Source organism: Mustela erminea, chromosome X (assembly GCF_009829155.1).
Source record: "Mustela erminea isolate mMusErm1 chromosome X, mMusErm1.Pri, whole genome shotgun sequence".
Lineage (NCBI taxonomy): Eukaryota > Metazoa > Chordata > Mammalia > Carnivora > Mustelidae > Mustela > Mustela erminea.
The window spans coordinates 20,491,887-20,563,975 of NC_045635.1; positions in this window are offsets into that span (position 1 = coordinate 20,491,887).

Genomic DNA, 72,089 nt, shown 5'->3' on the forward strand with positions numbered 1-72,089 from the left:
AGAAAGTACTTATCCTATTGATCTAGTGTCAGATGGGCGGAATAAGAGTAATAATGGGCCTTGATTGACAGCTCAAGTTGACAGATTATCAAGTTGCATTTTCCCAAAGCCAAACTGCTGACAGGCTTGGAAGGTTTCCTTGCCCACACAGATCCCCTTGACCTTTAACTTCTTGTTACACGTGCTAAATCCAGTTCTCATTTGGATTGGAACGCTCCTAATTCAGCTTATTTCAGAAGAACAGACGGAGAGACTAGAATGATCTAAACTTAGCTGAGAGTATTATACATGAGGTAAACAGCAAATATTTGTTTAATGAATAAGTAGTCAAATTTAAATGTATGGGTTGTGTACCAAGAGGGGTTTCAGGTGACACTGACCATGGCATCTCGGGTATTCAGAGGTAGACTCTCACAGCAGCTGAGACCAACTTGTGTCAGCCATGACAAGTTAGCTGGAGCACCGATCAGAATAAGAAGGGGAGACAGGCCCTCATGTGTCTTGACATCAGGGGTGCCCAGAGGAATCCAGGCCCAAGGTCCCATCCTTGGCACTTTAGCTCTATGGCTCAAGGACTTACTCCACTGTGTCTTCTTGAACCAGAAGCAACCACAGGGAGCTTGCAAGACGTATAATTTCTGCTTCCTCTCAGTCCGACTGAAGCAGAATCTGCATTTTTATATACACACACACACGCACACACACATACATATGTATATATGCATATATTTTAAAAGATTAAAATAAAATATATTTATTTTAAAAAATTAAAATAAAATATATTTATTTTAAAAGTTTTGTTTATTTATTTGACAGAGGAAGAGACATAGCAAGAGAGGGAACACAAGCAGGGGAGTGGGACAGTAGGAAGCAGGCTCTCTGCTGAGCAGGGAACACAATGCAGGGCTCGATCCCAAGACCCTGGGATCATGACCTGACCTGAAGACAGACGCTTAACCAACTGAGCCACCCAAGTGCCCCCCAAATCTGCATTTTAACAAGATTCCCAGGTGATTCTCATTAAATTTTGAGAAGCACTGGTTTAAGAGTTTCATCCCTCTGCCCCTCTTTTAAGTAGACTCCACACACAGTGCAGAGCCCAATGTGGGGCTTGAACTTGAGACCCTGAGATCAAGACATGAGCTGAAGTCAAGGGTCAGTTGCCCAACCGACTGAGCCACCCAGGCACCCCAAGTTACATCCCTCTTAAGATGCAAATATGTTGGGGGCGCCTGGGTGGCTTAGTTGGTAGAGCATCTGACTCTTGATCTCCAGGTTGTGAGTTTAAGCCCCACGCTGGGCATAGAGATTACTTAAGTAAATAAAACTTAAAAAAAATAGGTGCAAATATCCTAAAGCAAAATCCTTCCTGGGACTGTAGGAGTTTAGACTCTGGGTCTTTGGTCCTTAACCTCCAGGTGTGACCTTTAGAAGGTCAGAGTTCTTAGCTGTGAGGAACAGAAACATTCTGGGGCTGATCAAAGTAGTTGATTAGAAAGACTATTTCATAGCTCTCAGAGTGACTGAGAAGGATGGACAACCAGGTTGAGAAACCACAACAAGGGCTGCTGGTCTGCTAGGACCTCAACCAAAGCTGGGCCACACAGCCAGTCATCAAGGCCACTGCTGGCACCGTGAGGCAGTGGGGTACGGGAGCCAGTTTGTGTCAGCTTGGGAGGGCCAGTTACCTTCCTTTCTTCCCAGTTTGCCATTCAGGGCTGTCTAGTTCCTCTGGAAGCTCGGTATCAGCTGTGCTGGAAGTCTTCGCATCATGGAAATCCAGAAATGCGGCAGATCGTGGCTTTGTTTGGCTTTGAGAGCTAGCTGGGTTAGCAGTACACCCCTGTGCCGAGTCTGTTACTGGTACCGCTGTCCCTGCTGCCTCTGAAAACTAGCTCTCGCTACTGTAGCTGAGTTCAGATGGATATCTACCTGTTCCCTGGCCTTTTTGGTATCAGTAGCCTGAGGAAAATGTCATTTGACCTGGGTCTAGATCCGTGTTTCCTACCTTTGGCTACACAGTGGAATTACCTGGAGAACTTTAAAAATTACTAATGCTGGCCTTTCAACCACAGAAATTCTGATTTAATTTGTTTGGGGGAGGGATTCTCAAAATGTAGTCCTGGACCTGTGGTGTGAGTATCACTTGGCACCTTGTTAGAAATGCAACTTTCCAGGTTCTGTCCTAGGCCTGCTGCACCAGAAACTCTGGAGGCGAGGCCCTGAGTTGTCGTAAGTCCCCCAGGTGTTTCTGGCTGAGCTCGAGTTTGAGGACCAGTGGTCTGGGGTGAGGTGTGGGCATTTGGACTTTAAAAGGAATTTCCGGGTGGTTCACAAGTGCAGCCAAGGTTGAAAACTCCTGGTTAACAACTTTTAAAGGGATCCATTTGCCTTTGCTTTAGGGACGGCAGATGATTTCTTCAGAGGGAAAGACTTCTTCACAGAATGGTAGGCTGGGATTAAATAAAGTCTGAAATCCACATTTGTGGCGAAGATGAGTAAATTCCAATTTGGACTCTCAGAAGTCACACTTATGTGTCCTCTAATGACAGTCTTCCATGGGCTTGTCAGTAGAATACTGCCATTGGAAAGGATTTCATGTGATAATTTCTGAACTTTCTGACTCTTAGGTCAGAACCACAGGGGGTACCGTGAGAACACAGAGTTTTTGGACTCACCTTGTACTCAGTCAGCTTCTGGGGGGTGGCATTAGGTAGAGCCTGGCCAGCTATCTTTATAACAAGTTCCCCACGCTGCTCTCAATAGCATCTTTTAAACCACCAAATTAATGTGGGGAGGAGGTGGGGTATGACATTTATGACTTAAATGCCAAGAGAACCATTTTTTGGTCTGGAGCTGATACTGTGTATACTGCTCATAAAACCCCTACAAAAATAAAAACCAGTAGGTTCTAACAAACTCCAGAGGGTAGTAGAAACCTTGGCAATTCCAGAGGAACATTCTATATGCTCTCGGATTTGAAAACAGCAAAAAGCTATACAAACTCAAAAAGCTATACAAACTCAAAAAGCTATATAAACTCCTGCATGTATTTGACCTTGTGTTAAGATAACAGGGGGGATAAATGTAAAGAAGCAACTGTATTTTCACTGCAGTGTTTATTGGTTATAGTAAAATGTATCATTAAAATTTATGTTCTGGCTACTTTTGGATCATAGCAAAAAACCAAGGCAAAAAACCCTTGGAGGGTTGTACTGGGTAGATTTTTCTTTTTTCCTAATGTGATGTTAGTCAACATACAGTACATCATTAGTTTTTGATGTAGTGTTCCGTGACTCATTGTTTGCGTATAACACCCAGTGCTCCATGCAATATGTACCCTCCTTACCCATCACCAGGCTCACCCATCCCCCACCCCTCCCCTCTGAAACCCTCAGTTTGTTTTTTGGAGTCCACAGTCTCTCACGGTCTGTCTCCCCCTCCGATTCCCCCCCCCTTCACTTTTCCCTCCCTTCTCCTAATGTCCTCTGTGCTATTCCTTATGTTTTACAAATAAATAAAACCACGTGACAATTGACTTTCTCTGTTTGATTTATTTCACTCAGCATAATCTCCCTCAGTCCCATCCATGCTGATGCAAAAGTTGGGTATTCATCCTTTCTTTTTCTTCTTCCTTTTTTTTTTTTTTTGGCATTCATCCTTTCTGATGGCTGAGTAATATTCCATTGTATATGTGGACCACATCTTCTTTATTCATTCGTCTGTTGAAGGGCATCTTGGCTCTTTCCACAGTTTGGCAATTGTGGCCATTGCTGCTATGAACACTGGGGTACAAGTGACCCTTCTTTTCACTACATCTGTATCTTTGGGGTAAATACCCAGTAGTGCAATTGCCAGGTCATAGGGTAGCTCTATTTTTAATTTTTTGAGGAACCTCCAGACTGTTTTCCAAAGTGGCTGCATCAACTCACATTCTTAACCAATAGTGTAAGAGGGTTCCCCTTTCTCCATATTATACTGGGTAGATCTTATCATTGTTTTAAAATTATGAATGATACATCCCTGATTTCAGAAATATGGCTCTCTTTGGCTCTTTCTGACAATTTTGAGAGGTAGTTACATTTATACCCAAGATGTTGAAGCCAAGGAATTAAGTATATTACCTATACTCTTAAGTGGTGAACCTGGAATTTGAATGTACGGTTATTTATTTATTTAACGTAATTGTAAAACTTGGGATTTTCTCCCTCTACTATTTTGTAATTAAAAAAGAATAACCTTGGAAGTTTTTTTTTTTTTGTAGTGAGTTGTTGGAAGTCATGCTGTGGGAAGGAACCAAGGCCGAATGAAGACAGTAGAGATGAGCTAGTTGATCAGAAGGCCAAATGAGGTTATTTTGTTCTCCAGTGGTTTAAGCAGAGTCAATAATCCATCAGGGACTGTGAGAGAGATGAGCTGACAGTTGTGGAAATAATCCTGGATGCAGTTTTAATGCTAACTGGCTCCTTGTCCCTGGAGGTGCAAAGTCCAAGAAAGATTTAGTCTGAGTTGGTCAGCTAAGGCCTGGGGAAGAAATTATATCTAGAGTAAGCCGTGATTGGTTACACTTGGAAGGTCTAAAAAATGAAGAAGCTTTTTATAAAAAAGAAGTTTGTAAAATTTGAGAAGTGTTGACACTGTTTTCTCTTTGAGTTAAATAAGATAAGTAAGTATGATTTTATTTTACAGAGAGGAAAGTGAGCTTTAAGAAGGTTCTGGAATTTACCCAAGGTCAGAGATGATAGAATAGCAGAGCTGACTGGAATTTTCCCACTCTTTCTCACACAACAGTACTTAAATATATATTTTAAGGGACTTGTTATGGGATTTGTTAATAGTTAAATCTTATTAGAAGTTATGTATTTCTTTTATATTCACTGGTGCTCATGCCAAGCTTAATGTTTATTCTTAGTGATTTAAATAAGACTTTATTGATGCCTGAGGCCAAGCCCCGGGATTCTGATTTAGCTGGACTAAGGTGTGGTCTGGGATTTGGGATTTTTAGAAGGCGATTCTGATATGCAGCAAAGTAAGAACCAGTGGACTGGAAAACTCACCCGCTCTTAGTCTCTTATCTTGTCTTTGCCCTCTTTTGGGAACATGTTTGGGGACATGAGGCTATAAACAATGCAGCTTCATTAATCTGTTAGCATAGGAGTAGACCAAGGAGTAGCCTGGCGAACTCACACTTCTAAATGGGAAACATACATTTCACACTCACTTGGTCAAATTTTGAGGCTTGTCCTTGATTCATCCAGACACCTTCCTGAGCGTGCCCTAGTTAAAATTCAAATGCTGGCTCATTTCCACCATCATCATTGAGGATTTTATTTGCTCTTCTAATACCATAGCACTTGAGACCTTGTCTTGGTGAGAGACATTAGTGAATGCAATAAGATGTTGTTCTTGAATTTTTACCAATGTATTTATGCTTCAGTTTCAACACCTTGTCAAATGGAGAGAACAGCACCAACATCTGAGAGCTGGCGAGGAAGTCGGATGGGGTGAATTTATGCCAATCTGCTAGAGCCCTTGGTGACACCAAGTAGCTCTTCCTGAGTGCGAGCTATCACAGCTACTCACCTGGCTTTGTTTTCCTCTGGACTTAGGCAGCTAAGACATTCAAGACTCAAACATCAATCAGATTGGAAGATCTTATTCTAACAAGTGGTTGGTTAGTGTACAAAAGAATGGTATAACCCAGGTTCAGATGCAACATATATGTTACTTGCTGTTTTTTCAAGAGAGGGCGTGGGGTATTTGTGGATCTGAAATGACATTAGCCGGAGTTGAGCTTATTTACCCCCATTTTCTCAATATGAAATCCACTCGCATTCTAGACTTCCAATAAAAATAACAGTAGGTAAGTTTTTTCATTAATTTAGATCTGAATTAGTCAGGCATTTGAGCTGCATAGACATCAGCTTAGAAACCTAGTGTTTGTGTTAACTTCCAGTCCTTTCCCTTACAGGATTTTTGCTCCTTCCTGGAAGATCTGCTCACAGCTGTCAGGTGATTTTTAGCTCGGTTCTACCTTAGGTGCATATTATTACTTTTCTAAGTGTGCTCTTTCCTTGGTGAAAGAGGCCCATTTTAAATGTGTCCTTTGGGTATAAGATGGGCTTTTCACGTCCTAAAAGTAAGGACAAGGAGAAATCGATAAATATTTCCTTTTGAACTTGCACGCTTTTCTTCCGAAACTCCATGGCAGTAAATACAGAAATTTGGAACAACAACAAAAAGCACCACTGCAACATGTGTCTTGTCACGTTCTCCTCACCCCTACACCTGATTTCAAATGTAAATTGCACGGCATTTAGCGCTAATGAAAATACTCTAGTGAAGGAAATTGTTAAGATTTTCTGGCGCTCCCGTAGGGGTAATATTAAAACCCCCCGTTACTAACATCTCACTCCGAGAAGACAAAAATGGGCACTGAGAATACAAAAGCCCTGTTGGCATCTAAATGTGGGCCAATTAATTTGCTGTTATCGACATATGGGTTTACAAGGAGATGTAAAAGCAGGACCCGGGAAAGCTATTGAGATCCCCGTATTGCAGGGCTCCTTGACCCTGGATTTTCAATGCTTGCTTAATCATGGCATTCTGCTTTCTATTTATTTATACAGTTGCCTCAATGAACAAATTAATAATTATACAGCACATTGACAAACATGCCGGGTAATATTTGCCAGATTTTAAATTAATTTAATTCAAGGGCCACTTCATTTACAGGATTCATCCGCACATCAGGCATCAGCCTTACCTCGTTGCTATTCATGCTACACCAAGATTTTTCATCATTTCCCCCCTTCCTTTCTTCTCTGCAGACAAAGACAGCACAACTTGCCATGCCAAATAAATAGACACTAACAGGCAGGTGGAAGACAGATAGATGACAGACAAATAGGAATAGAGATAAATGCACAGATGACACCAATTCAGAAGGAAGGAGAATAGCTGTTGCCATGCTATGTGGAAAACAATTAGATCCAACTAAACTCTCGTATTTATTTTCTCTTTAGCTCCAATTTGTAATTTATCGTCTCTTGTTTCACACCCACAGACCTTCTTCACAATTTATAGAGGGGAAATTCAAACAAATAGTTTATCATTCCAGAAATGATCTCTCTTCTTGGAAACAGAAAAACCATGGAAAAATGGAACTTCATGGGCTTGGGCAGCCAAGCAAACTTCTGGTTGCTCTGTATAGTAGTGAGGTTTGAGGAAGAGTCTGAGTGAGACTGGATTACATTGAATGGGTCAGTTGTCTTGAGAAAAATTGCAAAAATTACACTTGTAGCTAAACATGAAACCTTGGCTAATAGGAGTGACGCTATGGAAGTTAGTAAATCTGTTCTCATGTATATGCCTTCACTCAGCACGTAAAAATATTCACTGATCCGGGGTTTCTGCCCTTATAGGAAGGGCTCGATGTTGGGGAGTCTTCTCCTCTATTCATGGGCAGTAATAAAGTCTGATGGTCCTAATGGCTTAGCTTGAATAACAGAACTGCAAACCAGATCCCATTTGAGGGTTTGCAGATTATTTTTCATGCTGCTCATGCTCTAGTATTTGGGGCATTTGCTCGTCATAGTTGGCTTACAGGCTTTATAAATGCATATAAACCAGTTGGTGGTTCATACTTAGAGGAGATGAAAATTTTTCCTGCATTGCATTCATAAATTGTTACGTATCCTGGGTGCGGATTGATATCTATTATAAGACTATCCTAAGACTGGTAGGCACTTTGCATGAAATCAGCACACTATATGGTCAATTGTATCTTTATAATATCTACCACCCAAAATACAAACATAGATTACTATCGTATGTGTGTTTACCACACTATGAAGATATGATGTTTTTTTCTCATGAATGTGTTCATTACAGTTGCTGTAGGTTTTTCTGGGTGTGGGGGGTGGTGTTGATAAAGATAAGTCTTTTTGGGGGGAGGCAGTAAATAATAAGCCTAGGGCTATATTACAGAGTCCAAGAATACTCCGCTGGTGTGTGCACAGCTGTTTGTCCCGAGGAGACTGTTGTTAGAATATTATATTTTCAATTCCTAAGCATGGACGGATGCTTAGGGCAAGGCAAGGCTATAGAATGGCTCTTTTTTAAAAAAAATGTAGTAACCACTTATAGAAAAATCTGGCAAAGACTAGGCAGATAATTTTAGTGCAAGCTGTCTTTTGCTTCAGTACCCGAGATAATTGTCTCAATCTCCTTTTTACTCTGCAGGGTCACAGATGTCAGAAGGCATTCCCACATGAAAGTTGAAATTACGCAATACATAGCCCATAAATTATGTGTCTTACTAAAAAAACCTGGGTAGACCTATATGCCATAATAATTATAAAAAATTATACTAGCATATATTTGGTTATGTTAATATGCTATTTGTATTAACTAGTTTTACTAATTACCTAATTACTGCCCGCTAGGGTAATTACTCATCTTGATGAAATGAATGTTGAAAGGTGAACTCCTAGGCATGAATTTGGTAATCATTTTCTTATCCAGAATAATAATGTTGAGGGCAGATGCTCAATTCGTTTAATGCTCTCAATGACTGCAGAGCTAGAACGAGATTATAAGGTGTAGTCATAAAACTGGTATACCTACCTAGGCGGTTGGAGCAAATAGGTGTACATTAGGAGCACTTGGTGGTGTTTCCTTGATTAAAAGGGGGATTAAAATGGACGTTCCAAAGCAGTGTTAGGAAGGTGTAGGGAAAGCAGCAAGGATGTTGGCACCAGAGGGCCTGGAGTTTGCATCTTAGATTCCTAGGACTTGGAGGAAAGCAGCCTTGCCTCTTTGAATCTCACTGTCCTCTTCTGTGCCACAGCGACACAGCTGTGAGAAGCGAGCTAGACGATGCTTGTAAGTGGCTGGCCCTGAGGGAGCAGCTTTTGAATCTATTCTTTTATTCTGCAGGATTTGGATTTTGTAATCTTGACGTATAGCTTAATTGTTGATAATAAAGCAAATTTTGAAATAAAAGTTACTAGAATGACTAATGGCGTGAAAAAGAAAGGATCCCTGTAACAAGTGTGTTTCAACAGCTAGACCCCAGTGTCACTAGCCCTAAAATGTCCCGGTCCTGGTTATATAAGACAAGTGCAAATGGCATGGCTGCCACCTGTGTGCATATTAACAGCATGAAGGGAGCAACTTGTTTCCTTTTTTTTTTTTTTCTTTTAAAGTAAATTCTACTTAAACTCCCCAGCTTGGGGCTTGACCTTATGACTCCCAGATCAAGAATTGCCTGCAGACTCTTGATCGCAGTACAGGACTGAGCCAGCCAGGTGCCCTGAGACTTGGTTCCAAGTCTCCAGCATTTGCCATAAATCTAGTACAGTATGCCGAATGTTTGTTGAATGGATGAAGGAATTAATGGGTAAATATCTGTCTAGATGCTTGTATAATAAATGGATTATATTCTTTGTGTTCCCCATAGCTCTGAAGGTCACTTTGGGGAGCACATCATATTCCTCAGGCGATGAGACATTATCTCTGTGGGCAGTTTTGTGCGTTTTAGCAGCTGTGATGGTCTGGTGTGGTCTACACCGGCCAGCTCTTCCCAATGGAACATTCAGTGTGATACTGAAGTAGACCTTGCTTCCCTCCTGTCATCACAGGTATGCAACGAATTTCACATCCCACCTTCCCTCTGCGGCTGCAGGTTAGCGTAGCTGACTCCAGGACTGGGCGAGGGATGGGGATCCACTCATCGCGGAGGGCAGGTCAGATGAGCCTTTTTTAGTTGGTGCGAGGGTTCTCTCTGCCCACATTGATGGGCTAGCTATGGGGATTCAAAGGAGAATAAGACAGAATCACAGTGGGAAAACCAAACAACCAAATGAGTGATTGCTGTCTTACAATAAATGCTCATGGGTCCATGTTCAAGTACAGAGGAGCATCTGCCAAACCCTTCCTGAGGTGGTCTGTCACTGGGCACAAAGGCCACACTGATGTCTCCGAAGAGGAAGAGCTTGCTGGGTGGACAAGAGGGAGGGGCTAGTCCAGTAAAGTAACCTTGAGAGAGCCTGCGTCATTTCATACCCTGCCGGCCCTCTCAAAGATGTTGGTCATGAGAAACAGTGGAGACACGTGAGCATCAGTGACTGCAAATAGCACACTCACGGTGGCAGCGTGCTTAATGGCAAACGCCCTCACCGGCAGTGATGGTGCAGCGACAGTCGCAAACACAGCCATTCCCCCATGGATGGGAATTTGGAACAACACACAGATCAGGGGGGCGATTACTTGGAGAATTTTGAGTGGATGAATTTTTTTCTTTCATGAAGCAGCTATTTTAAATTGCAAGGTGCTCCTCATGCATTGGGTGGGAATAGGGCTGCATGCAACATTTCAGTGACACATTGAGACTCTAAAGAGAGGTACACCCACAGAGTTCCCTGAATTTTTGCCTTAGCAAAGGTCAGAAAGGGCCCTCAATGTAGGTCGGAAACAACACCGGCAGTTCGTTTCTCCCTTAACGACCCATACTCAGTCTTTGCTTCTTGCTTTCGTGCACACATAAACAAACAGAACAGGACCTTGTGTTTTATGCAACACAAGCAGATGAGAATTCTTTTTTCTTGTTTTTTTTTTTCAAGAGCTTTTAGGTATAATTCCAGTCATTTCTAGTATCATTTAAAAGCCTTTTAAAGAACAGCCTTCCCTCCCAATATTGACAGCCAAGACAACACCTTGGGGGGAAGGAGGTGGAGAAGGACTGAGGTGTAGATGTACTTGACTGAAAGAGCCTCTAAATTATGTTGTCAAAAAATTATAGCAACACCACTTTAAATGCTTTTCCCCCTATAATGCTCTCTCCTCCAATCCTAATGTCTCCAGTTTGTTTGTTTTGTGTGATCCACCTACAAGGTGAAGTTATGTTGTGTTTTGGGGGGGGGTCACTTCTTATAATGTTAAACCGAGGTCCCAATGCTCCAGGCAGGAAGTGTTGGCTGCTAGGGTAACTGACAGTCTGTCTATTCCTGTTAACTATCGACCTGCTTTTTGGAGCTCTTCTGTAACTGCCTTGAGTTCTTATTATCTGTTCAGAGGACTTTGAGCTTATAATACAGTCCTGATTCGGAGTCTCCAAGAATGTTTCCTTGGAGGATTCCCTTGACGAACTCGGGGAAGCAAGAGAAATAGGTAAAGTAAGGCCGGGTTGGGGGTGCTCTGGAATTCCCTGCATTTAGGGAGTATCTGTTAGTAGCTGAGAAGTCAAGGCACTCCTCAGTCTAGAGAGAGCGTCCTCAGAGGGAGGCTTTTGAAAGAAGCCATTGCTAGCCTCAGTGCGTGAGCAGAAATGTTGCCATCAGTAGCACCTTTAAGTCAAGGCATTAGAAATAGGAAGTACTAAGAGGGTCGGGATGCTACAGCCTGGTCTCTCACATGCTTAGATATCCCCAAATGCACATTTTCTTAGGGACTGATGAGAGTCCTGTGGACTTTATGTCAACCTCAGCGGCTCTCTGGTTAAGGTTTTTGCATCTGCCCATCTATCCACATAGCCATCCATTCAGTCATAAAGCATTGAGCACCTACTGTATGTCAGGCTTTGTGCTAGGTATTTGATGCTGTGTGTTTTAGAGGTTTCTAGTTTGAGGCTCAAGGACATCACACATTTGATTGTTGCCAATAGAAATTTAAGACTTACGGTTGTTGTCGGTGCCTCAATGCCTCTTGTCAATTACAATTCACTTACTGGTCTGTTCTCTTCTCAGAGTTGTTCTAGCTGCTATCTACTCTCCTTGAATCTGCTCTCAGTCTCTGAGCACATTTGTAGCAAACTGCCATTCAATTCACCCTTCCCTCCTCTACCCTTGAGAAAATCAAGGCCAAGAGGTTTGTGGCAGGGACTGGTTCATTCTTCAGCACACCATTTCTTTTTTTCCAACTAGAAACACATTTTCCAATATCACTTGGTCTGGTGTGGCCAGATGCCTGAATTTAAGGTAATGCAATGCGGGCAGAAGTGATGTATTTCACTTCCAGGCTTGGTTCATAAAGTCCTTCCAAGCCCGATCCTCCATTCTCTTCCAGTGGATTGAAGAGGGTGCCTGAGGTTCTAGAAGAGGGAAAAGCCACAGCATAGAAGATGCCTGGGTCCCTGAGTCAATGGAGGACGGCTGTGTCTGGCCAGGGACCCCTTCCCTGGATACCATGGAGGAGGGAGGATTAACATTCACTGTGTCTAGTCGCTGAAATTTAAGGATTGTTGTGGCAATTAACATATCCTCCTGTGACTAATTTGAGATAGGACCATTTGTAATTTTCCCCACATATCCTACTGGTTCACACATTCTTCCATAGGTTCTTCTTCCCTCCCCCTGTACTAGAGTTGAGACTCAGTGAGGGTAGGGATTTTTATTTGCTTTATTCGCTGGTACATCATAAGCACTTAAAACGGTGCCTGGCACATAGCGGATGCCCACAAAACGTTTACTGAATGAGTGACTATGTCCAAGAACATCTTCTCTTCTCCCAAAATCTACTTCTGTCTTACTGTCAAATACTCTTTCTCTGTGTCGTGTTTCTTTCATTTCCCCATTCAGTTAACCATATTCCCTCAGCACTTGGTTTCTTCCATCCTCAGAACATTCCTCTTGGGTCTCACATATTTTTTTCTGCCAATTATCCTATATACCTGTCCCTTCTTCTGTACCGTACTGCTGCGAGAATGGTCTGTGATCACCATCTCTACCTCCCCATATTCCGCTCACTTGGCAAGATACCACACTAGCCAGTGAAACTTCCTGAAGAAGTCAGACTAGCTCATTTGCTTATTTGCTGTCAGATCTTATTCTTTGTTTTCTCCTGCTCAGCTCTGTTTGGTGGGGAACAGCCGCCTTCCCCCTCCGGCTTCTGGGCAGGTGCAGCTTTGGGCCGCACTAGCAGGAAATGGAGGGTGGAGGGAGCAGGAGATGGAAGAAGCCAGGCTGTTTTTCTGCTTTCTTCCCTCTCCTTCAGGTGTCATCTCTGGCGGGACTGTGTATTCTCTTGGGCTCCAGCTCTTTTACAGAGATCCTCCCCAGCATCAGTGACTGGAAGGCAGGCCCACAGTGCTCTAGCTTCAGCTGTGGTGATCCCAGATTTGGGCTAAGGTAACACCACACTTACCATCATCCTGCAGCCCTAGGCATGATGGTGGCTTCTCGCTGCTCATAATTTCTGGGATGGCTCATCATTCCCTATCTGGCCTCTCAGTTTTTCTATCTCCTGTGACCCTTTTGCTGTATTAGATTCCCTCTCGTTGAAATACCTAGTGCTGTGGACTAAATCGTGCCCCTCCCCCATTCTTTTGTTGAAGCCCTAACCTTACTACGATGGTATTTGGTGATAGGGCCTTTAGGAAGTAATTAGGTTTGGATGCGGATATGAGGGCGGGTTCCTAATGAAGATTGGTACCTTCATAAGAAGAGACACCAGAGAGCTTTCTCTCTCTCTCCCTCTCTGCCGTCTGAGGACACAGCAAGAAGGCAGCTGCCTACAAGCCAGGAAGAGGGCATTTACCAGAGCCTGGCTGTGCGTGCACCCCCACCTTGGGCTTCTAGCATCCAGAACTCTGAGAAAATAAATTTTTGTTGTTTAAGCCCCTCTGTCTGTGCCATTTTGTTTTGTCAGTCTGCATGGAGTGGCCTCTCCTTTCCTGGTTAGACCCTGACTGATACAGTCACCAATCATTTAGTTCTTACTTTATTTTTACTACAGTTAACCTGAACTTGAACACTATTTTTAACGTTGTTATATTCTCTTTCGTTGGCTTCTGTGTCGTCTGTTGCTCTCTCAATTCTTCCCTGGCCTCCCAGACCATCCCATCTCCATTTTCCTCACGCTTTTTCTTCTTCATCTTCTCTTAAATATTCTCTGGGTTTTAACCTTCATGCTTTACCTATTCTCCTTGGGTGGCCTCATCAGATTCAGTGGTGATAATTGAGTGATTCTTAATTCTAAGCATCAGTTCTGATATCTCTCCTGAGTTCTAGACCTATGTATTCTCACTGTCTCCTACATATCTCTACCTGGATGTCAGAGTCAGCATATCCAAAATGCTCACTACTAAATCTTCACATCCTATGCTTTTTTTCCTTGCGAATTGAGCCTCACAAAAGCCAAGAATTCAAAAGTCGTATATGGCCCTGGCAGTCTTGCCCCCTCACCAAGTCTTGTTCAAATGGGTCTTTACTTCTCATGGTCTCTCCTGAGTCTTTGCCCTGTTGCAGCTCCCCACTGCTGGGGTTACACATCTTTCCTTGCTTTTACTATGATACCAGTTTCTGTACTGTTCTCTCTGCTTCTGGTCTTGACCCACCGCCCTTTCTCTGCTGCATACTGCCAACAGAGTGATCTTAAAACAAATAAAATCACATTATTTCTTCATATGAAATTATTCAAAAGTTTCCCGCTGCCTCAGGAATAAAGCCAGGAGTGGCACAATTTTCCAGGGCAAGTATTTCTTGGTTTCTGGAATTCTAAGAATCTTCCTACCACCCCCTTTAACAGTGTTAAGGTCTTGAGGGGGCTCTGTTCCATACCCTTAGGAACCTTGGCTTCTCCCACCTTGTGAATCCTCCCTCCTCCTCTAGGTCCTTGGAGTCCTCTCCATTCAGCCAGATGGCTGATGGGGAAAGAGCATGAGCTCTTTTGGTTGAGAATGAGAGGAGGTTTATGGACCACGTTTGGAGTGGTACACATCACTTCTGCTTACACTCAGGACTCAGTCCTATGGCAACATCTAACTGCAAGTGAGGCGTAAAAATGTGATCTGACCATGTGCCCTAAAGGAAGAGGAATATCAGTGGTTTCTGCCACAGTGAGCTGAAGAGAAGCAGCCTCTGCTTTCCCGAACCAGTTCAGGAGTCACTCCTCCCAAGCTTTCCAGCCTAAGGTTGCTCTGTCCTGTGTAACCCCACTGTACCCTACTCCCCTCAGGTGCGGCATGTGTGGTATATATCGTGCTCTGTTGCACTTAGTTCCTTACAGGAGTGGCAGTGAGGGACCCATTGATTAGGGGATAGGCACAGTGCTCAACTGTTTGGGGAACGTCGGCACCTAACCCAGTGCCTAGACCAGAGTCAAGGCACAATGAACATTGTTTTAATTATTAAACAAATTCATTGTAATTTTTTGAAAGGTATTTTAAGTATGCTTCAATGGTAGTTATCTTTCTAAATGAAGAACTTTTGCTAATTTTCTTCAAGTCTCTATTGATTTAATTCTCACATTAAGTCCTCTTTCGGGGCCTCATAGCTCATCAAAAGAATATAATTCTCCACACCTTAGGCCACTCAGTAATTAGGTTTCAGGACTAAAGGGCATGTAGAAGCACATTTTAAAAAATTTAAAAATTTTAAATTAACATATAATATATCATTAGCCCCAGGGGTACAGGTCTGTGAATCGCCAGATTTACACTTCACAGCACTCACCATAGCACATACCTTCCCCAATGTCCATCACCCAACCACCCTCTCCCTCCCCCCGGCAACCCTCAGTTTGTTTTGTGAGATTAAGAGTCACTTATGGTTTGTCTCCCTCCCGATCCCATCTTGTTTCATTGATTCCTTTCCTACTCCCCAAACCCCCCATGTTGCCTCTCAAGTTCCTCATATCAGGGAGATCATATGATAATTGTCTTCCTCTTATTGACTTATTTCACTAAGCATAATACCCTCTAGTTCCATCCACGTTGTCGCAAATGGCAAGATTTCATTTCTTTTGATGGCTGCATAGTATTCTGTTGTATATATATACCACATCTTCTTTATCCATTCTTCTGCTGATGGACATCTGGGTTCTTCCCATAGTTTGGCTGTTGTGGACATCGCTGCTATAAACGTTCAGGTGCACGGGAAGCACATTTTTTGATCATTCAGATGGAAAGATAGCCGTTAATGAAGGCAGCGGTTGCCAGTTGGCTAGGGAGTGTGTTGGGTTTAAAGGAAGCATCAGATCACATACAGTTGTGAGTGGAGATCAACACGGATGAATCAGGTTTCTTGGGTGCCTGATACACATGTCCTGTAGGGGTTATTGTGAGGCCCATGAGGGGGGCTCTGGGGGAACCAGTCAGTGATCCTGTCTGGGCCACAAGTACTCTGGGTGCTTTGGAAGAGTGATTTGTTCGGTGCCCTTCAGAGGACCTTCTCTTGCATTCTGAGCCAGGGCCACATAGCTTAATGTAGAGACAGAGAATTAAGTTGTACTCTAATTGCTCAGTGTGCAGAACATGCCCAGTCTGGCTGCTAGAGGGCAAGAATGGGTATAAAGTGTTGTTGAAAATTGTTTGCCTTTTTTAAAACTTTGGCTGTTCAGCCTGATAGACACTTGAAGGCACACAGGGAGATTTCAGGAATCACTGGTCCGATGCTCTTCAAGTCCTGATGCTCAGGAGACTGCAGAAGTGGCTTAAGGGGTGTGGGGAGGAGAAGGAGGCGGTGGAGGGTGGTGGTGGGGGTGTCTGGACATAGCCATAGCAGCTGCCTTTTGACCGCTTGGCGTATTAGGATTCTGGAGACTTTCTGGAGAAAAAGAGGGGGAAGGTTATTGCTGAAAATATGTGAAAACCTCCTCCTCTTATAAGCCCTTGTTTATAGATGGGGAGGCTGAGGATGAATGAGCTGAAGTCACATAACTGGTGGAAGCCAGGCTCTCCTTTCCCCCAACCAGTGACTTTCCATGCAGGCGCAATGATTCTCTCTGTCTCACTGACACTTAGAAGCAAATTAACTTATTTTAGGATTACCATATTACACATTTTATACACAACACATTCTTTTTTTTAAAAAAAGATTTTATTTATGTATTTCTCTGAGAGTGAGAGAGAGAGTGAGTGGGAGGAAGCAGGAGAGAGAGAGACTCTGAAGCAGACTGTGTGCTGAGCCTAGAGCCCCAAGTGGGCCTGATTTCATGACAGTGAGATCATGCCCTGAGCCGAAACCAAGAGTCGGCCGCTCAACCCACTGAGCCATCCAGGTGCCTCTGTACACAACACATTCTTAGTTCAGATCACAGGCAAATATCACACAACTCTTCTAGAAAAAAGAAAAGTTGCAGCCAATACCGGGCAGAATTTAAGTCCTTTGCAGCCATGAGAAGAAAACGTAATTGGACTTGAAACGCCCTCTTGAAATGACCCTTCGAGATTGCCTCTAACACCTGAAATTATGTACCTTAAAAAATCTTCCATTATGGAGAGCAGGGCTCTGTTCAGTAAATGCCCATTTACTGTACTCAGAGATAAATTAAAAATGAGCAACTTTGCAGATGCCAGGGACTGAAGGGAGGGATATGCTGCCTTTGTCACTTTTGTAGTCAGAAGTGCTGGAGTAGCTAGTAGTCAGTCAGCGCTCCCTTCGGCAATTATCCACAAGGTGGCCACAGCTCACCCCTTCACCTGCTCAGAAATGCTCCCACCGCCTTCCCACCCCCATCCCCAGTTTTGGCACATCCACCACGCTGGGAATTTGAAGTACATTAAGCAGTGTTTTTAGAAGACAAGAATAAATATGATTTCATCTCTAATCAGTGAATTTATGATTTTTTATGAAACGGCTGAATGAGAAGCAACAGATAATGTTTTCAGCTGAAAACGGATGCAGCAAGGCTCTTGTGAAAAAAGCTCACAGGCAGTTTTATTGGCTGTTTTTTTTTTTTTTTTTTTAAATCCTGACACGAGGAAAGGAGAGGATGCTGATATCTTCAAAGAGATGACACATGCCATGAAATAATTGTGTGGGCTTTCTGTGCTCAGTGGCTGTGCTGCTGTGGTAAAGCGTAGAGCTAACAGGACAGGTACATTGTCCTGCACTTCTCAATGCGTTTTGAGATTCTTGGTCTGCACAGAGCTTTATTTAGGCTGCACAGGGAAGTGGGGGCACTGGGAGCACTGGTGTTAGACAGTTGGAGATGCAAATCTTGGTTCATGACCATGGCACTGAAGACTATCTAACCTTGTCAAGCTTCTTTAGTTTTAGCTGTGAAATAGAGTAAGAATACCTTCCTTACAGCCTTGTTTTAGAGATTACGTTAATCATATGTGTGAAAGCTGGTAACACGCTGCTTGGCTCATCATAGACTTTTAATAACTGTGAGTCCCTCTGGTTTGAGTGTGCAGCAGCAACTGCAGGTCAGCTTATTTTAGTGGAGAAATAGTATGTAATAGAAGACCTGGAATGAATAAGCCACACTCTGTATGAAAATAAGACCCAAGAGAGCTGGAGCTTCCGGGTTTTTCTCCCCATGTCTGCTCAGGTATTAGGATCCTATATGTCTAGCAGTGTAACAACTTTACTTCAGCTCCTTCCCATAGGATACAAGGAATTAGAGCTGAAGATGAAAAAAAAAAAAGTAGTAGTCATCATCGACCTGGAGGAAAAGCAAGTAATTTTTCTAGAGAAAGAACCAACAAAGATTGGGTGTGAGGGTTGTAGATGGGGAGTGGAGGCAGGGTGGAGAGATGTGCCAGCCGGCCAGCAGATGGCTGGGCGTCATTGTCACCGAGAACCACTGCCTGGGTGCTGACTAAAGAGTCAACACAATACAGCGGCTTCTGAAAATAGGACACAATTTTGTTGAAGGGAATAATATTAGGTTGAACCACATGAAATTGCCATTTATGAAGGCCAAACTCAGTCAAATGTTGGCAATTTCAAATGATTCGACTTAACATTTTGTCCATTAGGAGGACAAACATTGGAAGGAATTGCTACAGGGAGGCTGTGGGGTTTTTACTCCTGAAAATATTTGATGAGAGACTAGACAATTATTTGTCCTGGGTGATTTAGACATCGAGTTCCCTGAAAGCTGGGGGTAGATGAGATAATCTGTCAAGATGATTTTATCTGCCTGTCTCCTTGAGAACAACTCTATTCTTCTGGGATGCTAATAGAAATGGTGGGTGGAATCTGGGCCTTTATGGAAAAAAAAAATCTGTCAATATTTTCCTCCTCCACTGTGTGTTGCAGGGACATTGCTCTACATCAGGTTTTTCAGCCTTGGCATTGATATTTGCAGTAGGATACTTTACTGTTTGTTGTAAGGGACCATTCTGACCTTGGCCTTGACCCATTTGGTGCCAGCAGCACCCCCCCACCCACTCTTGTAAAAATCCCTAATATTTCCAAACATTGCCAAATGTCCTCTGGAGGGGGGAAGCAAAATTGTCCCTAGTTAAGAACCACTGCTCCAAATAGCAGTTCCCAGCCCGAGAACTTGTCTGCTCAGGTCCTGCGCAATGTAAGGCCGGACACGCCTGTGGGCCCTGACTCCTTTTCCTGCCCTAGGAAGCTCTTGGGTGTTCTCAGAAGTAACACGCTTACGGATTCTGAAATGTTGAGAGGTTCTTCCGGCTTTTTAAAGGAATGCTTGATTGAGATTTATAGAAAACTTAAATCCAGTGGGGAATCTGGTTACCATCGTCATTGTCATCTATTACATATTACGTTCTGGGGCTCTGTGACAAGGCATTTCTGCTCCTTCCTCCTTGTCCTCTGGGTGAGGCCAGCCTGTGCAGTGCGTATGCCCCCTCTGCTATTTAGCGGTGATGAAGGCTCCAGGAGGCGCGCTGCCCAAGGCCCCATGCACGCGCACAGCATCTGGGGGCAGTCTGGCTCCAAGGTGCATAAGGTAGACGGATTTGTCGGCATTCTTGGACAATTTGAGCCTTTATAATTGTTACCTGGGGGCCTGTCCTTTCCTGAATGTTCCCTTTCACCCTTTTATTGTCCCTCCTAGCTGGGATTGACTCAGTGCTTCCTTCCTTCTTTTTTTTTAAAAATATTTTATTCATTTATTTGACAGAGTATGTGGGAGCAGTGGGGGAGGAGAAGGGCAGAGGGAGAGGGAGAAGCAGGTTCCCCACTGAACGCAGAGCCCCGACGCAGGGACTTGATCCCGGGACCCTGAGATCATGACCTGAGTGGAAGTCAGATGCTTAACTGACTAAGCCACCCAGGATCCCTCGGTGCTTCCTTCCTTCTCCCAGTGGAGAGCTTCAGTCACTTTCCAGGTTCAGGAAAAGACAGTCTCCAGAGAGTAGCTGAGGGGTCACGTGGTTTGAAGATGCCAGTGGGATATCTACATCTCTTGGGGCATCTGCCTGTATGTGCCGGGAGCTGAGAAAGGTCTGTCCCGTGGTGGCTGCCACCACTGCCAGTGAAGCAAGCCAGCCTCTTTTAGTCCGTGTCTCTTGGGGCACCCCATATCCCGAGAGCGCGACGGGAAGTGCCACTCATATAGGGCCAGCTCGGAGGGTGAGCAAGCGGTCAAGGACCAGGGCTGGCTGCTGATGACTTTCTCTGTGCTGCTGAAACTAAAGAAGTCTCCCCACCCCATGCAAAACCGTGGCATGTTGCCAGCTGTAAATATATGTGTGAATCCTTTGAAAGCTGCAGAACTCCAGATCCAGGAGAATCCAACCTTCTTTGCGAGGTCATTTATGTAGCCATCTGCAGTCATGTCCTCCTGTACTGCTTCACCTGTCACATCACAGCTTCCTAGCCCTGGCTAACCACATGAATCACGCAGAGAGCTGGGAAATAGCGTGGATGCCTGGTCTCCACGTCACACTAATTAAGCCAGTCTCTGCCGGTGAACCGGCTCGGGTCTCCGTTATTTTAAAGCTATTCAGCTCATTTTAATGGGCAGCCAGGGTAAAGATCATCAGGCTTTTCCTCTCTTACACATCCCCACAAGATTCCTTCATCTGTCTAGGTTGGTGCTTGTTATGTGTGAGTGTGCGTCAGAGTCTCCTGGAGGGCCTCTTCCAACAGGTTGCTGGGCCCCATCTCCAGACTTTCTAATTCAGTAGGACTGGGATGAGGGCACAGAATTTGAATATTTAACAAGCTCCCTCCTAATGCTGATGGTGCTGGTCCTGGAATCACCCTTTGAGAACCACTGCTTTATGGCTACCTAAACTCTGATGGCTTGCTGCACTGAGAATTTCTCTGATGCTGTTCTTGTTTTTCATGGCTACTCTATTTTCCTCTTGTTTCCCTTTCCTTCCCTTTTAATTCTCATTCACTCCTTCATTCACGCATCCAAAGACAGTTTGTGGTAACTAATACATGTCAGGAATAGTCTTTTTTTCTTTCCATTATACCCTCCCGGCCCCCCTCCCCCCGCCCTGCTCAATCTTGATACCATTGGCAGTGGTTGCTTTGCTGTCTCTGTTACTATTCCTGTCTTGGTCTTTGCCCTTGGGGGTCAATTTTTCTTTTATTTATTTATTTGACAGAGGTCACAGGTAGGCAGAGAGGCAGGCACAGAGAGAGAGAGGAGGAAGCAGGCTCCCTGGTGAGCAGAGAGCCCGATGCGGGGCTTGATCCCAGGACCCTGAGATCATGACCTGAGCTGAAGGCAGAGGCTTTAACCCACTGAGCCACCCAGGCACCCCTCAGTTTTTCTTTTTAAAGATTTTATTTTCAAGTAATCTCTACACTTAACATGGGGCTCAAACTGAACAACACCCAAATCAAAAATCAACGCCTAAAACAACACCAAATCAAAAATCTCTACCAACTGAGCCAACCAAGTACCCCTGGAGGTTGATTTTTAATTATTATTTATTTTTTGAGTGGGCAGGAGGGGCAGAAGGAGAGGGGCAGAAAATCTTAAACAGGCACCACACCCAGCGCAGAGCCTGATGCAGGGCTGGATGTCACCACTCCGAGATTATGACCTGAGCCAAAATCAAGAGTCAGACGCTTATCCTCCCCAGTGTGAGCGCTGTGAATTGTGTAAGACTGATGAATTACAGACCTGTAGCCCTGAAACAAATAATACATTATATGTTAATAAAAATAAAGAAATATGCCTTTTAAAACATGTATATAAAAAGCATTAGACACTTAACCAACTGAGCCACCCAGGCACCCCTGGAGATTGATTTTTGACATTGGCATGCATTTTAGTTTGGGACTCATAGTTTCCTACTGAGATGAGGATTGTCTTACTTCTTCTGAGGCATATTTAGTTCTTCTTCTTTGCACTTAGGGCTATATGTGTGGGCTTTTTGCAAGGAAAAGTTAGATGCAGAATGATGGTCTATAGTCATCTGACAAGGCTGGGGCAGGGAAGACCTTTCTGAAACATACATTAGGTCTGCCTTCTAGATCCTTTGCTCGTAGACATGAAGAGGTGGATGAGGGTGGGTGAGAGTGGAATCCCTTGTTCTAATCTGTGTTGCTCTTATTTCTGTGTTTCTCTGCTCACTGACTCTTATGGGTTAGGGATCCACTTAGTGGAAGACTTCCATTCCCTTATTGATTCTTCATGACTATGTTTCTTTACTATTACTGCATAACCAATTATCACAAATGTAGAGGCTTAAAACAAAAGCCACTTATTAGCTTAAAATTTCTGTAGGTCGGAAATCTGGGCACAGATTAGCTGAATTTTCTGTTTTGAATCTCATAAGCCTGAAATCAAGGTGTCAGCCAGGTTATGTTCTCATCCAGAGACTCCACTAGGGAGGGATCCACTTCTAAGCATGGTTCGGGAACAGAATCCATTTCCTTGAGGATGTAGAATTCATGAAAACTTGCTTCTTCAAAGTCAGCAACCAAGTCTCTGCTGCTTCAAGTCTCTGATCTCAGGACTCTTTTTTAAACAGATCACCCTGTTAGGTCAGGTACAAAAATTCAGGGTAATTTCTCTTTTGATTAAAGTGAACTGATTAGGAATGTTAATTACATATGTACACCCCCCCACCTTTCCCATATTCTGCTGGCTAGAGGCAAGTCATAGGTCCTGCCTACATGCAAGGAGAGAGGATTTTAAAATGATGTGGGTCATTGTGATTCATCTTAGAAATTTGCCTAGCTTAATGACTATAGTGAAATGCCTGCTGAAAGCTGCAGAATTCCATAGGTACTCCAGAACTGTAACTATGAGGCCATATGACTACCTTTAGATAGATGTCTTATGAATGAAGCTTCTTGAGCATAGTTTAGAAGGCAATGTCTAGTCCTTGGAAAGTAGTTCTGCAAGTCATGAAAAGTAATTGATTTAGCAAGAACACCATTTTTCCTTTCTGCAATAAAACTGATCCTTGATTTATTCCTCTGTGCTGTGTTCCATTTTTTATTCTAGCATATTTTCTAAATAAACCAATTATAAGTTATCTTCTTGTCACCAAAGATGAAAAAAGTGAACCAGCTCTTACCCATTTACTCTAAAATAAATGGGGTCTTCAATCAGAAATAACAAAGCTACTCAGACTGAAACTCCTCATAAATCACATCCCTTTGGGTATGTGTAACCAGCAGGGTGAGCTCTTATATTAAAAACCAGTCCGCAAATCCCAGTCAGGAGGATGCGTGACAGCAACTTTAGCTAAGACAACTGAAGAAGCATCAGTGGCCTTAGAGTTTTGCCATTCCATAGCAGTCTGGTATACTCTTACCATTTTCCAGACCTTAGTGTGACCTGGCCAGTGTGAAGTGTGACGGGCTTTTATACTGTTGGTACTGAGAACAGTGTCTTTCTTTGGCTCATCCAGGAGAAATGATCAGGAGGGCTAAGAATGAAGTGTTGACAGGTGTAACAGAGTGGTGAGAAGGAGTTGTGACAGGCATGTGGGGGAGAGGGGGAGGGATGTGGTGACAGGGGTAGGTGTGGTGGGACCAATGAGCTCCATCCTCACTTCAGACTTCCCAGTGACCTACTTGAGACTTCTAGGCAGCCCACTCTTAAAGAGATAGTTCTAAAGTGAGAAGCTTAAGCATCTTCTGTCCCATAGAATCCAGACAGTGGGTCTGTCATTTCAAATTACCTTTCTCTGGGATTTTTTAAAAGATTTTATTTCATTTATTTGACACACAGAGAGAGAGAGAGAGAGAGAGAGAGAGAGAATGAGCGAGCGAGTGCACAAGCAGAGGGAGCGGCAGGCAGAGGGAGAAGGAGAAGCAGGCTCCCTGCTGAGCAAGGAGCCTGATGTGGGGCTCAGTCCCAAGACCCTGAGATCATGACTTGAGCCAAAGGCAGAGGCTTAACCCACTGAGCCACCCTGGTGCCCCATCTTTCTCTGGGATTTAGTTGCATTTTGTTTTTATTGTGTAATTTTTAACTGAGAATGAAAGCCATGGTCCTCTTATATCGTAGAGCTCAGTATTATGAGCAACATTTAGTAGTGTTTTCCATGAGTCTCTGGACAAAATGCTTTTCTAAATGCTATTGTAAAAAATGGGAAGATCTTTAATGCAAGATGTTGTCCTCAAACACACAAAAAATAGATTCTGACCGTGCGGTAAAGCAATAAAATTTCAATGAAATTCTATCAGAGGCCATTAGAGTCTTGTGTATAGATATGCCTGGCTTTAAGAAAGCTTGATTGAACCTTCAGTCTAATGATTATTTATTAATGTTACCAAAGAATCCTTTGTTGTTCGAAAGGATTCACTCGAGGGTTCCTTTAAATAGTGCCTTTAAATGTTTGTTTATAAACTATTAACTACTTGACAGAGAAGCAGGGAAACTTAAACTGTTGGGAGCCATTGCCAGTTGAAGATTAATCCAAAATGTAGATAAAGCCACTCTCTCATTATAATGTGAGTCAATGAGAAAATATAATTAAATTCATAAAAATTCAATCACAGAATTCTTCAGGAGTATATCTTTTGCAAGAAAGGAGATACACCTGTGGAGCATCTTTCTATCAGGTCTGCACATCCTTCTAAAAGTCATTGTCGCACAGATATCTACTCAGCCCGTTCAGTTCTCATGAGCTTTGTGCACCTTTTGCTAATACTACTCTGCTTTGTATTTTACTTCCCTCATAGTGCCTGGCACATTGCCTGGATCACAAATCCCTCGTAGGTATTTGCTGATTTGATGCAAGACTCTACTTAGACAGTAGGCCAAGATATGGACATCACACATATGGTCTATGAAGGGTTGTGATAAGTCCTGCTATAATTTTCAGAGTCATTTTTGAGGCAATAATTAGGATTTACACCTCTGGGTTAAGGGAACATAAACATTGACCTGAACATAATAAATTCAGAGTTCTCCTCTCAAGGACAGTTCCCACATAACTTCAGCCCCAGTGAAGTAGAAAGGAAGGCATATTCTTCCATTTATTATGTGTGTACTCATTTATATATGTGTTCTTACTGTGAAGACACACAAAAAACTGGATAAAACAAATATAAAACTGAATGAATTATTATAAGGTCAGCACCCTTTTAAGTGATGTCCAAGTTAAGAAGTAGAAGCTTGCCAGTTACCTAAGAAACCCTAATGGCATCCAAAAGACCCATCCCAACCTCACCTACCTATCTCCCTACTGGACTTTGACACTAATTAGGGCCTGTTGTTTTTTTAAAGTTTCTTCACACAACTTCACACAAGGCTAAATGTAGCCTTGAATGCTGTAGTTCAGTTTTACTTGTTTCTTAAAGGATATACCTAAAAAGTCAATTTTTAAAAAAGATTTCATTTATTTATTTGACAGAGAGCGAGAAAGTGGGGGAGAAGTGCAAGGGCACACAGCAGGGGGCCATGTAGGCAAGGAGAGAAGGAGAAACAGACTCCCCACTCAACAGGGAGCCCAATGTGGGTCTCGATCCCAGGACCCTGGGATCATGACCTGAGCTAAAGGCCCATGCTTAACCAACTGAACAACCCAAGGGCCCCAATAAGTCTGTTTTGATAAGTCCCCCTCCCCATCTTGGTCTTATTCCCTGGTTGTTTTTTCCTTGAAGAATCTGGGTCATTTGATCTGTGGCATTTTCCACAGTCTTTATTTTACTGATTGCATCCATACACTCTAGTGTAACATGTTCCTCTGTCCTCTTGTTTTAACCTGTGGAATGGTAGTTCCATCTAGAGCAGTAGCTGTCAGTGGACGGTGGGGGGTTGTGATTTTGTGCCCATTGCCTGAGAACATTTGGAAGTATTTAGAGACATTTTTAATTTTTACAATGGAGTCAGTAAGTGATCAGACTGGCATATCCTACAATGCACAAGACAGACAGATCCCCACAGTGAGGACTACCTAGCTCTAAATGTCGTCTGTACTGAGTTTGAAAACTCCCAGTCTAGAGATTTGTTCAGATGCACCATCAGTTCGTTCCTCCTTTTTTCTTTTCTTTTCTCTTCTTTCTTTTCTTTCCCTTTCCCCTTTTCATTTTCCTTTCCTTTCTTCTCTTTTCTTTTCTCTTCTCTTCTCTCTTCCTTTCTTTTCTATTTTCTTTTCCTTTATCCTTCCTTCCTTACCTCCTTCCTGCCTGCCTGCCTATCTCCCTGCCTGCCTCCCTTCCTATAGGTGTTGTGCTCGTTCATCGGTGGGCACATAACATCTGGATGTCTCTACTTCTGTGGTGTTAGCACCCTTTGATGCTCAGTGCCTGGATTAGTGGTTGAGAAACGGTGAGGTTATCATTCACTAACTTCTTCATTTATTGATTGGAATACTTATATATAAGATATTTCCCTTCATCTATCATTGGGCTAACAAGTGCTACAGTTCATAAAAGAAAGGCAGGATAAATACTCGATTCTTTTCCTTCATTTAGCACTCTTCAAGATAATAAATTGGTTTCCTGTCATCCTCCAAAGGCAACACATCATCATCACCGTCATCACCATTACTGATGTGCACACTGTGCTGACACTGATAATGCGCAGGTCCTGTGGGGGTCAATGCATTGTCTCGCCTTCTGACCTGGTTGTTTGGGAATACCTTGCTACCTGGTTCGTTATAGGTATTGTCCATGGGTTTTTGGTTTTGCCAACTTTATCTAGTTTTTAGGGGGGAGATTTTGAGCAGATTCAGAAAATATACCTTCACTGCCATTATCTTCCTAGAATCCCTTATATTTATTTGGTGTTATGTGATTGGGACTTAGGGACATTGTATTTTATTTTTTTAAGCAGTTGCCACGTGGACAAGTACATACTTCTGAAAAGAAATCAATTCGGTGTCATGAAAAAAAGAAAAGGCTTGGAAAGTAGGCTTGGGGGTCAGATCTTGACTCCTGTATTAACCAGATGTATGCTACTGGATTAATTATTTAATCCAGTTGAGCTTCACTTTACATTAGTAAAGTAGGGATATTAAGATCTGCCTTATAGGATTTAACTGAAGATAAAATGAGATAACTTCCATTCCTTCATTAATTCAACACTTATTGCCTGTTCCAAAGTAGGTACTGTTCTGGATCCAAGGTAAACATCAGTGAGCAGACTGTTGTGTTCTTATAAAATTTTCATTCTGGTGGGGGTAGACAGAGAAGCAAATGCATATATGAAATAGGAACTATGTCTGATGGTAAGAACTGTTATGGAGAAAAATAGAACAATGCAGGGTGAAAGGGCATGCCACAATTTTCTCAGAGTTTAAATAAGGTGGTCAGGAAGGATTTCATTGAGGATATGAAGGTGAAGAAGCAAATAATGGACATGTGGCTAAAGAACATTCTAAGAAGAGGGAATAGCAAGTACAAAGGCCCTGAGGTGGAAGGATCTATATTGTGTTCCAAGAAAAGCAAGGAGCCTAATGTGATGAAAGTGGAGTGAGTGAGGAATATAATGGGATCTTAAGTCAGAGAATTACTTATAGGCAGGGTGTTGTAGGATCTGATTTACTCTTTAAAAAAGTTTATTCCATGGCTAAAATGAACAAGTCAGGAAATGACAGATGCTGGCAAGGATGCGGAGAAAGGCGAACTCTCCTACACTGTTGGTGGGAATGCAAGCTGGTGCAACCACTCTGGAAAACAGCATGGAGATTCCTCAAAAAGCTGAAAATAGAGCTACCCTATGACCCAGCAATTGCACTACTGGGTATTTACCCTAAAGATACAAACGTAGTGATCCAAAGGGGCACATGCACCCGAATGTTTATAGCACCAATGTCCACAATAGCCAAACTATGGAAAGACCCTAGATGTCCATCAACAGATAAATGGATAAAGAAGATGTGGTATATGTATACAATGGAATACTATGCAGCCATCAAAAGAAATGAAATCTTGCCATTTGCAATGACGTGGATGGAACTAGAGGGTATCATGCTTAGTGAAATAAGTCAATCGGAAAAAGACAACTGTCATAAGATCTCCCTGATATGAGGAAGTGGAGATGCAACGTGGGGGGTTGGGGGGGAGGAGAAGAATATATGAAACAAGATGGGATCGGGAGGGAGACAAACCATAAGTGACTCTTAATCTCACAAAACAAACCGAGTGTTGCTGTGGGGAGGGGGGTTGGGAGTGGGTGGTGGGGTTATGGACATTGGGGAAGGTATGTGCTATAGTGAGTGCTGTGAAGTGTGTAAACCTGGCGATTCACAGACCTGTAACCCTGGGGATAAAAATACATTATATGTTTATAAAAAAATAAAAAATAGAAAAAAAGATGAAAAGAAAAAGTTCATTCCAGCTGTTGGGTTGAGAACAGATGTAGTGGGGCAAGGGCAGTATCAAGGGGACTAGGCAAGAGATAATGGTGGTTTGGACCATGAAGTAGTGAGAAGTGGTCAGATACAGAGAGGTCAGATTTAGAGGTAGAGCCAAGAGGCATTGCTGATGGATTTAGGTATAAGGGGCTAGAAAGGAGAGAATTCAAGGATGACTCCAGGTTTTTTGGTGTGAGCAGCTGGATTAAAAGAGCTGTGATTTACAGGATAGGGAAGACTATGGGATGAGTGAGTTTTGGTGAGACTATCAGGAGTTTAATTTTAGACACAAAAAGTTCAAGATGCGTATTAGATATTTCAGTGGAGTTACTGAGTTGAACATGCTGGTCTGGAGTTCAGGAGAGGTCTGGAATGTAGATCATATTTGGAAATCATTGATATAAAGATAGTAAAATGAGGTCACTAGAAGAGTGGGTTTAGAGAGAGAAAAGATGAGGTTGTAGAACACTGTAATATTTAGAGGTTGGGGAGATGAAAAGACACCAACAAAAATACTGAGAAATTGTCATTAATGAAGTAGGAAGAAAACCAGGGTGTTTTGGAACTATGGGGTTCTGGAAGCCAGTGAAGATTGTTTTTTAAGTAGGGAGTGATCAGTTCTGTCAAATGCCATTGCTAGATTAAGAGAGATGAATTCTGAGAATTGATCATGAGGTTTGGCCATGGAAAACGTCTTTCTTTTTTTCTTTTTTTTAAAAGATTTTATTTATTTATTTATTTACTTGATAGGCAGAGATCACAAGTAGGCAGAGAAGCAGGCAGAGAGAGAGGAGGAAGCAGCCTCCCTGCTGAGCAGAGAGCCAATGCGGGGCGCCATCCTAGGACCCTGGGATCATGACCATGGCAGAGGCTTTAACCCACTGAGCCACCCAGGTGCCCCAGGAAGATTTCTTTCAAGTGGTGTATGTAGGGTAGCATTGGTATGGGAAGCAAAGCCTGGTTGTAGTAGATTCAAGAAATAACTGGGAAGAGAAATAGAAGCAGGAAGAGTTTTCCCAAGGATTTTGGCTATAGTATATAATATCAATGCACAGAAATCAATTGCATTTCTATATACTGACAACAAGACAGAAGAAAGAAAAATTAGGGGTTAATCCCATTTACAATTGCACCCCAAACCACAAGATACCTAGGAATAAACCTAACCAAAGAGGCAAAGAATCTGTACTCAGAAAACTATAGAATACTCATGAAAGAAATTGAGGAAGACACAAAGAAATGGAAAAATGTTCCATGCTCATGGACTGGAAGAACAAATATTGTGAAAATGTCTATGCTGCCTAGAGCAATCTACACATTTAATGCAATCCCTATCAATATACCATCGAGTTTTTTTCAAAGAAATGGAACAAATAATCCTAAAATTTATATGGAACCAGAAAAGACACTGCATAGCCAGAGGAATGTTGAAAAAGAAAACCAAAGCTGGCAGCATCACAATTCCAGACTTCAAGCTCTATTACAAAGCTGTCATCATCAAGACAGTGTGGTACTGGCACAAAAACAGACACACAGATCAATGGAAAAGAATAGAGAGCCCAGAGATGGACCCTGAACTCTATGCTCAACTGGAAAGAATATCCAATGGAAAAAAGACAGTCTCTTCAACAAATGGTGTGGGGAAGATTGGACAGCCACACGCAGAAGAATGAAACTGGACCATTTCCTTACACCACACACAAAAGCAGACTTAAAATGGATGAAAGACCTCAGTGTGAGACAGGAATCCATCAAAATCCTTGAGGATAACACAGGAAGCAACCTCTTCGACCTCAGCTACAACAGCTTCTTCCTAGAAACATCACCAAAGGTGAGGGAAAAAAGGGCAAAAATGAACTATTGGGACTTCGCCAAGATCAAAAGCTTTTGCACAGCAAAGGAAAGAGTCAACAAAACCAAAAGACAGCTGACAGAATGGTAGAAGATATTCGCATAAGACATATCAGATAAAGGGCTAGTATCCAAAATCTATAAGGAACTTATCAAACTCAACACCAAAGAACAAATAATCCAACCAAGAAATGAGAGGAAGACATGAACAGACATTTCTGCAAAGAAGACATCCAGATGGCCAACAGACACATGAAAAAGTGCTTAATTTCACTCGGCATCAGGGAAATACAAATCAAGACCACAGTGAGGTACCACCTCACACGAGTCAGAATGGCTAAAATTAACCAGTCAGGAAACTATAGATGTTGACGAGGATGCGGAGAAAGGGGAACCCTCCTACACTGTTGGTGGGAATGCAAGCTGGTGCAGCCACTCTGGAAAACAGTATGGAGGTTCCTCAGAAAGTTTAAAATTGAGCTACCCTGTGACCCAGCAATAGCACTACTGGGTATTTACTTTAAAGATACAAATGTAGTGATCCAAAGGGGCACATGCACCCCAATGTTTATAGCAGCAATGTCCTACAAGAGTCAAACTGCAGAAAGAGTCCAGACATCCATCAACAGATGAATGGATAAAGAAGAAGCGGTATATATGTACAATAGAATATTAAGCAGCCATCAAAACCCCCAAATCTTGCCATTTGCAATGGTGTGGAAGAAACTAGAGGCAATTATGCTAAGTGAAGTAAGTCAATCAGAGAAAGACAACTATCATATTATCTCACTGATAAGAGGAATTTGAGAAACAAGACAGATGATCATGAGGGGAAGGGAGGGGAAAAATAAGATGAATCCAGAGAGGGAGACAAACTATAAGAGACTCTTAATCTCAGGAAACAAACTGAGTGTTGCTGGAGGGGAGGAAGGGGAGGGACGGGGGTGCTGGGTGATAGATACTGGGGAAGCTATGTGCTATGGTGAGTGCTGTGAATTGTGTAAGACTGATGAATCACAGATCTATACCCCTGAAACAAATAATACATTATTTGTTAATTAAAAAATTGAATAGAAAAATGGGGGTAGTACCTGGAGGGGTATGCAGGATCATGACAAGATTATTTTTTCAAAATTTATTTTAAAGATTGATCTATTTATAGAAATTCTGAATATTGGTGGGAATGATCAGTAGAAAGGGAAAAATGGATTATGTTGTGGGGGGGGGGAGAATTGCTGGAGAGATGTTCTTGATTAAGTAAGAAGGATGGGTCCTACTCTATAAGTAGAAGACTTGGCTTTTGGTCAGAGCAAGGACAGCCCATCCACCGTATCAGAAGAGAGGGTAGAACATACAAAAACAGATGCAGGAAGGTGAGTAGAAAGCATGGTGAGAGCCTGTGGGAATTCTTTTTGGATTTTTCCTGTTTTGCCTGTAGCAGGAAGCAGGAAGCAGGGCCATCAGCTGAGAGTAAGTAATAGGAAGAGACACTGAGATTTGAAGAGCGAGAAGGTATGAAAATGATGTCCAGCAGGAAAGTGAATGGATGAAGGAAATACAGTGGGGAGGTCAGTCTTACTGAGGACCTACTTGGGGTCATGATGGAATTAGAGTGAGAACAGTCCCTGTAGTTGTGAATTTATTTCTCTAGCAACACTTTGGTTGTGTGGGTGCAGAGATCCAGGTTTAACAAAGCATGGGGTTCCACTAGGCAATGATGACGAAGAGAGAAGAGAGCAATGAGGTTGACAGCACATGCAACATCAGTGCTGACTGATCAGGGCGTTTCTGCTGGCTGAGTAGGAAAGTGAGACTGTCGGTGGGGTAGCCGCAGTAGTCCCGACAGATAGAAAGTGGTTTGCCAAATAGAATGATTGCAATTAAGATAATTGAGGGGGTGCTGTTATTGGTAATGTCAAAAATCTTGGACATGGCCATGGGACTGGGTGGTTGAGGTAGGCCCAGTGCTTGTCACGCAGTAGACTGTCAGTAGATGTTCAGCCTTCCTTTACTGTTCTTTGATGAGAGCCCCGTAGATCTGGACCCTACTTAGCAATGAGGTCTTTCCTTTAAAGTGAACCAAACAATCCAGCAACACCTTTGAAATCCCTGGTCCACATCCCTCATTGCAAATTGAAGGGGTAGGTTTTACTTTTCATAAATTATGGCAGGTAGCCCAAATTTTGGTACTGGTACCTATGGGTTGCTGATTGTTAATTAATCCAAACTTGTCTTCCCTTAGTTAGGAGCTCAGAATCCTTCTCAACACAGTATCCTGGTCTCTACCAACCAGTAGGAGTTGGCATGTATGACTAAACCTATCTGTCATCCTTGAGCTGCTGCTGAGGTCACTGAAAAGTTGTTTTGGTTTATCAGTTTGGTGAAACTCCATTATTTCTAAATAAAGGTCTTGAAACGTATTTGATTTTCCAGCATGGAAATACATGCTTTCCTAGGAGAGAGAGGAAAATAGCTTTTAATTCCTAGTAATGATTTTTTAGTTACATGGTTTCTATGGTCCCATCTATGCTTCCTCCAGGACAGCCCTATGGAAGAAGGTTTTTTCCTTTTTCCTTTTTTATTTTTTTTTTAAGATTAGCTTAATAAAGAGAAAATGGTGGGAAATTAGTTTCTCCAGGATACTTTTATACCAGATCATTATTATTAGTTAGAGTTTGTCCTAAAGAGTGGCACTAATTTGGAATGTTAGGTTTTGAGCGGTATTTTAAATCTTTAAATTATAACTATTCAGATAATTGTATTGGATTATTTTAGTTTTATCCGAGAAAGCAAAATGAGTAATGCTTTAAAAACTATTCGTGTTTCAGAGTAACTTTGGATTCTAAGTGACTAAAAACATGAACTGTGTCTGAGTCACTTTGCTTTAACTATATTTTGGGGGTTGCTTGATTTATTTGATTGCTTCAAGCAGAACACATTTGTGTCCTAGTGATGGCTCACTCTCCCCCTGCTTTCACGGGGGTGGAACACTTTGGAGATGCAAAGTGATTATTTTTGGTTTCATCCGTCAAAAGGAATAGAATGAGATAAAAAAGCATTAACATCTTTTTTCTAAACTTAAATTTCTAGCAATCTCAAAAGGTGACTGCTTCTTAGCACAGATGTTGGTAGAATTTATTTGATTGCAAAATTATCAGAATAGGTGTTTTGAAAGTTATCTCTTTGGCGAAGGTCCAATTAAATCTTGTTTAATGAGTGAAGAATAGTGCTAGGTAGCATGAGGATTATAGAGAAGTATTATTCATGGTTCCTGCCTTTGGTGTTTCAGAGTCTCTTTGGGAAGGCATGCTGTGCTAAGATGAAAATGCCACAGGGGCACCTGGGTGGCTCAGTGGGTTAAAGCCCCTGCCTTCGGCTCAGGTCATGATCTCAGGGTCTTGGGATCGAGCCCCACATCGGGCTCTCTGCTCAGTGGGGAGCCTGTTTCCTCCTCTCTGCCTGCCTTTCTGCCTACTTGTAATCTCTGTCAAATAAATAAATAAAATCTTTAAAAAAAGTTTAAAAACACGAGGAGGTACTTTAAAAAAAAAAGACAAAGAAAGAAAATGCCACAAACACGCAGAACTGTGCATGTTCTGTATTAAGTGTGCGCAGCTGATGGTAAAAACTATAGGGCTTCATGAGGAGGGAGCTTCATGGCTGGAGTGGATAGAGGCCATACTATAGCAACGAAACCCTAGAGCCGACCTCTACTTCTTAGGAGCTGTGAGCGCTTCTGCAAGTTACTTAACCTCTCTGGACCTCACTTCTTTTGGTCTATGAAAGAGAGCCATAGGCATACCTATCCCATAAAGGAGTGTTGTGGATTCAATGAATTAATGTAAATATCTCACATGTGTATTGGCTCACTGACCAGTGCCCGATGCACGGACAGCTATATATATGGAAGGTCTAGAGTTGTGTTTTGAAATATTCATTTCAAAATAATTTGCTGTCATCTAGTAGTTTTGAGGAAATCATAGTTTCATTCCTTTCCCCTTCTTTTTTTTTTCTACATTTCTTAGATCTTTCTTCTTCACCCAATTTGCTTCTTTTTCTGGATGTGCTCTCTGTTTCTGAATATCTTTCTCTGATACTGCTGCACTCATCTCCACCCAGTATTTAATATTTTGTAAGAAATCTGCTAAAACTCAAGAAGCATCCATCCAGTGGGGTTTTGGCATCTATAGCAATACTGGAGTCTGGTAAAATTATTTCTGGCAGGGCAACTGTAGTCCGCTGGAGAGTCTGCACACTGCTCCCATCAGAGCCCTCTTCTCATTGGCTGTAATCTTTCAGGGGCTTGGAATCAGGGTCAACTAGCAGACAACTCATCAACTGTATGATCTCACTTACATATGCAATCTAAAAAAGTCAAGCTCATAGAAACAGAGTATTCTACCCTGGGTACCCAGGGCTGGGGGTGGTGGTGGTGGTAGAAATGGGGAGATACTGGTCCAAGGGTACAAACTTCCAGTTTTGGCTTGAGTAAGTTTTGGGGACCTGTTGCAGAGCCTGATGATTATAGTTGACAATACTGTATTATATACTTGCAAGTTGCCAAGGACTAGATCTTAAATGCTCTCAGCACAAAAAGAAATGGTAATTATGTGACTTGATGGAAACATTAGCGAATACTACAGTGTAGTCATTTCACTGTCTGTGAGTTTTTATCACACGAACATGTGGTGCACCTTAGACAATGTTGTATCTCAATTCTATCTTTTTTTTCCTAAAGATTTTATTTATTTGAGAGAGAGAGAGAGAGAGAGAGAGAGAGAGAGAAAATGAGAGTGCAAGCAGGGGGAGCAGCCGAGGGAGGGAGAGAAGCAGACTTTCCACCGAGCAGGGAACTTAATGCGGGGCTCGATCCCAGGACTCTGAGATCATGAGTGGAGCTGAAGGTAGCTGCTTAACCAACTGAGCCACCCAGGTGCCCCTCGGTTTTATCTTAATAAAAAAAATAAGACAAAGAAAAAAAGACTCCTAGAAGTAAGGGAGGATATGGGGTTAAGGAGTATGAACATTTTAAAAGATTTTGATAAGTGTTGCCCAGTCAGTCATCTTTCAGAAAGTTCAGCCAATCTGCAGTCCCTCACCAGTTCGGAGTAATATCCGTCCCCCTTCATTTTGTCAACTGTTGCTACTTTAATAAGAAAATGGTATCGCATGGTTATTTTAAGTCACAAAATTTATCTTTGATCACTAGTGAGACTGCATATTAAAATTTTTTCTTTTATTTTTTAATTTTTTAAGCAATGTTTTGGGTCACTTACCACTTTTCAAGGATATAAAGTGCTATCACTTTACTTAAAACTGTGAAATTTGGTCAGATTTAAATTTCAATTTATGTTAAAACATTCTTTTTTTTTAATTTTATTTTTTTTTAAAATTTTTTATTTTTTATAAACATATATTTTTATCCCCAGGGGTACAGGTCTGTGAATCACCAGGTTTACACACTTCACAGCACTCACCAAAGCACATACCCTCCACAATGTCCATAATCCCACCCCCTTCTCCCAAACCCCCTCCCCCCAGCAACCCTCAGTTTGTTTTGTGAGATTAAGAGTCACTTACGGTTTGTCTCCCTCCCAATCCCATCTTGTTTCATTGATTCTTCTCCTACCCACTTAAGCCCCCATGTTGCATCACCACTTCCTCATATCAGGGAGATCATATGATAGTTGTCTTTCTCTGCTTGTCTTATTTCACTAAGCATGATACGCTCTAGTTCCATCCATGTTGATTTATTTATTTGAGGGGGGGGAGGGTCAGAGGGAGAGGGAGAGAAAGTCTTAAGCTGACTCCACACTGAGCTCAGAGCCCAACACCGGGCTTGATTCCTGACCCTGAGATCACGACCTGAGCTTGAAGCCAAGAGTCGAGCGCTCAGTGCACCACACAGGTGTGCCGTGAGATTGTAAATTAAAGTTTTTTTTAATATAAGAAATCCATGGAGTTTTTGCTTAATTGTTACGTATCATCCTTCAAAAAATAGTTTTTTTTCAGTACTTTGGCTCGCCTGTATTAGAAACATACCAAATGAACAGGCTTTGAATCCATCTTTCTGCCATCTCCCAGTGTTTAAAATACCTAAACGTTGATCTGTTCCTGTAATCAGAGTTAAACGGATCACTCCCGGAACTAACTGGCTTTAACAAAGTGTGTGAGATGGTGGACTTTCTTCTTACCATGGAAGGAATGGGTGAAGGCTCTAACCCTCTTTCCCTACCTGATACGTTGTAATGCAGTGCGAAAGACCGTAAAAAGTCGGTTTCCTAAAACCTTAAGGGAGGACTCATCTCTTTTAGGCTCTACCACATCTTTCCCACCTCTGTATCCTCAGGCAGAAAACCGTGGTTTAAACATGGCATCCCAATGAGTCAGGAAATGACCTCATTTCTTACCAAACCGCATTTCTCTTTAATGGGAAACCCTGAAATAGATGTGCCTCGCATCCCTGCTGCAAGCCTTTGCTGTCATTTAGAGGAGCTATTGCTCTATCAGAACTCACACTGAAGCCTATTATTCCAGGGAGACAATTTTGTTATAAAGAAGCAATTTGTTATTTTAAGACTTGGCAAACAAGCATAAGAGAGGGGGGATCAAGTTCATTTGGAGAGATGGCAATAACTCTCGGTGAGGTGCGCTTTAACCTCACTTTGTTTTGTTTTACAGAAAGGGGCAGGATTTGGCACCAGCTACAATTCTGTAACATGAATTTAGCAGGCTCTGCCAGCTCTTGTTCATTGCCCTTGAAAATAGATTACCTCGTCTTTTATACACCTGCACGTGATATTCTTTCTGTTGCTTAAGTGGAACATAGTTGGAAGAAACACCCCCCAAAGCAGGACCAATGCCCTATGATCATAATCAGGAATTGGTGGAAACTGACACATGACAAAATAATTTGTACCGGGTTTTCTAAAGCCACGCTATGTCTCCACCAGTGATTGCCTGTGCTGACTTATCGTTTATTCCAAGTCTCATTGGAAGCAATTACAGACATTTTAAAATAGGCAGTCAAAATAACAAGTCATTTAGACTGGCAATTATGCATTATATGTAGTTGTCCTTTCTATTAGAAGATGACACTATTGATGCTGTAACCTCTCCATGTAAGAAAAAAAAAAACCAAAACTGTGGCTGAAAGGCTGAAGCGTGACTGTCAGATTCTTCCCTTTGGATCACACATGTCGCCTGTCATTTTGCTGTGAACTCAAGTGGCAGGCTGCAGGCGTTCTGGCTTTTCTTCTCCACCTCTTAGCCTCATGGTCAAGGCCTAATTAGGCATTATGAGCCGGCAAAAACCACATTTACAAAGTCAGCTCATGTTGGAGATGGTTTCAAGGCTTTGGTGAAGGTTAGAGGCTTCTGGGTTTCTTGAACTTTAACCCACTGGAGGTGCGGTTGGCTCGGCGGGCATTTCCTTTAAAGTGACAAAATAGGGTTGCTTTGCTGCCAAGCCTGGTTTCCTTCAGAACTTTAGAATGACCTGTGCTTGGAGAGGCTGTGAAGACACAGGATTTCTTTGTCAAATTTATTATTTGTGGAATGCAGCAGTCTAACTGTGTGTAATGTGTTCCGTTGATTTGCAAAATGGGCTGCCTCCTTAAAAAAGTCAAGTTGTAAAAGGCTGTGTCTGTCGCAGAGTGGCTGAGTTAATAAGCAACAGCTGGGGCCGAGTGATGTCATGTGCCACCTGCGTGAAAGGCCTCTCAGAGGCTCACACCAAAAGACAGTGCTCCGGAGAAGTGGATTTCAGACCTATTATTATTATTTTGTATTATTATTATTATTTTTATTGCCGAGGATACTTTTTCCCAGTGAAATTGTTTGTAAAACCCCCACATTTATCACAGAGATCCAAGCTGACTTGCTGTGGATGAAGTTAGAGTAGGAAACCCAGGACTCATTTCAGCTTTCCCATCTTAACCAACAGGCCTTAAAACTCCTCCTTGGAGTTTTGGGAATCGAGAATGCACAACAGGAGTGTTTTGGGTAGTGGGATGTGTGTGCCTCAGAGAACTGACAAGATGATTCATTTGGGTGGTGGAAGAAAATGCTAGTAATTCTATTTATCTTGAGTTCTCAGTTGTCTTCTAACAGTTTCTGTTTCTGTATGTATATAATAATATACTGATACACTGGCACCTATAATTTATAAATAAACATCACATCTTGGAGGTGCTTGCTCATTTTCTTCTCCAGTAGAAACGCACCGTCAAGAATATTTGAAGGCTGCTCATTTAGAAGTCCAGAAGGATGGTCCATGGGCACAGTGTAGATGATTCATGGACAGATTGTAGGAAAACTGGCCGAGTTGTTCTTGGCCAAGTGAGCAACGAGACAGTGTCACCAGGGGTGGGGTGGAATTTTACACTGGACTCTGTAGTGGGCTGCATGACAGCCCTGAAGGTACCATGTCCTAATCCCTGGAACCTATACATACTACTCTGTTTGGAGAAAAGGTCTTTGCAGATAGAATCATGTCCAGGATTTTAAGATGGGGAGATAATCTTAGATTATATACATGGTCCCTATGTGCTGTCTCAGCTGTCCTTAATATAGGAGAGGTAGAAGGAAATTTGACACACAGGAGAAGTCAGTGTGAGGACAGCATCCAAGAGGGCATTGATGCATCCACAAGCCAAGGAATGCCGCCGCCATCAGAACCTGGAAGAAGCAAGGAAGTGAATCCCCTGGTGGGACCCGGCGGGAGCGGGATCCTACTGCTGGTTTGATGGTAGGGTGGTGCCACTGATTTCCGACTTCTGGCCTCTAGAACTATGAGCGAGCAGATTTCTCTTATTTTAAGCCACCAAGTTTGAGGTAGTTTATAAGCAGCAGCTGCAGGAAACTAAAGTGTGTCTCCTTTTCTTCACATGAGCTGTTTCTGATATTCCTCTTTATTTCTAAATACGAAGGTATTTTTTTTGATTTATTAATTTTGTAACAGTCTCTTGACTTCCTACAATGGTACATGAGAATTTTGTTATTTTATTCATCCACATAATGCATGCTACATACATTTGACCTTCCCTCATTTTATTAGTATGTGTGGATGACTCAGGAGTCAGTATTGACAGTATTAGAACTATATAAATATCATTCACCCCTGAGTCAAATTATATCTATGATTACTTTTCTTTTCTTGTTTGACTTACTGTTTTTCTTGAAGTGAATAACTGACCTATTTTTATTACCTTTCCTTTGAATTTTTTCCCTGCATGCTCCATCCGGTCAAAATTGTGTTCCAGGGACGCCTGGGTGGCTCAGTCGTTAAGTGTCTGCCTTCAGCTCAGGTCATGATCCCAGGGTCCTGGGATTGAGCCCCGCATCGGGCTCCCTGCTTGGTGCGAAGCCTGCTTCTCCCTCTCCCACTCCCCCTGCTTGTGATCCTTCTCTGGCTGTTTCTCTCTGTCAGATAAATAAATAAAATCTTAAAAAAAATTGTGTTCCAAATGGAAGACTAAACAATTGACTTTTTCCCTGTGGAATCTCCCCTCTAGAGCTGTCTATCCCCTGATGGCTAGTGGATCCGAAGGCACTGGGGGAGCTGGCCTAGTGATGTCCCCGTGTTGTGAATCTCTTCTTACGTGGGTCTCATGTTATCTAAGCTTCTTTCCTTTTTTTGTGCTGGAATGCATTTCCCCCTCCCCATAACTTCCTAAAAAGGATGCCTGGGATATCTATGTCTCAAGGGATCTACAGCTAATCTCACACTTAATTTGTAATTTGGTTGGTTTTAAAATTTGATTTTGGAAATAATTTCTCCTTCCTGTTGTGAAGGCATTGTTCATTGCCTTCTAGAATCACTTGTTAGGAGGTTTTATAGTATTTTGCTCTACATGATTTTAGAACATTGTCTTTTCCCGTTTTTAAATTTTAATATGATGAGCCTTAGTATATGTCTTCTTTTAATTCATTGGGCTGAATTCTTGAAGGCCTCTTTTCTTTTACAGGCATCTGTGTCTCAGTTCAGGGATGGTTTCTTATATTAGTTTTTCAGTAATCACCCCCCACCCCGTTTTGTTCTTTTTCTGTATTCACTGTTGTTTGGATGTTGGATCTTTTGGATTGATTCTCTTAGGTTTCTTGGTTTTTCCCCTCCTATTTTCCATGCCCCAGTAACTGTTCTATTTTCTGGGGAAGTTTTCCTTTATTATCTAAATCATTTCACTTTAAAAATTTTGGATATAAAACTTTAATTTCCAAGAACTTTTTCCTGTTGAAATGCCATTCTCTTCTTATTTTATGGCTGTATTATCTTTTCTTAGCTTTCTGAGGCTTAATGACATTTTGTGAGATTTTCTTCTATTCTCTGCATTCTCTGTTTCTTCTGGGTTTCATTTTTCTCTTTGGCTGCCTTTTGTTCTTTTTGGTTCCTTCCTTTCTTCCTCCGTTCCTCCCTGTCTTTCTTTCTTCTTTCCTTCCTTCCTTCCTTCCATCTCTCTGTCTCACACACGACCTAAGATATAAGTCATATATCCTACAATTCCCCTCTTCAAAGTGCACATTTTGGTGTTTTAAAAATGTACCTGCAGGTTAATGCAATCATCAACACAATCTGATTTTAGAACATTCTCACTCCCACCAAAAGAAACCCCATACCCCTTATCATTCCTTCTTTATTCCTCCCTACTCTCCCCCCATTTTCAGCCCTGAGCAGCCACCTATCTGCTTTGTGTTTATATAAATTTGTCTATCCTGGACGTTTTATCTAAGTGGAATTACATGCTATGTGGCCTTGGTGTCTGGCTTCATTCAGTTCCAATAGTGCTTTCAAGGTTCATCCATATGATAGAATGTACCAGTATTTCTATTCTTTTTATAGCTGGATAAAAATAACAATCCATCATATGATAGATCACATTTTCTTTTTTTTTTAAACCACATTTTTGAGGTATGATTGATGTAACAAAGAGCTGTATGTGTTTTTTTTTTTTAAAGTAGGTTCCACACGCAGCATGGAGCCCAGTGCGGTGCTCAAACTTATCACCCTGAGATCAAGACCTGAGCTGAGATCAAGAGTCCGACACTTAACTGACTGAGCCACTCAGACGCCCCAAGCTGTACATATTTAATGTATACAACTTGAAGAATTTGGAGGTAAGTATTCACCCATGAACTATCTCCACAATCTATGCCATAAACATATCCATCACCTTCAAAAGTGTTCTCCCCCCTTTTAATTAATTATTATTATTATTATTATTATTTGTAATAACAACACAGAGTAAGATCTGCCTTCTTAGGAAATTTTTAGGTATACAAGACAAGTTAACAAGAGTCTGTATGCTGTATAGTAGATCTCTAGGATTTAATCATCTCATATAACTGAAACTTTGCATTCTTTAATTCCTTCCTGTTTCACTTTCCCCTCAACCTGGCAACCTGGCAGGTTCTATTCTCTGCTTCTGAGTTCAATTATTTTATTTTATTTTATTTTATTTTTTAAAGACTTTGTTTGAGAGAGAGAGAGAGAGAAAACATGGAGCTGGACTCGGGGCTCGATCCCAGGACCCCAGGATCATGACCTGAGCTGAAGGCAGACATTTAACTGACCAATCTACCGAGCCACCCTGGGTTTGATTATTTTAGATTCCTCATGTAAAGTGGTATCATGTAGTATTGGTTCTTCTGTGTCTGGCTTATTTCACTTGGCAGATGTCCTTCAGGCTCATCCATGGTGTTGCACATGGCAGGATTTCCTTCTTTAAAGGCTGAATAGTATTTCATTGCGTGTATATACCATTTTCTTTATCTGTTCAGCCATTGGTGGACATTTAGTTGCTTCCATATCTCAGCTGCTATGAATAAGGCTGCAGTGAACATGGGAGTGCAGGTATCTCTTCAACATCCCAATTTCATTGCCTTTGGTTGTATGCCCAGAAGTGGGCTTGCTGGGTCATAGGGTAGTTCTGTTTTGCTTGTTTGTTTGTTTGTTTGTTTGTTTTTTTGAGGACGCCCCATGCTGTTTTCTGACTGTAGCAATTTACATTTCGCCAGCTGTGTATAAGCGTTCTCATTTTCCCACGTCCTCACAAATACCTTTTTTTTAAAAATAGTAATTGCTATCCTGATAGGTATGAGATGATATGTTATTGTGGGTTTGATTTGCATTTCTTTGATTATTGGTGATGCTGAGTGCCTCTTCATATGTCTTCTTTGGAAAAATGTTTATTTAGGTTTTTTGCTATTGAATTGTAGGAATTCATTATCTTTTTCAGTTATTAGCCCTTTACCTTACATATTGTTTGTAGGTATTTTCTTCCATTCCGTGCTTACCTATTCATTGTGTTGATTCTTTCTTTTGCTGTGCAGAAGCTTTTTTAGTTTGATGTAATACTGTTTGTCTAATTTTGCTTTTGTTGCTGTGCTTTTGGGTCATATCCAAGAAATCATTGCCAAGGCCAATGTCAAGAAGCTTATTCACTATGTTTTCCTCTAGGAGTCTTATTGTTTCAGGTCTTATGTTTATTTATTATTATTTTTTTAAATTTAATTTTTCCAGTGTTCCAAGATTCATTGTTTATGCACTACACCCAGTACTCCATGCAGTATGTGCCCTCCTTAATACCCACCACCAGGCCGACCCAACACCCACCCGCCTCCCCTCCAAACCCCTCTGTTTATTTCTCAGAGTCCACAGTCTCTCCTGCTTTGTCTCCCTCTCCGATTTCCCACAACTGCCTTCTCCTTTCCATCTCCCCATGCCCTCCCTGTTATTCCTTATGCTCCACAAGTAAGTAAAACCATATGATAATTGACTCTCTCTGCTTGACTTATTTCACTCAGCATAATCTCCTCCAGTCCCGTCCATGTTGATACAAAAGTTGGGTATTCATCCTTTCTGATGGAGGCATAATATTCCATTGTATATATGGACCACATCTTCTTTAACCATTTGTCTGTTGAAGGGCTTCTTGGCTCTTTCCACAGTTTGGTGACTGTAGCCATTGCTGCTATGAACACTGGGGTACAGATGGCCCTTTTTTTCACTACATCTGTATGATTGGGGTAAATACCCAGTAGTGCAATTGCAGGATCATAGGGTAGCTCTATTTTTAATTTCTTAAGGAATCTCCACACTGTTTTCCAAAGTGGCTGCATCAACTTGCCTTCCCACCAATAGTGTAAGAGGGTTCCCCTTTCTCCACAACCTCTCCAACACACGTTGTTTACTGTCTTGTTGATTTTGGCCATTCTCACTGTTGTAAGGTGGTATCTCAATGTGGTTTTGATTTGAATCTCCCTCATGGCTAATGATGATGAGCATTTTTTCATGTGTCTGTTAGCCATTTATATGTCTTCTTTGGAGAAGTGTTTTTTCATGTCTTCTGCCCATTTTTTGATATGATTATCTGTTTTTTGAGTGTTGATTTTTGAGGAGTTCTTTATAGATCTTGGATATCAGCCCTTTGTCTGTAGTGTCATTTGCAAATATCTTCTCTCATTCTGTGGGTTGCCTCTTTGTTTTGTTGACTGTTTCCTTGCTGTGCAGAAGCTTTTGATCTTGATGAAGTCCTAAAAGTTTATTTTCGCTTTTGTTTCCTTTGCCTTTGGAGACATGTCTTTAAAGAAGTTGCTGTGGCCGATGTCGAAGAGGTTACTGCCTATGTTCTCCTCTAGGATTTTGATGGATTCCTGCCTCACGTTGAGGTCTTTTATCCATTTCGAGTTTATCTTTGTGTATGGTGTAAGAGAATGGTTGAGTTTCATTCTTCTATACATAGCTGTCCAATTTCCCCAGCACCATTTATTGAAGAGACTGTCTTTTTTCCGTCGGGTATTTTTTCCTGCGTTGTCAAAGATTAGTTGACCATAGAGTTGCGGGTCCATATCTGGGCTCTGTACTCTGTTCCACTGGTCTATGTGTCTGTTTTTATGCCAGTACCATGCTGTCTTGGTGATCACAGCTTTGTAGTAAAGCTTGAAATCAGGCAACATGATGCCCCCAGTTTTGTGTTTCTTTTTCAACATTTCCTTAGCAATTCAGGATTTTTTCTGGTTCCGTACAAATTTGTAGGATTGTTTGTTCCAGCTCTTTGAAAAATGCTGGTGGAATTTTGATCGGGATGGCATTCAAAGTATAGATTACTCTAGGCAGTACAAACATTTTAACAATGTTTATTCTTCCGATCCATGAGCATGGAATGTTCTTCCATCTTTTTGTGTCTTCTTCAATTTCTTTCATGAATGTTCTGTAGTTCCTCGAGTATAGATCCTTTACCTCTTTGGTTAGGTTTATCCCCAGGTATCTTAGGTTCTTGGTGCTATAGTAAATGGAATCAATTCTCTAATTTCCCTTTCTGTATTTTCATTGTTAGTGTATAAGAAAGCAACTGATTTCTGTGCATTAATTTTGTATCCTGCCACATTACTGAATTGCTATATGAGTTCTAATAGTTTGGGGGTGGAGACTTTTGGGTTTTCCATATAAAGTATTATGTCATCTGCGAAGAGAGAGAGTTTGGCTTCTTCTTTGCCAGTTTGAATACCTTTTATTTCTTTTTGTTTTTCGATTGCTGTTCTAGGACTTTGGCAAGAATGGGCATCCTTGTGGTGTTCCTGATCTCAAAGGGAAGGCTGTCAGCTTTTCCCCATTGAGAATATTTGCTGTGGGTTTTTCATAGATAGATTTTATGAAGTTGAGGAATGTTCCCTCTATCCCTATACTTTGAAGAGTTTTAGTCAGGAACAGATGCTGTATTTTGTCAAATGCTTTTTCTGCATCAACTGAGAGGACCATGTGTTCTTCTCTCTTTTCTTGTTGATTTGTTCTATCACATTGATTGATTTGTGAATGTTGAACCACCCTTGCATCCCATGGATAAATCCCACCTGGTCATGGTGGATAATCTTTTTTAATGTACTGTTGGATACTATTAGCTAGGATCTTGTTGAGAATCTTGGCATCCATATTCATCAGGGATATTGGTCTGAAATTCTCCTTTTTGATGGGGTGTTTGCCAGGTTTGGGGATCAGGGTAATGCTGGCTTCATAGAGTCTGGAAGTTTTTCTTCTGTTTCTGTTTTTCAAACAGCTTCAGGAGAATAGGTATTATTTTTTCTTTAGGTCTTATGTTTAAATCTTTAATCTGTTTTGAGTTGATTTTTTAAATAATTTTTTATAAACATATAATGTATTTTAATTAGCCCCAGGGGTACAGGTCTGTGAATCGCCAGGTTTACACACTTCACAGCACTCACCACAGCACATACCCTCCCCAGTGTCCATAACCCCACCACCGTCTCCCTATCCTGCTCCCCCCGGCAACCCTCAGTTTGTTTTGTGAGATTAAGAGTCACTTATGGTTTTTCTCCCTCCAGATCCCATCTTGTTTCATTTATTCTTTTCCTACCCCCCAAACCCCCCAGGTTGCATCTCCACTTCCTGTTTTGAGTTGTATATGGTGTAAGATAGGGTCCAATTTTGTTCTTTTGCATGTAGACATGTAGTTTTCCCAACATCATTTACTTACTCTTTCTGCATTATGTATTCTTGCCACCCTTGTCAAAGATCACGTGTCAAATGATCAGATCATTTCTAGTCTCTCTCTTCTGTTCCATTGGTCTATCATATTAATGTTTTTATGTCTGTACTGTACTGTTTACTATAGCTTTGTAATGTATTTTGAAACCAGGAAATGTGATGCCTCCAGCTCTATTCTTCTTGCTGTAATTTACTTTGGCCACTTACAGTCTTTTGTGGCTCCATATGAATTTTATTTTATTTTAATTTTTTTAAAAGATTTTATTTATTTATTTGACAGAGAGAGATCACAAGTAGGCAGAGAAGCAGGGAGAGAGGTAGAGAGAGAGGGAAGCAGGCTCCCCGCTGAGCAGCGAGCCCAATGTGGGACTCGATCCCAGGACCCTGAGATCATGACCTGAGTCGAAGGCAGGAGCTTAACCCACTGAGCCACCCAGGCGCCCCTCCATATGAATTTTAGAACTGATTTTTCTGTTTCTATAAAAAATGCTGTTGGGATTTTTATAGAGATTGCATTGAGTTTGTAGATTGCTTTGGATTGTATGGAAATTTATACAACATTAATATTTTCAATCCATGAACACTGGATGTCTTTGTATTTATTTGTGTCTGCTTTAATTTCTTTCATCAATGTCTTAGAGTTTACAGTATATGCCATTGTCCTTATCTATTTATCAGTTGATAGACATTTGGATTTTTTCCACATTTTGGCTCTTATGAATGGTGCTGCCATGAACATTAATGTACAAGTGACCTATATTTTCAGTTCTCCTGGGTATATCTGTAGGAGATGAATTTCTGGGTCTTATGGTAATGCTGTATTTAACTTTTTCAGGAACTGCCAAGCTTTTCCACAATGGCTGCACCATTTTACATCCCCAGTGTATAAGGGTTCCAGTTGCTCTCCATCCTTGACAAAATTTGCTACTTTCCATCTCTTTATAGATGTGTGTAGGTAGGTAGGTAGGTATATGGATAAGTATGTGGATGTGTGTGTGTGTGTGTGTGTGTTTATCTCTCCTTTTTTTTTTTTGGCCATCCTGGTGAGGGTGAGATGGTACCTCTATTGTGGTTTTGATTTGCATTCCCTAATGACTAATGATGCTGCGCATCTTTTCATGGACTTATTGGCCATTTTTGTATCTTTTTTGGAGAAATATCTATGCAGAATCTTTGTTCAGTTAAGAATTTGGGTTGTCTTGTTATTGTGTACAAAGAATTCTTTATGTAGATGGGTTATAAGTCTCTTGATCAGATATATGATTTGTAAACATTTTCTTCTGTTCTCTAGGTCATCTTCTCTTTTGTGATGACAGTCTTTCAAAGTACTCAAATTTTTCACTTTGATATAGTCCAATTTATTACGGTCTGTGCTTTTTTCATCAGAATTTTTTTCTGCTCAGATCATGAAGATATTTTTCTGTATTATTTTCTAAAATCTTTGCCTTTCACTTTTAGTTTTTTAATCTTCCTGAGAATTGAATTTTGGGGGGCATATGTGAGTTCAAAGTCCCAATTCAGTGTTTTGCCATTAGATAACCACGTGTCCCAGGCCCACTGATTGAAAAAGCTTTTCTTTCTACACTGTTATGCAGTGCTCTAATATATAGATCAAGTGCACAGGTATGTGTAGCTTCTTTTTCTACAGTTGTTGCAGTGGTATTTTTGTCTTGATAGTGATCTTTAGATTATATTTTGATAACCGCTAGGTGAGATCTGTCCACGTCATTCTTGTTCAGGTGTGTCTAAGCTTACTTTGCCCTTAGCATTCCCATATACATTTTAGAATCAGCCTGTCAAATTTGACCAAAAATATCTTTTGGGATTTTCATTAAGATTGTATTAAGTATATAGATCAAATTCAGGTAAATTGGTGTTTTCAAAATATTAAGATTTCCAAACCACAAGCATGGTATCTCTCAATTTATAAAGTTCTTTAAAATCTTTAAGTGACATTTTATAGTTTTCCCCCTACCACTCTTAAACATCTTTTGACAGATTTATTCTAAGGAATTTGGTATTTTTTGATGTTATCATAAATAGTATCTTTTAAAAATCTGAGTAAATTGCTTGATGTTGTTACATAGAAACCCAATTTAATTCCTGTGTCATGTATTTTTGGCATATTGATTTTCATATCCAGCAACTTTGCTAAATTATCTTATTATTTAAATAGTATGGATAATTTTGTATTTGCTTTTGGCCTAATCATGTCACTTTCAAATAGTAACAGTTTTTTTCTCTCTAGTCTTTATTACTTTATTTTTTCTTGCCTTAATATGCCAATTAGGGTGCTTAGTAAAATGTAATCTAGTAATAATGGCAAATTAAATCATTGCTTTTCTAATATTAAGCTTTTCTGGCATCCCAGGTATAAAATTCACCTTGGTCATGTTGGATTTCATATTATGTTAGATTTAGTTTTGTATTTTTTGTTTGGGTTATTTGCCTGAGTTCCTGAATGAAATTGCCTGAGGTTTTTTTTTCTCGTAGTTTCTTTGTCAGATTATCCTAGTCTCATAAAATAAGGTGGAGCAATGCTCCTTCATTATCTGTTCTCTGGACGAATTTGTGTAAGATTGGAATATTTTTTCACTGAGTATTTTGTAGAACTCACCAGTGAAGGGAACTAGGCTTGAAGATTTTTTTTTTTTGTAAGAAGTTTTTAACTACAGATTCAGGTTAATTATTATGGAATTTTTCAGATTTTCTCTTAAGTTAATGTTGATATTACAGTTCTTTTAAGTAGGCTCCATGCCCAATGCGGGCCTTGAACTCACAATCCTGAGATTAAGTGTTGAGTGTTCAACTGACTGAGCCAGCCAGGTGCCCCCGATACTACCTTTGTCTAGGAATTTACCTATATGTTTAAATTTCAAATTTTCTTAATGTCATTTTATTATCTTTTTAAATGTCTGCATTAAATGTCTCCAGAGTCATGATCATTTTTCATACAGAACTTCAGATATTTGTATCTTTTCTCTGTTTACTTAATCAGCCTCCCTAGGGGTTTATCAGTTTTCTTAGTCTTTCTTAGTCTTTTGAAAAATCAGCTTTTGGATTTACTGCTCTTTTCTGTTATGTATTTGTTTTCTGTTTAATTAATTTCTTCCCTTTATTATTTCCTTCATCCTTTTTTTTTTTTGTGGTTATATTTTGCTTTTTCCCCCTAACATTGACATGGATGCTTTCTAGTTCACTAATTTTCATTCCTGTCTCTTTTTTCTAATATAAGCATTTAAAACTCAAAAACCTTGTTTTTTTTTCTTTCGTCCAGGTGTCACTTGACCTTGTCAGTGATGTTTTATATAATCAGTGTTCAGTTATATTGGACCTCATATTTACCATTCCATTTTGATCTTCATTCTTTCAGTATATACCTTCCATCTGGAATCATTTTCCTTTTCCTTAAAATATTTCCTTCCAAATCTCCTTTGGAGGAAGTCTGTGGTGATATACTTTATCAGTTTTTGTTTGTCTAAAAATGTACTTATCTCACTGTCATTCTTGAAAGATACCTTTCTGGCGTATGCAATTGTAGGTGAGCAATTGTTTTCTTTTATCACAATGAAAATATTATTCTACTGGGTTTTGGCTTCAGTTATTGAAGACAACTCTTGATAGAACTGCTCACTTTTTCTTTTTTTTAAGAGAGAAAGTGGGGGAGGAGCAGAGGGGGAGTGAGAGAGAATCTTAAGCAGGCTCCACGCTTGGCACAGACCTTGACGTGGGGCTCAATCTCATGACCCTGAAATCCTGACCTCTGCTGAAACCAAGAGTCAGATGCTTAAGCAACTGAGCCACCTAGGCGCACCCTGTAACTACTATCCTTTAAAGGATAACTGCCATCTTTGCCTTTGATTTTCTCCCTTTTTACTCTGATGTATTTAGATGTGGACTTCTTTCTTTTGTCCTGTTTGAAATTCCCTGGGTCCTCCAGTCTGTCATTAGTGGTGGAAAATTATCAGCCAGTGTTTCTTAAAATATTGCCTCTACTCCATTCTCTCCCCTCTTTCATTTGGATCAAATATATTTTGGACCATCTCACTGTGTCTTCCATATCTCTCATTCTCTTTTCTTTCATTTTCATTCTTTTCTCTTTGGGTTTTATTCTCTCTCACTTCTTTTGACATTATCTTTCAGGTCACATTTTTCTGCTTCTGCTCCATTCCGTCTGCTGCCAGATACATCCATTGAGTTTTTAATTTCAGAATCGAGTTTTTTATTTTTAAAAGTTTTTTTTTAACCTACTCTGTCACTTTTAACATCCTGTCCTTGTGGATATTTTCAAGTTTGTTATGTATTACTTTAAACATTGCTATTTTGATATCTCTTTTTGATAATTACAGTATCTGAAGTCTGTGCACATCTGTTTCTGCTGTCTATTTTTATGCTTTTTCTGATTAATGTTGTTTTGTTTCCTGTGTCCCTTGTCATCCTTGACTGCTTATGGGTCTCTGATTTGTGAGGTTCTTTGAAGCCTAGGAGGAATGTGCCTTCCTCCCAGGGATGCTCTGGGCTTGATTCTGCCAGCTGCTCAGATATATTCCCAACCAGAGATGATCTCAAACTGGGTTCCTTGGCCGAACCAGGTGCAAATCCATTTGAGGACTTTTCTGCGGCAGAATGTGTCACCGATTATTTTCCTATTTAGTTTTTCCTCTGCCAAAGAGGAATTTCTCTCTAGTCTTATGGTCTTGGGAACTAGTGGTTCATTTTGGAGCTGGTTGTGTTCCCTTTATGACCACAGCTCGATATGTGAAGGCTCTCCTATGAGACTGCCCATGCCTGGCTGACCCTAGGCCTTGATTTCTTTCCACTCTGAACCAGATGTTTGGCGTGGTATATGCAAATACCCTGTGGGCAAAAGTAGCTTTGGTGCTCCAGACAGTCTTTCATCCAAAATTTCATCAGTCTTGGGGCAATTTAATGCTTTTAAAGTGATTAATAGAGTTTTATCCTCTCCCCCTTCTCCCAATTGCAAAAGATGGTTTGATCTGAATAACCTCGTATACCATTACTGGAAGCAGGAAGTCCAACTTTGGTATTTATATTCTGTTTGAGTAGAGAGTATTGGTGAATTTCCTAAGGACCTCTATTCTTCATTTCTAGGACATTATTAGACATAATTCTTTAAGTCTCGGTAGATTTAAATAATCTGTGTTCTTCTTAGTTTTCTTTTCCCTATGTTCAAAGAAACTCTCACCTACTAAGCACATTATCTGCCATTGAGAGGTGCTAACTAACACCCTTTTTGCTTACTTCTAGGATTTTACTATTTTCACCTCAGTGCAGATTAGTTTCTTATGTTACTTGGTAGTATTTCAGAAAGCAAAGAACCCATTCTCAAGAGATGGATTTATAAGCCAGGTGAGTTTCTGAAAGACTGGCAATGAGAAAGTAGTGGTCCTCATGGTAGGCCCTTCTACCTGTTCTGGCAGTAAGAGCATTTGTTGGAAGGGAAAGATGTGGAGAAGAAGATTAGATGTTAAGTTTGGGAAGAGGGATACAAGGGTACTCGAGAATGTGTTTAGTGCCTGCTGGGTGCCATGCCAGTTTTTGTATCCTTTGGGTAAATACCTAGTAGTGCAATCGCTGGGTCATAGGGTATCTCTATCTTTAACATTTTGAGGACCTTTCATACTGTTCTCCAGAGTGGCTGTACCTACAGTTTGCATTCCCACCAACAGTACAAGAGGTTCCCCTTTCTCTGCATCCTCGCCAACACCTGTTGTTTCTTGCGTTGTAGATTTTAGCCATTCTGAGACATAGGAGGTGTTCATTGTGGTTTATAGTTTGCATTTTCCTAATGATCAGTGATGCTGAGCATCTTTTCATGTGTCTCTTGGCTATCTATATGTCTTCTTTGGAAGACATTCATGTCTCTTGCCCATTTTTAAATTGGATTATTCATTTTTTGGGGTGTTGAGTTGCAAAATTATTAAAGTGCCAGAAGTTAGCGGTGGGAAGACTTGGCTCATTCACAGGATTGGATAATCATCTTCTAAATTATTGTCTGTTTATAGTATTCATTTCTGTGGTGGCAGAATTGGGAGCTGTAGTCTACAGACCTTTTCCTCCTGGAAACTCTTCTGGTGGTAAACGCCACATCTACAAACGTGGCTTTGCGTATTCCTTGGTTGTAGCATTGGGCAGGATTTGCCCCATGATTTCTGAGTGGAAGAAATGGCAAATGCAGAATTAAATGTTAGTTATTTCAGCTTGTCTCTGAGCAATTGCTGTACTTTCAAAGGCCAAAGCCTTCAGCTGTTACAGCACTGATTGGAAGTAAAGAGCTGGCTCTCAGGAGAATACTTGCTGAAAAGAACAAGACTGTGTGGCTTTGCCTCTTTAAGAATTCTGCTGCTAAACCCTAGGCTGCCCTGCCTCCTTGCTATTTTTGTCCACTGGCAATTTCCCCTTGAAACGTTATCATCTAATTCTCCCCCAGGCTTTACTCAACCGTGTGTTGAACTGCTAAATGCTGCTTCAGCTAATGCCACCATTCAACAGAGCAATCTGTACGCAGTCTGTAGAAACCAGAGGAAAAAAAACAACAACAACTCCCCTTTGACCTTTGAGGCAAATAGCTCTCACTCTGAAGACTATGATGATTTTGCTTACAACAGCTTTCAGTAAAGCCAGACATTGTACAGTAAACTTTTGGGAACTCATTGATGGCCTATATTTTGTCTTGACAGCACTGACCTCTCTTCGACTGGTTGCGATACCATCGCTCCTTAGATTTGTGCCTGAATCCTTCACCTTACCCTGTATAATGCTAGGGTCATTCGGTACGCCCCAGTTAATGGGACAGTACCCTATGGAGGAAGCATTGTTCTTCCCATTTTATAAGAGGAACCTGCAAATCAGAGAGAAAGTTAAACGTGAGCATCCAACCAAGTTTAGTTTGACTTGAAGGCCTGTGCATTGCCAATTATGCCTGGCACTTCTTGCTGTCCATCTGAGCGAATTTCTCTCCCAGGAATATTGCAGGCTGAGAACAGTATTGAAATAATTGACTCTCTGGGGGCTTTTCTTATGGCGGACCTACTTTTGCAGTTGATGACTGGGGACTTGGCAAATGAGTATGTATTCTTGTTATAGGGTTTCCTTGCAGGGGGGCGGGCAGAATCCAGCGTGTGTGTATCCAAGGGAAGTGAAGAGATGAGAAAAAAGAGCTGTAGCATGATTAACAGGAGCTTTAATTATTAGACTCTTGCTTGGAGATTTATTTCATTCTTTAAGCAATAATTATTAAATATCTGTCATTGCCAGGCATAGTTCTAGTATTGGAGATAAAGCAGTGAGCAAAGCAACCAAAAATCTCTACTCTCATGGTGCTCAAATTCTGATAGGAGTACAGGGAGGCAGACTATACATAATAAAGATGTAAAAATGTATATATACAAGATTATGATAAATAGTAATATGCTAGCTTTTAGCTTCTGTTCCATCACTTGTCCCAAATTGGCTTTGTCTTTGGCCGTTAGAAGTTCAAATAGCCAAATACTTACTTTATGGTCATTTCTTACATTCAGAGATGTGTGAGATCATTGATCATTGGATCGTATAGGTCACCATTAAAAATAATGAAGGTGGGGTGCCTGGGTGGCTCAGTGAGTTAAGCTGCTGCCTTCAGCTCAGGTCATGATCCTAGGGTTCTGGGATTGAGTCCCACGTCGGGATGGGGAGGGTCTCTTCTCAGTGGGGAGCCTGTGTCCCCCACCCCCGCCACCTGCCTGTCTGCCTACTTGTGATCTCTGTACTTGTGATCTCTGTCAAATAAATAAATCAAATCTTTAAAAAAAATGAATGTGATGTGAGTGCTGTGAACTGTGTAAGACTGATGATTCACAGACCTGTACCCTGACATAACTAATACATTATATGTTAATAAAAATATAATGAGCATAACATCTGTTAAACAAAAAAGGATATAATTTTAGATTAATTATTATTATCTAGCGTTCTGTTTGATTTAGAGTACAGAATCTCCTTATACTGGATTGTATTAGTTGCTGGGGGCTGTCATAAAAAGTACCCTGCATTGGATGGCTTAAGCAACAGAAATTTATTGTTTTACAGTTCTGGAGGTAAAAGTCTGAAATCAAGGGGTTGACAGGGATGATTCCTTCTGAGGGTTGTGAGGGAGAATCAGTGTCTAACTTCTGGAGGCCTTAGGTTTTAGATGGCCTTTTTCCTATGTCTTCTCATTGTCTTCTCCCTGTAAGTGCCTGTTCCTGTGTCTAGAATTGCCATTTTTTAAAATAAAAATACCAGTTATATGGGATTTGGGCCCACTCTAATGATCTCATCTTAACTTGATCATCTGCAAAGACCCTATTTCTAAATAAGCTCACATTCACAAGTCATGGAGATTAGGACCTTCATATCTTTTTCCGGGGCACAATGCAACTTATGACAGATATGTTGATATATTTAAATCATGTTATCAGTTGAAACTTAAATGTGTATTTGGCATTGCAAGAGTAAGATGCTGTAATAATTAGTGACAAATGTAAATGATTTGTTTTTTTAAAAAAATTAATTTTTGAACAGATGAGCTATTAAAATCTTTCAAATAGTTAAATAAGGATATCGATAGACAATAGGAATAGTAAGAGTGTAAGTCAGATAACTTTAGAGAGATCATTAAATACTTTTGGAACAGTAGGGTTTATTAACATGTAAATAAAAATAGAAGGCAAAATAATAGAGATAAAATTATACCATCATGATAATCTTTTTTTTAAAGATTTTATTTATTTATTTGACAGAGAGAGATCACAAGTAGGCAGAGGCAGGCAGAGAGAGAGAGGAGGAAGCAAGCTCCCTGCTGAGCAGAGAGCTGGATGTGGGGCTCGATCCCAGGACCCTGGGATCATGACCTGAGCTGAAGGCAGAGGCTTTTTTTTTTTTTTTAAAGATTTTATTTATTTATTTGACAGAGATCACAAGTAGATGGAGAGGCAGGTAGAGAGAGAGAGAGAGAGAAGCAGGCTCCCTGCTGAGCAGAGAGCCCGATGCGGGACTTGATCCCAGGACCCTGAGATCATGACCTGAGCCAAAGGCAGCGACTTAACCCACTGAGCCACCCAGGCGCCCCCGAAGGCAGAGGCTTTAACCCACTGAGCCATCCAGGCGCCTCATGATACTCTTTATTGAATTGTTTGATGTACTAACACTCATAGCTCTAAAAGTAATCATTAAGAATGGCTTCAGCTATCATGATCTTGTGGTTTCCTAGTGGACAAAGTGCTTTCAAGGGATAGGTCTTTATTTGCTGCGTATTCCAAAAAGAGTTTATCTTGTTCAGTACTATAAAATTTATATGCTGTTTGTGGTATATTGAGTCATTGGTCTCAGTTCTTCAGTGTCTTTGCCATGGCCTCATGGAAAATAAAGACTTCTTTCCTGCCCTTTGACTTTGTGTCTCACCATGTGACTTATGTAAGTGAATGGGATGTTGGTGGATATGATGCAAGTAAAGATTTGAAATATGCTTCTATAGTTAACTTTTCCTCCTTTGGCCTCTGGCCTTTCATCATGAGTAGAAGGTGCTTTGGAGCTTCTTGTCCAAGGAGGAGGGGCATGTGGAGCAGACCTGGCCCTAACTCATAGCCTTGAATCACAGCTGAACCTAGCCTGTATCAGTAAAACCCAACTGCCCCGTAGACGCAAGAGCAAGAAATAAATGCTTACTGATGAATGCCATTGAGATTTGTGTAGATGTTTGTTACGTAGTGTTACTGTGGCAGTACCTAATGGATATGTTATTACTGCAGAATATTTAAGTCTCAATAATTACATCTCTCACTGAAATAATCCGGTAAGATGAAGTCTTACCAGTTAGACCTGCTCTTGGGTTGAATTTCTCAATACCACTTGGTATTATCACTTACAGGTCACCAAGGCCATCATGAGAAAACTTTATCTTTTGGGGAAAGGGAATGGTGACTTCCCTTTTAAAACAATATGACAGTTTAAAAAAAAAATTAGCTCTTTATACTTTTTCAAATGGTATCTCTTTAGTAGAGGCGTCACTTTCAGAGAAGGGTCATCAGCTGGCATGAAAAGGTACTTTTTCAAAAGATTGCTCAAATATGCTTAGAAGTTGTTCAGAGTGTGGTGGATCTGCTGCTTTTTAGACTGTAGTAGCTTTTTGCTCTTCAAGAGCTCATCTTGATTACTTAAGGGTTGTGGTTTCCCACTTTTTCTTTGCAAGAAATTGTTTCTGAGTAGAGCATAAAATAAAAGAAAAAATGTGTTTCATTTCTTGTGATGCTTTAGTATGGGTTTGAACAACAAAACCGAGTCCTGCTAAAAAAAAGGAAAAATGTTTTTAAAATCTATTTCAAGGGGCACCTGGGCAGCTCAATCATTAAGCGTCTGCCTTCGGCTCAGGTCATGAACCTGGAGTCCTGGGATCGAGCCCTGCATTGGGCTTCCTGCTCAGTGGGAAGCCTGCTTCTCCCTCTCCTTCTCCCCCTACTTGTGTTCCTTCTCTCGCTGTGTCTCTCTCTGTCAAATAAATAAAATCTTAAAAAAAAATCTATTTCAAATTCACAAGGAGTTGCATTATGAAATGTTCAGTCTCCCAAGTGACACAAGAGTTGTATCTGTTCCTGACAGGTCATTGATAAATGGTTCAGATACATGGGGCTTTTACTTTTCAAACTCATTCTGTATACATGATACTTTTCCAGTGTATTTTGTAAAGTTGATGAATCACACTGTTGTAGCAACACTTTTGGAATGGTGTTCTGAGATGTTTAGACCTATTCAGGTGATTTACTATATTCATGTTTGAAAAGAAAGACACAAAAAACTAAGGACATAATTTATTTAACATGTGTAGGTTGTAAAATAAAAATACAAAACAAAATTCCTTCATCAAAAGTATTATGGGTTGAATTGTGTCCCTCAAAAACAGATGTTGATGTCCTAATCCCCAGTTCCTCAGAATGTGACCTTATTTGGAAGTAAGGTTGTTGCAGATATAATTAGGGCCCTTCATCTAATGTCACAGGTGTCTTTAAGGAAGACAGTGTGAAGACAGAGGGAGAATAGCATGTGGTAATAGAGGCAGAGATTAGAGTTATACATCTCAAATCAGCCAGTGCCAAGGGTTGCTGGTGACACTGAAAGCAAAGAGAAAGCCATGGAACCGATGCTTCCCTAGAGCCTTCAAAAGAGCATGGTTCTCTTGGTACCTTGATTTCAGACTTCTAGCCTCAGGAGCTGTTGAGACAATAACTTCCTGTTGTGTTAAGGTGCCTAGTTTGGTGTTACTTTTTACAATGGCCCAAGGAAACTAATCCAGTCAGTACAATTAAAAAATAATCCCCCTTTGGTTAGGTGTCAGGTAAAATAAAGATGTGATCTAATACATATACTTCTAAAAACAAACGACAGCATCACAAAACCATATTTATTTATTTATTTATTTATTTATTTTTAAAGATTTTATTTATTTATTTGACAGACAGAGATCACAAGTAGGCAGAGAGGCAGGCAGAGAGAGAAAGAGGGAAGCAGGCTCCCTGCTGAGCAGAGAGCCCGACGCGGGACTCGATCCCAGGACCCTGAGACCATGACCCGAGCCGAAGGCAGCGGCTTAACCCACTGAGCCACCCAGGCGCCCACAAAACCATATTTAGATACTACTTCTAAAGAATCTCTTTATACAGATAACACATGGCTATGAAATAGCTGATTCCCGGGCTTTAGAGCAAAAGCAGAAGCCGGTAACAGGAAGTAAAGGTTCAATTCTTCTTCCTACCCCTCAGTTTAACCCAAGAGGTAGTTTATTTTTTTGTTTTTGTTTTACCTAAAATTTGACTTCCCCACTTAATGCAAACCGGCCAGATACCACTCTTCTCTAGCTGTCTTCATTCATGTTCCTTACTTATGAAATGAGTGACGATGGAAGCACAAGCAGACTACTTAATGGTACAGGACTGGGAGCATAAGGAATTGACTTTTCTGACTTAAAAATTAATGGCATATTTAAGATATAGTGCTAACCACGAGAACTGCTTTCAGAGCCAAAGTGTGTAGTAGAATCCTCTTTGGGGTTAAATGATCTATTTTAGATACATCTGGCAGGGTGTGCCACAAAGTGTAACAATGATTATCCCTGTGTTTAGAACACGTGGTGATCTCGGGTTTTTTTCCTTTTCTTTTTTCTTTTTCTTTCTTTCTTTCTTTTCTTTTTTTTTGGCTCTGATTCCCTGTAATTCCTCCTATAGCTATGTATTTGTTTTTTAATTTTTTGTTAAGCTTTCCATTTTAATTCCAGTATAGTTAACATACAGCATAATGTTAGTTTCAAGTGTACAATGTAGCAATTAAGCACTTCCATGAAACACCCAATGCTCATCAGGAAAACTACATCCCTTAATCCCCATCACTGGTTTCCTCCATCACCACCCTCCCCAGTCCCTCCAATAACATCAGTTTAAGATGTCTGTTTAAGACATCTTAAGAGTCTTAAGAGTCTGTTTCTTGGTCTGTATCTCTTTTTTTCTCTTTGCTTGTTTGTTTTGTTTCTTAAATTCCACATATGAAAGAGATTATATGGTATTTGTCTTTCTCTGACTTACTTCACTGAGCATTGTACTCTCTGGCTCTATCCACATCATCCACATCATTGCAAATGGCAAGATTTCTTTATTTTTATGGCTGAATAATATTCCATTATTGTATTTTGATTATAATACTTACTTATCCATTCATCTATTGATGGACACATGGGCTGCTTCCATAATTTGGCTATTGTAAATAATGCTGCAGTAAACATAGGAGTACATGTATCTCTTTCAGTTAGTGTTTTTGTATTTTGTGGGGATAAATACCCAGTACTGCAATTGCTGTATTGTAGAGTCGTTATATTTTTAATTTTTTGAGGAAACTCCCATACTGTTTTCCACAGTGGCCACACCAATTTGCATTTCCACCAACAGTGCAAGCTGGTTCCTTTTTCTCTACAGACTTGGCAACACTTGTTTCTTGTGTTGTGGATTTTAGCCATTCTGACAGGTATGAGGTGATAGCTCATTGTAGTTTTGATTTGCATTTCCCTGATGATGAGTGATATTGAGCATCTTTTCATGTCTGTTGGCCATCTAGTGTCTTCTTGGGAGAAATGTCCATTAATCTCTTCTGTCCATTTTTAATTGGATTATTTGCTTTTTGGGTTTTGAGTTATCTCGGTTCTTTATATATCTTGAATACTAATCCTTGATCAGATATGCCATTCACAAATATCTTCTTCCATTCAATAGGTTGACTTTTAGTTTTGTTGATTGTTTCATTTGCTTTGCAGCAACTTTTTATTTTGATGTAGTCCCAATAGTTTATTTTTCCTTTTATTTCCCTTGCCTCAGGAGACATATCTGGAAAAATATTGCTATGGCCAATGTCAGAGAGATTACGGCCTATGCTCTCTTCAAGAATTTTTATGGTTTTATGTCTCACATTTAGGTCTTTAATCCATTTTGAGTGTATTTTTGTGTATGGTGAAAGAAAATCATCCAGTTTCATTCTTTTGTATGTGCCTCTCAAGTTTTCTCTACCATTTTTTCCCTTTTTTAAAAAAGGTTTTATTTATTTATCCAACAGAGAGAGAGAGTGATCACAAGTAGGCAGGAGAGGCAGGCAGAGAGAGAGGGGGAAGCAGGCTCCCTGCCTAGCAGAGATCCCGATGTAGGGCTCGATCCTAGGACCCTGAGATCATGACCTGAGCCGAAGGCAGAGGCTTAACCCACTGAGCCAGACAGGTGTTCCCCAATACCATTTGTTGAAGAGACTTTTTCCCGTTGGATAGTCATTCCTTTGTCAGAGATTTATTGACTGTATAACTATAGATTTATTTCTGGGTTTTTTGTTCTTTTCCATTGATTTATGTGTCATTTTTAAAAAGATTTATTTATTTATTTGAGAGAGAGAGAGAGAGAGATAGAGGAGAAAGAAAGAGAGGGGCAGAAAGAGAGGGAGAAAATCTCAAGCAGACTCTCCACCGAGCCACTGAATGACCCAAGCACCCCTCTATGTGTCTATTTTTATGCCAGTACCATACTGTTTTAATTACTACCACTTTGTAACATAACTTGAAATCTGGAATTGTAATACCTCCAGTTTTTTTTTCTTTTTTTAAGATTGCTTTGACTATTCGAGGTCTTTTGTGGTCCATACAAATTTTAGGATTGTTGTCCTAGTTCTGTGAAAAATACTGTTGGTATTTTGGTAGGGATTGCATTAAATGTGTAGATTGCTTTGGGTAGTGTAGATGTTTTAGCAATATTTGTTCTTCCAACCTGTGAGCATGGAATGTCTTTCTATTTCTTTTAGTTATCTTGAATTTCTTTCATCAGCGTTCTATGGTTTTCAGAGTATAGGTCATTCACTTCTTTGGTTCAGTTTATCTCTAGGTATTTTATTGTTTTGGTGCAATTATAGATGGGATTATTTTCTTAATTTCACTTTCTGCAGCTTCATTATTAGTACGTAGGAATGCAACAGATTTCTGTACATTGATTTTGTATCCTGCAACTCTACTGAATTCATTTATCAGTTCTAGTAGTTTTTTGGTGGAGTTTTCAGGTATTCTATGTAGAGTACCATGTGATCTGCGAATAGTGAGAGTTTTACTTCTTCCTTACCAGTTTGGATGCCTTTTATTTCTTTATATTGTCTGATTACAGTGGCTAGGACTTCTAGTACTATGCTGAATAGAAGTGATGAGAGTGGACATCCTTGTCTTGTTCCTTTTTTAAAAAAATTTTACTTATTTATTTTTAAAAATTATGTTATGCTAGTCACCTTGCCTTGTTCCTGACCTTAGGAGAAAATCTCTGTTTTTCACCATTGAGTATGATGTGGGCTTCGAGTTTTTCATATAAGGCCTTGATTACATTGAGATATGGTCCCTCTAGACCTACTTTGTTGTTTTTTAAAATTTTTTTCTTATCATGAATGGATGTCGTACTTTGTCAAATGCTTTTTCAGTATCTCTTGAAGTGACCATATGTTTTTTCTCATTTCTCTAACTGACGTGTCATATGCCAGTTGTTTTGTGAATATTAAACTACCCTTGCAGCCCAGGAATAAATCCCACTTGATAGTGGTGTATAATTTTTAAAATATGTTGTCAGATTCGGTTTGCTAATATTTTGTTGTGGATTTCTGCATCTATATTCATGAGAGGTATTGGCCTATAGTTCTCTTTTTTTGTGGTGTCTTTATCTGGTTTTGCTATCAGGTGATACTGGCCTCATAGAATGAATTTGGAGGTTTTCCTTCCTCTTGTAATATTTGGAATAGTTTGAGAAGAAAAGGTATTAACCCTTCTTTAAATGTTTGGTAGAATTTGCCTGTGAAGCCATGTGGTTCTGGACTTTTGTTTTTTGGAGTTCTTTTTTATTACTGGTTTAGTTTCATTGCTGGTGATTGGTCTGTTCAAATTTTCGTTTCTTTCTGCTTCAGTTTTGGGAGGTTATATGTTTCTAGGAATTTATCCATTTCTTCTTGGTTGTCCAATTTTCTGGGTTTTCATAATATTGTTACAATTATTTGTATTTCTATGGTGTTGGTTATTATTTATCCTCTTTCATTAGTAATTTTGTTTTATTTGGGTCCTTGATCTTTTTTTTTTTTTCTTAAGGAGTCTTGCTAGAGTCTTATCAATTTTGTTGATCTTTTCAAAGAATCAGCTCTTGGTTTCATTTCTCTGTTCTCTTGTTTGTGTGTGTTAAGTTTTTATATAGCTTATTTCTGGTCTAATCTTTATAATTTTCTTCCTTTCCTGAATTTGGGTTTTGTTACAGTTAATTTTTAAAAAGTTATATAAGAAAGGGACCTTGGGGGAATGTTGCTGTTTTCTAAAGAGGTGAAGATGTTTCAAGAATGGGCCAAAAATACTTAAATACTTAAATATTTGCACAACACTTTGGCTTACAGGTATAAATATACAGTTGATGGGTTTGGGTGCTGGCATGTAGCTTGGGTCATCTGAGTAGAGTGATGTGTCCTCTATCCTATACAATAATAAAGGGCAAAAGTTGAACCTTAGAGAGTCACATGGTAGGTCATGTGAGTGAAAGAAATAGGGTCTGAATAATAAAAAATATTGTTTATATTTCTTCATCCAGTATTTACACTCCTGTTATGTGGTTTAGTACTGTACTGGATGCTGGAGGTGTTATTAAAGAAATAAAAGATATGGTGGTTTGTAGTCTGGTTAAGGAAACAAACATGGGCATGTGACTAAATTAGTCTCTTAGCTCCCTGGCTAATATCTCAGGACAGTCATCTGTCTTATGAGGACTTATGTGGTATCTAACTTCCCATTCAGACTGTATTTCCATGAGGATGAGAATACATGTGTGTTGCATTTATCTTGATTTTTCTGGAGCCTGCCTCTCTGGTGGCGGCAGGCAGTAAACATTAGTTGAATGAGTGAATGGGCAGTAATATGAGAGTTTAAGGAGGAGACTAACGAAGGCTGACGTGATGGAGAAAGCCTTATGGGAGAGACGGAACTTGCACAAGGTCTGAAAAATGGCAGATGTAATTAGGAAGGAGGGATTTTAGGAATGGAAGGGAAGGAATAGAATAAAACTGCCCTCTAGTTCTGGATAGAAGAATGGAGTGCAGATGGAGATGCAGGGCTTTGAATTCTGGATAGTGGAAAGAGAAAACATGATTACAAAAATCCATTATGGGTTTTCTTAAAAAGGAAAAAAAAGGAAGAAGTAGCCAATATTGTAAGTGACTAATTTCCTTAGGAAAGATTACTGTGTGAATCATATTTCAAGAGTATGATGAAATGTTAAATGCATACAGAGCTTCTTTAAAGTTCCAAGAATACGTGAAAGTGTTAGATGTTCATGGTTCTAAGCTGTCAATTAAAAAGAATAAATCAATTATATAATTAATAATGTTTTCTACAAGCTGAGAAATGTTGGGAACCATTCAATATTTTAGCTTGTTTTATCCCCTCAATAACCTATTGTTATTCTCATTTTACATTTGAAGAAAATGAGACACAAGAAGGTTTGAGTAACTTGGCCATAGTAAGGTACTAAGAGACAGAACTGGGATTTGAATTTAGCCAGTTTGTCTTCAGAATCTGCAAATTTTTTTTTAATTTTTAAATTTTAAAATTAACATATAATGTATTATTAGCCCCAGGGGTACAGGTCTGTGAATTGCCAGGTTTACACGCTTCACAGCACTCACCATAGCACATACCCTCCCCGATGTCCAAAACCCCACCACCTTCTCCCTACCCCGCTCTCCACCTCCCTCTCCCCCCGTGCCACCCGCAACCCTCAGTTTGTTTTGTGAGATTAAGAGTCTCTTATGGTTTGTCTCCCAGAATCTGCAAATTTAACTGGTGAATTAAACTTCTCTTTTTATACTGTGTCTGTAAGATAAATGGAAAATGTAATCATTAATTTAAATTATTATTTAAATCATGTACATGAATTTGAGAAGGCCAGGACAGTTGAGGAGTGGGTAAATACATTAAGACGGTATGGTACATAAAATGATGATAGAGATTCTTATGTGAAGTAACATGTTCATTCTTGCATATTTGCTTAGAGAAGCACTGTCTAATAGAAATACAATGCAAACCATGTATGTACTTTTAATTTTATTAATAGCCAGATTAAAGAAGTCAAAAGGAACAGGTGAAGTAATTTTGATATTTTATTTAACTAAACACATCCAATGTGTTATCATTTTAATATGTAATGATAAATTATCAAAGTCATTTTATATATATATTTTTATACTACGTTTTCAAAATCCAGTATATACTTTACACTTCCAGCACATCTCAACCTGCACTGGCCATGTTTCACATGCTCAGCCATGGTAGCTGTTGGCTGCCATCTTGGATAATGTGGGCTTAATAGGCTAAATGTCTTAGGAGTAACCCTTTTATGTTTTTGTTTCCATGCATTGTTCTGACTTCTTTTGCTTTTTTTTTTGTTTGTTTTTGGCATGTATATCTTACACTGTCATTATTTTGTCTAAAAGATTTGATGGGTCTATTCCAATGTCTTATGAAACCTCTTGTGTTAATAGCAGAGCCCAGGAATTCTGAGCCTCCTGCTGCTTTTGAAACTGTATAGATTTGATTTTTCTATACAAAGAATCTAATCTTGTTTTTTTGGTGGATCACTTTTTTGGGGTATACACAGATGAATCGCTAAGTTCTCTCTTTCGTTTTGTGCCTGGTTTTCTTTCTTGCAAAGGGAACCCATTTGGGCTAATGGATCAGAGTCATTGGTTTCTTTGTTTTCCTCCACAAAACACCTTAAAATCTAGTTCCACTTTCAGAGGGATTTCAGCAGTATCAGTGTCTTTTTTGAAAGATTCACAGGGTCTTGGTAGTTAACTTCTTTCCATTAGGACCAAGGGACCCTACCTGAGGAGCAGTTATTTTTTTCAAAACTGTTACACCTTTTTGGTGTCTATTTGCCACAAGTTAGATTGAAGTACACCTAATGACTTAAAACTGAGATGTGAACAATGGTTTGTAGTAGTGATAGAAACAGATTACTAAAATAAAGTCTGGGATTCCATGAATGTTGTATTTGTATTGTATAATTCTATTAGCCATCTACTAAACAAGAAGTGCAGATTTATTTTAAATATATGTATTTACAATATTTATCATATATTATATAAATATATTTGTAAATATATACATAAAATATATGGAAAGAAAATAGACAAAAAGAAAACCTAATAATTACATTTTTCACTTAAATTTTATGAAATTTTTGGTAATTGGAAGCATTTCAGGTGGTAAATTTCATTAAGCTAAATAACTGAGAATCTAAGTAAATACAGAAAGGATATTATTTGTAAAATTAATAAGACTTTTCTGGCTAACAGTTTCTTTCGCTGCAGTGAGTGACATTGACTTGGGAAGAAACTAGCAATGTTGTGGTCTGTTAGACGAGGGACAACTTTGCTTTATCTGTTAACTACTATAACAACTAAATAGAGTGTTGTCCCAAGGAAGTTCAAAGTGTATGGTTTTTATACCAAATGACCATGAATAACCAAAAACATTTCTTGGGCTATCCTAACCCTCATTCATTGAGTTTACACAGAATTTTGGGGTTAATCTTGCTACCCACTGGATGTCACTGTTGCTGCACCAAAAATGTCAAGTATTCAAGCATTTTTTTAGTCCCCCAACAGGCACATAAGGAAGTGTCAGTTAGGGATATCAGTGATAATGCTGTGAGATGGAACAGAGAAGACCAATAACTAGGTTTTCAGGTTGAATAATTAAAACGTTAGTTTGTACCATTCTTGATTTGCACCACAATGACAGTCGATGAGACACTTTCATGTTGCGACTGGAGACTTCTGTGAAGTGACCCAGCGCTGTTTTTGATATCACGGTGGTGTTTTCATCATTTGAAGCAGGGCAGATGTTTTTACATCTGTTCCTTCCTGTCCCAATGAGGATTGAAAGGAGTCTTGCTTGATTGAGTCCCCTTAGATAAGGAATATGGAAATTATATTTTTAACCTCGCTGTGACTGGATTGCTAAGTACAAAGTAGGAGAAAACATCTTTCTTTTGATTGTTTGTGAAAGCTTTTCACTCCAGTGGTGTAGAATCCATCCATATTAGAGCTGTCAGATCTTCTCAGGAATTAAGAATACCTTTTGTTGTTATTTCCATTTTTTCATTTGTTTACCTCTGGTCAGTTGAAATGCACTTAGTGGTGTATAAAAGACAACAGAGCATTGGTTTCACAAAGAAGTTATGGGTCTTGAAGTTTATGTACAGTTTCCAAAGAATGAAAAGGGTTATATGGAGTTCCCATAAGAGAAGACTAGGATTTAAAATGTTAGAATTGGAAATGAATATCTTTGCCTTTTTACCATATGACGATCTTGACTAGGTAGTATTGACTTTAGCTAGCTTTCTGACCACGCCATACTGAAGTGATTCAGGAAGACTCTACCACACTTACTGCTGAACTCCTTGGGAGCTTGTTGTTTTCTTCTTCCTTTCAGCATCTCTTCTAGTGCTCAGCCTGGTGCTGACTGTACAGTAGGTATTCAGTAACACTGGTTGCATTGCAGTTGACAACATGCTAAGCAAGGGGCTGTGAAGATAGACTAGTAGATGTCTCTTGTGGTTTTAGGAGTACACGATCTAGTTGTGGTTTTAGGAGTCCACGTACTGACAGCAAACAGTAGAATACCTTTATAGCAGGACCATTCACAAGAGCACATTGATATTTACTTGAGTAGTTGTTGCGGCTTATCTATGTGTCTGGTCAGGGGGTGTTACAATTTAGAGAAACAACATGTTGAGAGGCAACCCTGGATAGAAACATCAAAGTCATTTATTTAAAAATATGTAACATATTTTAAAATGCTGCCTTTGTTTATGTGGTCGTCTTCTTTTTTTTCCCCAAAGATTTTATTTATTTATTTTATATAGAGAGAAAGATCACAAGTAGGCAGAGCGGAAGGCAGAGAGAGAGTTGGGGGGAAGCAGACTCCCCGCTGAGCAGAGAGCCCCATGTGGGGTTCAATCTCAGAACCCTGAGATCATGACCTGAGCCGAAGGCAGAGGCTTAACACACTGAGCCACCCAGGCGCCCCTATGTGGGCTTCTTAATATATTGTCTTTGCTTGACTCTTGGAAGTGTTAAAGGGAGAGACAAATTGTTAGGGTCTTGCTACTGGAAGGGAGGTCTGCAGACAGTAGCACTGGTGTCAGTCAAGACCTTGCTAGATATGCACAAGCTCAGGACCTGCTCAGACCTACTGAATCAGAATCTGCATTTTAACAAGATTCCTCAGCAGACCATATGCTCATTAAAGTCTGCAAAGCACGGATTGAGGGGATCCTTTATGTTTGCAACAGGTCAAGGAAGTATGGCTGCCTTTTTCTAGAAGAGAATAGAGGCAGAGAACAATAAATACAGTGCTGTTTGCTAGGGAACAATTAATGAAGGGAAAGTGTAGGAATGTTGTTAGTGAAATTTTTATGAAGCATTTTGGAAAAGGCTCACCAGCCTTGAAGAAGCCATTCTAAATTGGCTAAGAAATGGAGAAAGTGAACAAGTTCAGACTGATCCTTGCCCCTCTCCAGCTGCTTAATTTCCGTAGGGACACTGCTCTGTTGATTCTCCATTACCAAATGAGCATTGCTGATTCTTCCTTTCCACCCACCCCCAACCCCCGGGCAATCCTAGCTAGAATTTTGCTTCATTGCCAGACATTTCTTTGGGAGCAGGGGTTGCTCACTTTGTATAATAATATTTTACAACTTAAATTGCCTCCTCCGACAGATTACTTTGATAAAGAAAGGACCAAGGACCTGTGGATTCTGTAGAACCATCGTTTGATAGGATACCAGTGAATGGTGAAGCACAGATGGGCTGGGATGAGCTTAATTCATTATTACACACACACTACAGCTTTGTTTATTATTAATGACATGGCAGACATTTTCCTTAGCTCTGGAACTGAATAAAGCAATAACCCCACCATAAGGGAGAGAGGAATGGGAAGATAATAAATATTTATCACCAAATCTCTCTTCCTAGCAACCACAAATGGAAGAGGAAATGAGCATCTAATTTTTTTGAGAGCCCGTGCCAGGAAAACAAAAGCTTTAAAAAAATTTCATTAATCAAGCAGATTGATTGCTGTGGGTTCTAGAAATCTCAATACAGTTTTTTAATAGAGGGAGATGCAATGATTGAGCGCAGTTGAGACACTCTTGGAGACCTGCAATGTTGGCCAGATGCCACTTGCAAAAATGACTGTCATCTATCAGGAGTATTAAATAATACAATCTGGTGGCTCTGTTCACACAACAGTATTGTTTTGTTTGTTTTCCTGGGATAAATACACAGTATAGCAACAGAGTCATAAAACTGCATTGTCTCACGTAGTATTTGAGTTTGCATATCAGGGAACTTAACTAATATATTAGAATTGTGTTTTAAAGATTATATATAAATACATATGTGTTATGGACCCCCCCCCTTTTTTTTTAAGTATGGCATAGCATCCTTGAGGGAGTTTAAGATCTTCAAACTCTGTCAGAAGAACAGCTCAGCTTCTTTAGGACCAGGAACCAATTTCCTCAATTTATGCATTTCACTGCCATCGGTTAATGCTAAAGAGGAAAAGACAGAGCTAATATGCATTTCTAGTCCTATCCCTGTTAACTAGTGATCCTTGTGACTTTGAATAAATTCTTTGGCCCTCTGAGCCTCAGCTTCTTTGTTTGATAAGTAATGGTATTGAAAAAGAAACTTCTGGGCATCTGGGTGGCTCAGCTGGTGAAGTGTCTGCCTTCAGCTCAGGTCGCCTTCGGCTCAGGTCGTGATCCCAGGGACCTGGGATCAAATCCCGCATCGGGCTCCTTGCTCAATGGGGAGACTGCTTCTCCCTCTGCCTCTCTTTCCCCACTCTCTCATGCTCTCCCTCTGAAATAAATAAACAAAATCTTAAAAAAAAAAAAAAAGAAACTCCTTGGGGCCCCTTCTTGTATTAGAATTCTGACTCCACACTTCCATGGCTAGCCTTGGTTTTCCTATCTGAATTCCTAGCCTTGGTCACCAGTGTAACTTCAGCATCAAGAGTGGTGTGTGTGTGTGTATAAAATTTTTCACGTTTATGATGTTTTTGTGATCTTACTCCTTTTTAACCTTTTTTATTCACCTGAGCTGTATTTTATCTTTCTTTGATATTATTTGACCTATAAACCATGAAAGAAGTCTAGTTTGGCACGTCTCAGTGGATACATAAGAACTTTGATTAAGGCAAGCAGCACAACGGTAACTCGTAGTCCACAGACTTTTCTTTGTGGCCGTGTCTGTTGGATGATGTTTCTGCCTGGGTCAGCCTGTGGGGCTAGGTCCTCCCTGAGTGAGGAAAGAATCCCGAGGAAATAATCTTGTCACTTCCTCCAGAAAGGAATAGGAAGACAGAAGTAATGACTGATAGGGTTTGGAAACAAAATTCATGAGTTCTAACCATGTGTTGTGCAGCCTTTGCGATCCAATGTCCTTCCTGGGTGTTATATGTAGAAATGTCTTACCAAATGCAATATTTGTCTCAGTGCACCAAAGACTAAGGTATGTACTATGCACATTTTGCATACCAGATTAGACATTCTCAAATACTGGATTAAATGATCATTGGGCTAGATTTCATGGGGTGAATGAACGCTCAGCACAGCAGATAATGCATTTCCCATTTTCCCAACTTTGTTCCTGACCATTATGATGCTATTTAATGCCCTGGAGATACAATTTACTAAATGGTACACTAGTAGCCAGAACAAGTTAATGCACTTCTCAAAATGTCTACCTTATACCCAGGGAGCAGCTAATTCCTCATATTATCACATCCAATGTATTATAGAAATGTCAGTATGACCATCACTATCAACATTTCACGCTTACAGCTTCTTTGTTATACTATTAAGATACAGACTTCCTCCACCCCCCAAAAGGGGCTCATTTGTAGAAATAAGGCATATCTATCCCTATGGGTTGAGCAGATTTCTAGTTCTTTTTAAAGATTTTATTTATTTACTCGAGAGAGAGAAAACGAGTGAGAGAGAGCACGAGTGGGGAGAGGGGTTGAGAGAGAAGCGGACTCTCCGCTGAGCAGGAAGACAGATGTGGGCTTGATATCAGAACACCGGGATCATGACTGGAGCTGAAGGCCGACGTCTAACCAACTGAGCCATGCAGGTGCCCTGGATTTCTAATTTTTAATAATGTGCATATTTAAATATCCTAACTATTCTTGAATCTAGTACCATGAAAGAGTATTTAATGATATTATCAATGATGATCATTGGACCAAAATGCGCATCTTTAATAGTACATTTTTGTGGTTGGTAATTTTAAATGAATATATTCTGTAGTATTCATTCAAATACCTGTACAATTCTGGACCAGTATTCTGTGCAGCTCTTGCATTTTCAAGATTCATTTTCTAATCAGTGAAATCATTTACCTCTCTCAGATGCTAGGCCAGCAGTAATGGAGCTGAGAGAGTTGTTAACTATGACACTCTGACTTTTCTCTCATCTTTCTGGGAAAGGCAGGAAGAAGAATTGCCTTAGCATCATCTTTCTTTACCCAAAGAGGAAACAGACACTAATCAACTTTCATTTCTGCCCCCAAATTCAGGAGCTCAGCCATCCACAGTGTCACAGTGCTGTCTGTCACGTGGGCTTCTAATCACGAAGTCTTCTTAAAAGAGTGGCCAGTACCTCGGGTGTGTCTTGCAGGTGTGATCTGGTGCATTGCCCAGGACCATTTCACTTCTCCAGAGAAGAGAGATGATGATGATGGTGAGCAGAGTGGTGGCATCTCTCTTTAAAATTCCCATAGTGCAGTGTGAATTAGAGCTTTGCAGAATACGAGACAGTATGCTCTGTTTTTACAATGATAAAATCAATATGTTCGGAAAGATTTACATTTTAATCAATGAAAGGAACATGGCAGATTTAGGCTTCTAGCAATTTATTGCAAGTGACAATGTTGGCAGAAATGATTTAAGGAATTGAAAAATCACTGACCCTCTAAAATGCTTTAAGAGAGCAATATTAGAAAACCAGATGAGGTGATAATATGTACTAATTTATAGTTGTCTAGCATTTCTTGAGAGTGCCATATAGAAGCCAAATTTTTGTTTCTCTTTTTAAGTCATTTGCACATTGGTGAAAAGTATAAATTGGGAAGGGCTGGACCATGAAATTGACAGTGTCTGTCTAACTCTGTCTGAAGTCAGTTCCATTTTGTCTTGTCACATCTTTCACATTAAATCTGACTGTTCTCAAATATCTTTCACCAATTTTTTAGTGGTAACCAAGGAAACACAGTAAAGGGGACCCATCTCTCCAGGGATTGGCTCACTAGAATTTCTATATCTGTTAGAATTTCTGTCCTCTCATAATTTCTTATGGTTAGATTAAAAGTTTGCTTTTGATTTTTTTGCTTTTTGATTCTTTTGGAAAGACCAGGAGAGGGCATAAAAATTATTATTGTTATTTTTTAATTAATTTATTTTTTTCAGTGTAACTATTCATTGTTTTGCACCACACCCAGTGCTCCATGCAATCCTCTCTAATACCCACCACCTGGCTCCCCCAACCTCCCACCCCCCGCCCCTTCAAAACCCTCAGATTGTTTTTCAGAGTCCATAGTCTCTCATGGTTCACCTCCCCTTCCAGTTTCCCTCAACTCCCTTCTCCTCTCCATCTCCCCTTGTCCTCCATGCTATTATTTTAAAACAAAATGATTTTGCCAGAGGACTCCGTCATCAGGTTGATCATTATCTGACACTTTGAGAAGTTCAAACAGTTGTTTATTATTCGTCCTAATAGGTGGGACTAGAGACATCACTAATAGAATTCCACATGTAGCCCACAGATTATTACAGTTTGGCTTTTAATGAAAAGTGATAGCATTTTCATTTAAAATGTCTATTTGTTAATTTATTAGAGAGAGAGAGCGAGCGTGCGAGAGCATTAGCGTGCACGTATGGGCAGGGGGGAGGGGCAGAGGGAGAGGAAGAGAGAATCCTAAGCAGACAATACACCCAGTATGGAGCCGGATGCAGGGCTCCATCTCACAACCCTGAGATCATGACCTGAGCTGAGATCCAGAGTTGGATGCTTAACTGATTGGGCCACACAGCCATCCCCCTTTAAAATGTTTTAAATAAGAGGTCTGGGCATTCACCAGTGCTTGGCAGCATCTTTTTCCCCCCTCTGTTCTAGGTGAGGTTTCCCTTTTTGGAGTTTTATAGCACTGTATACTGTCTTTTCATAGTTCTTACTGTTGCTGTGTTTTTCCTCTATTGATCATGGTTTGTCTGTCCTTCATGAGGGCAGGAACAGAGTCTGTTCCTGCTCATGATTGTATTCTCTGTGGTCTTAAGCAGTGCGTGATACAGAGCAGGCTGTCAGTCTTTTGATGAATGAATGGAATGAACATGGTAGAGTCATTGTATTTCATAACAGTCCTGTTAGGAAATAAGAAAGATAAGACATACTTTTTAGTAAAAAAAATAATATGCCTTCCTTAGATTACAAAATGGTTGTAGATATTTTGGAAAATATAAAAAAAGAAAACATGCAGGAATATTTAGAAATTAATATTTTGGTATATATGCTTCAAGTAACTTTTCTTTACCTATATTCACCCAAATATAAACATATTTCCTCTCTCCAACCAGTATGCAAAATACTGTTGGTAAACTCCTTTTCATTCTAATGGCAT